The sequence below is a fragment of the Populus euphratica genome, unplaced genomic scaffold (genome assembly GCF_000495115.2).
Source record: "Populus euphratica unplaced genomic scaffold, PopEup_1.0 scaffold2.1, whole genome shotgun sequence".
Taxonomy (NCBI): domain Eukaryota; kingdom Viridiplantae; phylum Streptophyta; class Magnoliopsida; order Malpighiales; family Salicaceae; genus Populus; species Populus euphratica.
In genome coordinates, this window is record NW_011499846.1 from 3,936,586 (window position 1) to 4,007,613 (window position 71,028).

Sequence of the window (71,028 nt, forward strand, 5' to 3'; positions counted from 1 at the left end):
ATTGTTTTTTATTTATAAATATATTAAAATAATATATATTTTTATTTTTTAAAATTTATCTATTAATATTAACATATCAATACAATCTAAATATATACAAATTTTTTTTTTTTTAAAAAACACATAACACCTTAAAAACAATCAAACCTTAAATCACTAATAAGTGGTGCTGACTGTGACTGCTAACTATTGTCACTTCGTGCCCTGTTGGATGCTTGCTTGGCTTCAACTACCTCACATTCTCATCAAGCTTCTCTACAGACACAGCTATTCAATACTGTACTTTATTGGCCGTATAACTACTCTTTTATTTATTTATTTAGATATTCATCTTAAAAATGATTAAATTTATATTTTTCAGGTATTTTTGATATATTAATATTAAAAATAAAAAACATTATTATAATATATTTTTAATAAAAAATACTTTTAAAAAACATCAAACACCGTTAAATCTTTCACTTCTCATATTTTTTAGGTTTCTATTACGTAGAAAAATATAAATTATTTGAGTTTCAAGTGACTACTTGATAGAATTGTTAATTAAAAATTAAAAAAAATGTAGTATATGATTGAGAATTCAGTAAAATACTTGATACTCAACGAGATGAAAAATATACAGGGAACAGGGTACCTAACCAATATATTTTTATAGATTGGGATTTCTTAATATGTTTTTTACTGTACAGGAATTTTTAGGGTTAGACCAGATTAGTATTAATTAATTATTATTTAAGAAGGTAAGCACATTCTTTAAGATCATCATATCACCCCCCTGGGCAGGCGGCCCCCGACAAGCGTGGGCTGTAAGACTTGTGGTGGTAAAATAATAAATAAAATAAAGAACAGGTGGTGGGATGCACATGACCTCACTGTATCACTGTCCTGTCAGATTCCCTTCACTAAGCCGCTCAAGTCAAGAACTACCCTCGAGATTACCCAAGTACCCTTCACCTTATCGTCTTACAGGTTAAAAAATGCTGGTCATAGTAGCAAAATGAAGCTCCCCTTTTGGTGCTTTGGTCTTTGAGCAACAGAAAAGCTGACGAAAAGAGCAGATGTCTTTTGTAAAAGTCAAAACCTCTCGAGGGTGAAAACTCCACAAACCGACACTGTGACCGCTCTTGGGCTTAGCATGCTTTATCTGCAACTACAAAAGCACGAGTAAGCTTTGAAAACCTCCGAAAATCAACCTCAACTTTAGGGTGTGCTTAGGTGTAGCCGTAGCTTTTGAGATTGTGTTTTTTTTTTTTTGTTAATAAAAATATGTATTTAATTTATACTATTGTAAAATAAATCTTGTTTAAATTTTCTTGTATAAAAACAAGTTAATTTAATTTATATAAATAATTATATATTAGACTCGTAATAATAGTTGAAAATTATTTAACCATTCCATTGCTTTTTCTCTATGATTTAAAAAACAAAAACTATTATAATACCAAATAATTTTTTAATTTATCACTTTTGTTGTTTGGAGCAATAATTTCAGGGTTTAATTAAAAAATGTGGTTATAATTATTTTTTTAAGTATTTTTATGTTGGAATATATTAAAATAATATTTTTTTTATTTTTTAAAAATTACTGTAAAAATCAAAGCATCAAAAAATCTAAAACTTAAAAAAAAATTAATTTTTAATAAAAAATTAAAATTTTTAAAAACACTGTTTACACGGTATTTCAAAATATTATGTTAAAAAAACTTTTTTTTATTTTAAATTAATTTTTTTAATATATTAAAATCAAAATTAAAACAAAAACTTTTAAGGCGATTTGGATTTTAGACTTGTGGACCCCTGCCACCATGGTTAATTCCATTTGATAAAAACATCCTGGTTGTAGCTTTGCTAGCTTCACAAGATCATTCACCCACGCTTATTAATTATCGCGTGAATCACACTCCCCCGACTTCAAACATTCATTCATAATAAATGTTCTTCCAAATATGAGCTATAGTCCTATATTTAGAACAAAGACATCTTATTAAATAAAATCTATGAACATTATAAATCCATTTACCTTGAAATTTTATGGCATTTGAATCATAACTATCAATATTAAAATAAAAATAAAAATATCAAGAATTGAATAAAATTATACCCGATCTCACTTAAAAGTAATTAGAATCTCTTTTATTTGTCTTTTTTTTTAATAATATATTTCTCATATAATATCTTGGACAGTAATAATTATTGCTTAGACATGATAAAGTTTCTCATGCTAATAGAGTTATTTGCCTAATTTACTATTACACATCTTTTTTTTAAAAAAACTCAAAAGATTTTTATAGCTAGATAAGTATTTAACTGTATGTTTAAGATTAGGATGAAAATAATTTTTTATATATAAATATTTCAAATTAAATATTTTTTTATTAATACATTAAAATTAAAAACAGTAATTTAATTTTTTTATATCAAATACACTTCTTTTTTGAAAAAAAATTCAAAAAAAATTCCAGATACGAGACCTCCTCAATCTCTTTTTTCTTTAAAAAAGGCACAGTATCCAATTCACTAAATCCACTAACATGCTTCTTAGATTAAACCATGACAACCCACCCAAAAAAGGACACGTGTAATAAAAAAAAAATCTGGCTGTTCAACACTCCTTCCTCACACATCCATGTTACCCAACACTTCTCCTTATCCTAAAAAACAACCCCCTTTGTCTTCTCTAACAAATAACAAACCTGTGAGGAAGAAAGAAATACTGCTAGGAAGTAGTAACAGACAGACTACATAGTCATTCACTACTCTCATGAAAACCTTAACCCAGGACTAAACCTTCATTTCCTCTCTCTATCTACAACAATGCCATCTCGCCACCTCCGATCTCTCTCTCCACCACCCCCACTCCTCCTCCACCACCACCACCACCACCACCACCTCTTAGCTCCGCTCCTTGCTGGAGCACTAACACTGTTATACTTGTGATCTTGCTCTATCGCAAAATCAGGCGCAACCGTACAGCTCCGATAACTAAATCCCCAAATCACCACCATCAACAATGCCGCTGCTACTCTTATTCTCTTCTCCGCCATGCAACCTCCTCATTCTCACCCTCTAATCGCCTCGGCCACGGTGGGTTCGGATCAGTCTACAAAGCTACACTTCCTAACACTAATCAACATTTAGCTGTTAAATTAATGGATCAAAACGGTTCACTTCAAGGCGAGAGAGAGTTCCATAACGAACTCTCTATTGCTTCTTGCTTGGATTCTCCTAACATTGTTTCTCTCCTTGGTTACTCGTGTTCGCGAAAGAAGAAATTAATTTTAGTCTATGAGTTAATGGAGAATAGGAGCTTACAGGAGGCTCTGTTTGATAGGAAATGTGAAGAGTTAATGAACTGGAAGGTTAGGTTTGATTTAGTTACTGGTGTAGCGAAAGGACTTGAGTATTTGCATCATTCTTGTAACCCTCCCGTGATTCATGGGGACATTAAGCCTAGTAATATCTTGCTTGATTCGTTTTTAAATGCGAAAATTGGGGATTTTGGACTAGCAAGATTGAAGATTGAAGAGAATAATGGTGTCGTGGAGAAGAAAGAGGGTCTGGGAGAGGAAAATGGGTCGATTTTGGAGGAGACGGAGAGTGTGGGGAGTGGGTGTGGAGAGAGTGGGATTATTGCTGTTGGTGGGGTTGAGAGGTCGCCAGAGAGTTTTGGTGGTAGGGTCTTGGATTCCGATGCGTCACCGGAGATGGTTTCTCCGGAGGTTGGGGTGGATAAAGGGAGTGTATCGGAGGCGGGGTTTGATAAGATGAGCATTGATAGTGGGAGAGATTTGATTGGTGGAGGGAAGAAAGGAGGGTCGAGGAGGGATTGGTGGTGGAAACAGGATAATGGAGGTGGATCGGAGTCGGGGAGGGTGAAGGATTATGTGATGGAGTGGATTGGAAGTGAGATTAGTAAGGAGAGGAGACCTAAGCAGGAATGGAATGTTGTGTCTCCAGGTTCGAGTGATAATAAGTTGTTAAGCACGGAAAGTTTGAAGATTGAGCCAAAGAAGCATAAGAAGCGACTGGAATGGTGGGCTTCTTTGGATGAGGGAAGAATGAAGAAGGAGAAGAATAGGAAGCCTAGAGAGTGGTGGAAGGAAGAGTTTTGTGAGGAGCTTACCAAGAAAAAGAAGAGAGGACTTAGTTCGAGTAATAGTGGAGATTTATGGTGGCAAAAGGATGATGATTTGGTACAAGAGAGGAAGAAGAAGAGGAAGAGTAAGGGCAGTATTGATTGGTGGTTGGATGGGTTTAGTGGTGAATTCAGAAATGGGAGAAGAAATAGCCAGGATTGGGCCAGTGGAGAGATCCCCAAGAGTGGTGGTATTAGCAGCACGCCTAGCATGAGAGGAACGGTGTGTTATATTGCTCCTGAATATGGTGGAGGTAGCCTGTTATCAGAGAAGTGTGATGTTTATAGTTTTGGTGTTCTGCTCCTTGTGGTGGTTTCTGGGAGAAGACCACTGCAAGTAACTGCCTCGCCAATGTCAGAATTTGAGAGGGCTAATCTAATCTCTTGGGCCAGGCAACTTGCATACAATGGGAAGCTATTGGATCTTGTCGATCCTTCAATACTTTCATTGGATAAGGATCAGGCATTACTTTGCATTACAATTGGTCTACTCTGTTTGCAGAGATCGCCTAGCAAACGGCCTACCATGAAAGAAATTGTGGGGATGCTCTCTGGGGAGGCAGAACCACCCCACTTGCCATTTGAATTCTCTCCGTCACCGCCGTCCAATTTTCCATTTAAGTCTCCGAGGAAGGCCCGGTGAGTTTTACTGGATTTATGACATCGTTTTAATTCAACTGTACAGTGTGTACCGTTGCAGCTCTTGTAGGTTATTTCTAATTTATCATGTTTTGTAGAAACTGTCTGCTGAGGTTGAAATGAATATACATCTTGTTCATAAATCCTGGCTTGCTATCTTGTTAGTGTTTTGTATGGGCCTCCACCTTGTGTTTCCACGTTTTTACTCACCGGAGAGTTCTGATTTTTTGGCACAACCACATTGACCTTTGCTCATACAAGTTGTTGAGTTTTAGGAATCCCAGGATTAACGGTTCTGTAAAGATACAAGCAGTGATGGACAGATATCATCAACTTTACAAATGGTGATCCCACCATAAAGCAAATTCATGTTTGCCAGGTGCCAAGGAGTGCAGTTTTTGCTTTTTGTATGACTTTTGGACCTAAAGGGACCTGGAAGATAATAAGCCGTTTTCGTTATAGCGAACTTTCCAAAGCTCTCTCATCAGTGAGCATGGAATTCAGTTCGTGAAGACAGATGTTGGCCCCGTCTAATTCTCTTGCAAAATCATTTTGCAGCCGCATTATAATCACTGTGGTGCCTGTATTGGCAACGCGCGTAGTGAATATACCGTTATTAAACTTGTGAGGGAACTGAACTCTCAAGTATGGCCGATGGGAATTGGACTCTACGTGGACTCAAAGAATGACACGAACTTATAGAGGCCCTCCAGCTTCGTACTTGCTATTTTATAATGTTACTAGTACATTGGCATGTGTTTTGCCGAAGGTAGGTCTGGGTTTTTTTCAAATATAAAAACAATATTAAAAGAATGGAGATTTTTTTATATAATATTATTAATCTTGATTAGATGAGTTAATTTTAAAATCTTTTGATTTAGTTTTTTATTTAATTTAAGTTTTTAATTAAATTATGTAGGAGTTAGCCTGATTTAAATTAATTAATTTTATAGGTCTAAATGTAACAATTGATGAAAATATAACTAAAAATTTTAAAAAATTCCAAGATAATTTTTTTTAATATTAAAATAATAATAAATTGAAATAACCTTGGTCCTCTCCCAACCTAGGTCTACGTTATGGATTCTATTAGGTTTGATAATTTTTTTATAAATTTTTTTATTTAATTATAAGATAAAAATAAATGTTCACATAATCAAGTATCTTTTTAAAAATAGATACTTATTTAATATAATTACTCATATAAAAAGAAAATAAAAATTAATAATACAATCTATTTTCTAATTAATTAAACACAAACTAATCCAATATTAAATGATAAAATCAAAAAGAAATAAATGAAGAACAATTAAAAAACAAAACAAAAAAAACACCTTATTAAATTTATAAATCAAGTAACCTTAGTACATGAAATTTGGGAATTAGGTTATGAATTCCATTTAGAAAAAAAAAATAGACTACAATAAAGAGAAAGAGGAGGAAAAAACCTTATCAAACTTATAAATCAAAGAAGTAATCTAAGTTACGTTGTTAAATCTATAAATCATGCTAACATCTTAAAAAAATAAAATAAAAAGAACAAAATAAATAATATTTAAAAAATCATAACAATAATAAAAAAAAAAACCATGTGTTTAAGCACCATTAAAATAAATAATAAATTTTAAAATTTTTTGATTTAGTTTTTTATTTAATTCAAGTTTTTAACTAAATTATATAGGAAGAAGCTTGATTTAAATTGATTGATTTTATAGGTCTAAATATAATATTGGTGATTGATGAAAATATAACTAAAGTTTTTTTAAAAAATCAAGATAATTTTTTAAATATTAAAATAATAATAAATTGGAATGACCTTAGTCCTCTCCTAACCTAGGTAATGGATTTTATTAGGTTTGATAATTTGTTTATTTAATTATAAGATTAGATGTTCACATAATCAAGTATCTTTTTAAAAATAGATACTTATTTAATATAATTACTCATATAAAAAGAAAATAAAAATTAATAATACAATCTATTTTCTAATTAATTAAACACAAACTAATCCAATATTAAATGATAAAATCAAAAAGAAATAAATGAAGAACAATTAAAAAACAAAACAAAAAAAACACCTTATTAAATTTATAAATCAAGTAACCTTAGTACATGAAATTTATAATCAAGTATCTTTTTAAAAATAGATATTTATTTAAGACAATTATCCATATAAAAAGAAAATAAAAATTAATAATGCAATCTATTTCCTAATTAATTCAATACAAATTAATTCAATATTAAATGATAAAATTAAAAAAAATAAATGAAAAACAATTAAAAAATAAATAAAAAAACATATTTTATTAGTGAATAAACTCGTTAAATTTATAAATGGAGTAACCTTAGTACATTAAATTTATGAATTAGATTATGGATTTCATTTGGAAAAAAAATAGACTACAACAAAGAGAAAAAAAAAGGAAAAAACCTTACTAAACTCATAAATCAGAAGGGTAACCTAAGTTATCTTGTTAAATCTATAAATTATGCTAATATCTTAAAAGAATAAAATAAAAAGGGAAAAATAAATAATATTTAAAAAAGCATAACAATAAAAAAAGAAAAAGGAAAAAAAACCATGTATTTAAGCACCATTAAAAAAAAATGTAAATAGACACTATAGCAACCTGCTGTGAATTACAAGGAAAGCAAATGTGATCCCACCCAGCTTTTATTATTAAAATAATAAATAAATAAATAAATTGCCATTGATTGAGCGAAAGTTCCCCAAGGCTTCGGCTTGGAGTGCCAACTGACATGCTTTTCCCTGTGAAATACTTTTAAATGTTTCCCAAGTTTTGTCAAAAGCCCTGTCTATGACTAGTTACTAATTTCGGCCTCCTGTCGTTGGGGAGACACCAATACCTCCATTATCTAAACAAGGCTGGACGTTTCCTTGTTGGCTCCTTGACTTGCACTTTATGTTGTTGGATACAGAATCATCTAATTTGCTATTGCATTTTGCTCTGTATTGAATAAATTCACGGCGAGTTCTTCCCTAAAGTCCGGTAGATTGTTGGTGCGTTGAAGCTCCCTCCTCCTCCATGCAAGTAAAGTGCTGGCCAACTATATTAAAATCTTGCCAAAAATCCCCGTCTTTGAAAATACTAAAACCGTGAGGCTAAATTACTGTCTTCACATTTATAAAAAAAGAAAATTAATGTTTTTTAATGCTTTGGGGCGCTCTCTGATGAGCTTGTCATGTGAACATCAAACTCTTGGGACTAGGGTTCCTTTGCTTACCGAGTTTGGACTGCATGCCTCTGATATCCACATGGTTACTGTATTTGGGCAGCAAGTACAGAGGACGCTGTGGCTTCTATCTAGCTAAAATCCATGCATACACAGCCAACCAAAGCACTATTGTAGAGGGCTGGCAGTCGAGCCCTTAGCAGAGCTGAAATACTGTAAATTTTAGAGGCTTCAGGAAAATTTCATTTTATTGCGCACAGGAATTGCTGCTGCAGATATTTCAAGTTCCCCTCGACATGGTCGGATTTCTGGATGAGGTCATGCTTAGACACCACGCATGTCACAGTTTGACGTTGAGCTGTATTTATTCCGAATCTTGGTGGTGATAATTTCTTTCATATTTATATTCAACAAACCTGCAATCAATTTCCAAACAAGCATGCAGATGGCTGGCTGGTATTCTTAGGAGCCTGGAGGACCATTTCGACTCGTGGAGATAAGACCTGGGCCGTCATTTTAGGAGGCAGAGTTACGGGTTCCTACCCAGTCCTAGCTAGCACACGGTGGTGCCACTGGTTGGCCAGTGGCTAATGCCCTGATATTAACGACCTCAGCTGTGGACGTTGGTCCCCATTTCAGTCAAGGTGATTGTTCATTCTCATTAATGGCTGCAGTTGAGTTGACCGAGGATAATGAACAGTGTCCAGAAATGTGGGCCATTTCGATCCATGATGGGCTATTTGTGCCATGACCTAGAGACTTTCCTACCTTGATTATAGTCTACTTCGACGTTTACTCTCGGCCCACGCACGGGAAGGAGTGGCACGAATAATTAATGCTTTTGTTGAACTTAGCTATCTTAATTCTCGTGTCATTGGGTAATAATATCTTCAGGTTTTGGGTTTGACTTGTTTTTTTACAAGAAAATTATGAGCCATTAAACAAACATGTCTGATATCAGTTCATGTTGTTTTTAGATTTTATTAATACCAGAAAAATTCACCTTTTCGTTTAAATGATTTTGTTCCTTATTTTCAATATTTGATAAAATGAAATTGATCATTAATAATTGCACTTAGGCCCCATTAACAAATGTTCGAGATTCATTTCGAGGGACAACAAGTGTATATTACTGTATACTTCCCATGGAGTTACTTCTATTGCAACGCAACCATTGGATTTTATTTGATTTTAAGTTTATTTTTATATTTTAAAAGTATTTTTTTAAAATTATTTTTTTTATTTTTTACTTTAAATTAATATATTTTATATATTTTTAGATCATTTTGATATATTTTAAAAATAAAAAATATTTTTAAAAAACAACTGTTATCGTTTAAATAAAAAATACTTTTAAAAAACAACTGTTATTATACATTTATATATTTTTTATTATAAAAAATAGAGATAAAATATTTTCAAATGATACGGCATTTGTCTCTATCTACAATTTGCACATTACTGTTTTTGAGAATTTGCTATTAAATACACTAGGTTAAAATGTAGTGCTTCTATTTAAAATCATCGAGACAGGAGTCTTGATTTTAATTAAAGCGATGAAGATTAATATATTAATAGCAAAAAAAAAAAAACACAACCAAGCCATGGAATAACATATAGATATATATATATATGATTTTGAAAGTATAAACAATATATTCTCATTTCTTAATTAAAAATATTTATAATACCCAAGAATGAATTCATTTCTTTCTCTGACATTAGAAATTAATTTAAGAAAAAATTACATCAAGTGTATTATAATTTGATTGTTTTTTTTATTTTATATCTATATTTTAAATGTATTTTAAAAAATACACTTTACATTTTTAACCAATTTAAAATCTAAAATAAAATTAAAAGGAAAAATTTAACGTCATACGTAATACAACACATACATGCAAAGTACTTATCAGAAATTCTCTCTTTAGTCTCAGTCACTCTCTTCTAACCGAATATCTGAACCCAAAACAAGCTCTGCACCAAATCCGGGCATCAAAACCAAATCTGCACATCAAAGTTTCTTTACCCAGAAATGAAAAGTGAATAATACGACAGCCCCAAACGAAAAAAGAAAAAAGAAAATGAAAATTTATCTCTGCACCAAAATCAAATCTGGGCATCGAAACCAAATTTAGCTCAACACCAAATCTGGGCCTTGTCCAACAAGGGGAAGAAGGCTTGGTCATGTCCATTCCATGGAATGTAAAATGATTCCACCGACAAGCACATCCGCCATCTTCGTCACAGACAGTCTCGTATGGTTAAATGCAACAGATTCCAGATGCCTTAGCAGTGTCTGAAAGCATGACGACCTTGGGTTCCGGCCTGTTCTCTTCACTCAAAGGTAGCAACTGTCTAACACAATAGCTTTCCTTCTTTTACTTTAGGTGAAAGGACCTAAGACACTCGACTATGATTTTACGAGATGGAATTACAGTGAAAACTAATGTATTTTGAAAATCTTCCTTTTCAAATAGAAAAAAAAAACACTTATTTAATAATTAAATTTCTAGCGGTGAATTCAGTTCATCTAATTGATTTGAATAATGGGATAGGCTGAAGTGATATCACCAACGAAAGAGCCATGCTGATTTCTGCTCCGAGTGATTGGTTTGGTTAATAGAAAAAAAGGGGTTTTGGAATGTTTCACTAGAGAGGAGTGTGATAGTTGATGTGGTGTGATCTTTGCAATAAATTTGACAAACGCAAATGAAGAAAATTAAATTGAGTATAGTATACTGGGAGCGTTGGTTTTGATGAGTTTAATGGAACTTCAATTCATCAACTGCAATAGTTGGTGTTGGAATCATGGCTTTGCACGCCATCATGAAAAGTGTTAGGTCTTGTTCCTGGGATTTCTTTACCATCTTCTTCACGACTTTCTTGAAGATACAAGAAAATTATCAAGACAAATTAATTGTGACTTTGAGTTCATGAGAGAAGACATTTATGCTTTACTGCAAGAGAGTGAAATACAAAAACAATTTCAATTATAAGGTGATTTTGATCTGCAAATGAAGTGTTTGATGAAATGCTATAATGAAAGTTTTAATTTTTGACAAAGTTGTAATGTTAGCTTGATTAGAAAGTGATATTAAATTATACGTTTAATGACAAGGTTAAAATATTTGTATTGCAAAGGTTTTTGAGTCAATAAATAAAATACAATAATAATAATTTTATAAGCAATTTAATATTTATTATTTTTATTTAGAGAATGTAAAATATTATAAAATTATTAAAATTCAAGATATAAAATATAATTTAGATAAAACAAAAGGCCATCAAACTATGAATCTCTCAATTTACTTCTCGATTTAAAATTTGATTGGCAAGCGCTATAAGTTGCCATAATTTTCAATTTTGATTGGCAAGCGCTATAAGTTGCCATACATAATTTTCAATTTAGATTTTTTTTTTACCTTAACTTAATTGTGTACATGCTGTCTTAAAAAAATATTTTTTAAAAAAATCAAAATTTTAATGTTTTATTATAATAATGTTAAAAATAAAAAAAATTAATATATTTTAAAATAAAAAATATTTTAAAAAATAACAGATATTACAATAATTAAATTATTATCATATTTATTTGATATTAAAAAATATTTTAAAAAATAAAAGATATCACAATAATTAAATTATTATTATATTTATTTGATATTACAATAGTAGTTATTTTTTGAAAATATTTTTTATTTTATAAAATTTATTTTTAATATTAAAATATTAAAATAATTCAAGAATATAATAACAAATTATTTTTTAAAAATTTAAAATTTTTAAAATACATTATTTATCATATTATTAATTGTATATTTAGAAATATAGCAATAGTTACAATTAAAAATATTTTTTAAAAAATATATTAAAAAAATATTTTTAAATAAAAAAATATAAATTTTTAAAAGTCTTTTTGTTCTTGAGAATCTCCGAGGACCGGAATGATTATCCCTGCCCGATGGGTCTACCGGATACTGAATAGACCCTTTCTTCCCATCTTTGATCTCCATCTACATGACTAAAACCGGCAGGGCACTAAAGTCCATTCAGGAAACAACCAGAAAAAAGGCACGGACCTACTAGTAGGTGGAGGAATTAATTACCACATTAATTCGTGAGTTCCAACAATAGCAAGATGCCTCTTCTCTCTCCTTCATAAGCTCACCACATTCTCAACTCTGCAACGACTCGGCAATGGATCCTTATGAATTCCTCCGTCTATCTCCAAACCCAGACGGTTCACTCACTAGAAATTACCTTTTTCCTTCAGTACCTCCAGCCGACAAACCCCTCAGTGATCCAAACAAGCCCCAACTCGCTCTTTCCAAAGACATCCCTCTTAACCCTACCAAGAACACCTTTATTCGCATCTTTCTCCCTTCAAACCAACCACCAAGCACCAAACTTCCCGTCATTCTTTACTTTCATGGAGGTGGTTTTGTTCTTTATAGCGTTGCTTCTCTTCCTTTCCATCAATCTTGTTGTGCCATGGCTTCGAACTTCCCTGCTTTAATCCTGTCCGTTGAGTATCGTCTTGCACCTGAACATCGCCTCCCTGCAGCGTACGATGATGCAATGGATTCTCTCGCGTGGGTCCGCGACCAAGCAATCAATGGCGACGATCCTTGGTTGAAAGAGTACGGAGATCTTTCCAAGTTTTTCTTAATGGGTAGTAGCGCCGGTGGTAACATTGTGTACCATGCTGCTTTACGGGCGCTGGATGTTGATCTTTCGTCTATTAGGATCAAAGGGCTGATAATGAACGTGCCTTATTTTGGTGGGGTCAACAGGACTGAGTCCGAGATTAGATTGAAAGATGATAAGATCGTGCCGCTGCCAGCCAATGATCTGCTGTGGTCACTTGCATTGCCTAAAGATGCTGATCGTGACCACGAGTATTGTAACCCCATCGTTGCTGGATCCAATGATGATGGGAAGATCGGACGGCTGCCTAGGTGTTATGTTAAAATTTATGGCGGGGACCCCCTTTCGGACAAGCAGAAGGAGTTCTCGAAGATGCTAGAGTCACTTGGGGTTCACGTGGTGACAAGTTTTGATCCCGATGGCTACCATGCCGTGGAGCTCTTTGATCGTAGAAAAGCTAAAGCTTTCCATGATGAAGTCAAGGAATTTATCAGCAGTGCTTCACCCGCCACCAACTCCTCCATGTGAGGAAGGGGACTGCAAAATTTCAGAGTATCTTCTTCGATTTTATTTACTTTGAGTCACCAAAATCTATTGGCAATGAAATGGTACTCAAAGGATGCCATGTTCTCATCTAGTACCTTTTATATTGTTTTCAATAACGACTCGTGTGATTTATTATTATTATTATTATTAGTATTATTATTTTTATCGGGTTCGAAGTATCCATATAAAATAACTGATGGTTATAAATCTTAATCATGCTCTTGTATTTTGGAATAGTCCAATCGAGAAAGAAGTAGTTACACGTGCAGTAGATTATAAATTGCTCTTTTAATTTTGTAAAATGAATTCAATAGTCTTTATAGTTTTGAAAATTAATTAATTAATCCTTCAATTGTTATTAATCCTTTTTTTTTTTGTATCAATTGTGATTCAATTATTACACTTGATTTTTGTTTTTGTTTTATCACCATCAGAAGTTATGTTGTCAGATCTTTATGTGCTGGAATGTGTTTTGTTGTGCCTGTTCTCTCATGTACAGTACGGCATGAATTGTTTTTACACCACATTAATATTACAAAATAGAATCATAGGTTATAGGGAAAAAAAAGAAAAGAAAGACCAACATTAATAAAAAATAAAAATAAAACAATTTTTTTGTTTTCACTTGCATTGCTCAAGAGGCGTGCCTATCTCCAATATGGTCCCAGCAGTTTTCAAAATTTATATTTTCATCATAAAATTTTATTTCTCTCATATTCATGTCCATAAGTGTCAAGAGAGGGTCATTGGAAAGGGACAAGAGAGAGGAAGCTTTCGTTCAAACTTCAATGGGTTTATCTTGAAGCGAGAAGTTGAATAAAGATCATTTTAAACTTTTAATTATGTTAAAAAAATAGATTGCGATCTGAAAATTTTAAGTTGATCTTGAAGTGGAGTTTATAATTTGTACCGTAAATTTGTTAAGTTGACCAAATATTAATTAAAGATTTGGGTTGTGATTTTTTGATAATTTTTTTTATATCTTTTATTTTTTATTATCTTTAATTCTATCATTTAGTGTAAGGTTTTTATTGAATTTTATCTTTTTATTGGATTAATAATAAATTAATTTTGGAATTTTTAATCATATAAAAAAATTAAAAATTAATTTAATTCAATAAAATTCATAACTTGTATTACAAAATTAAAAAAACTGACTAAATATCAACTAAAGAGTTAAAATATAAATTTTTAAGTTTAAAATTTTATTCCAGATGATAAATTTAAAATTAATAAGCTCAAAAAAACTTTTTAAAAAATCATTTCTTTTTAGTCAATGAAAGGATTCATCTTTTTTGACCGGTAAAAAGAAAAACCCACCTCTTTTGATAAAAAACCCACCCTTTCCTTGACCCAACTAAGGAAAGTATCCACCCTCCATTGAGCTTAATCAAAGGAATTATCGATTATTTTTGAATTTAATAAAAAAATGATTTAGATCATGAATTTTGTTGAATTTAATATTTTTATTTTTAAAAATTATTTTTATTTAATTATATAATAAAAAAATTTAAACTATTACAAAATTAAGTATCAACTCATTACCGAAATGTTTTCTCGAGACCACAATAACCCAAAAAATAAATTAAAATAACTTATGTAATCTAATTATTAATAATTATATATTTTTTAGAATAATTTTTTATTTAATAATACAATAAAAAAATAAATACTAAAAAAAACCAAGTACCAACCCAATGCATGTATTTTTTTTTTAAATCAATGAAGATACTATAAAAAATAAATTGAAATAAATTATAAAGTTTAATAGATAATAATTTTTTTTTTCAGAATTTTTAAATTATAAAGTTTAATAGATAATAATTATATTTTTTTTCAGAATTTATTTTTTATTTAATAATATGATAAAGTATTTTTATTTAATTATATAATAAAAAATAAACTATTACAAGATTAAATACTAACTCTATATCATTATATTTTTCTAATAAAAATATGATAATTCCGTGTAAAGAAAGAGAAATAAATAACAAAATTCAATTATATTCAATTCCCATGCAGATTTCTTTAAAAAGTTAGCCTTGCCGTGATTCCTTTGATATTATTCACTCTGTTTTGTAATGATGCTGTAAAGTTGCTTTAATTGCTTTCTATTATTCTGTTAAATCTAATAATATTTTTGAATTAACATACATCTTTCCTCTCCTCACATTTTCTTTTTAAATATTTTTTCAATGACAATTACTTTGAAATAATATTTTTTAGTTCTTAAGTATTTATTTTTAATATAAAATGATCCAAAAATAAAATAAAATCTTAATAGTTGAAAAAACAAAAAAACAAACAGACAAAATTGCCCTTCACAGTATCATTGCCGAATCGCTACAAAGAAGTTTAAGCTCACAAAAAAGAGAAATCCACTCTAATTTGAAAAATAGATGATTTAAGTACCTAAAAAGGATATATTACTAGTATACACTCTACCCAACCATTTCTTAAAATGGAGAGCCAAGCAATTCGCCACCCGCACCCGCTATCTAAACCATAGTACTAGTAAATAAATAAAAATAAATGTTACTAGTAAATAAATAAATAAATGTTACTGTTCGAATGAACAGCAACACTAAGATGTGAGGAGGGGACCCGTGGTTTCCCTTAATAATAATACCGATTGATCCAATTCTCCTTAACTTCACCTTCCTTCGTATAATTCCTCCTCTTGCGTTCTGTTTTTCACTCTCCTTCAGAATTTACCTCCGTATCTAAACCATGTCAACTTGCTCTGTTAAGCTGACAGATCTCCTCGATTTTGTGGAGAACCCAGATGGCTCCCTCACCAGAAACAGTCCATTTCCTGAAGTACAGCCGACGGAACATACAACTCCAGATTCCAAAGAACTTTCGCTCTCAAAAGACATCCCTCTAAATCCCAAGAACAAAACATCCCTTCGTTTATTTCGCCCTTTGAAACCCCCTCAAAAACTCCCTCTCATTATTTATTATCATGGAGGTGGCTTTGTTCTTTACAGCGCTGCAACTCTTGCTTTCCATCAAACGTGCAGTGACATGGCTTCTCATTTCCCTGCTCTCGTCCTGTCTGTTGACTATCGTCTTGCCCCTGAACATCGCCTTCCTGCTGCATATGAAGATGCTATTGAGGCTATGAAGTGGCTCCAAAACCAAGTTTTGGATATCAACGGCCCTTGTGAACCCTGGCTTAAAGAATACCTTGATTCTTCAAGGTGTTTCTTGATGGGCATGAGTGCTGGAGGCAATATTGCCTACCATGCAAACTTGCGTGCCTTGAATATTGATATCAAGCCCTTGGAAATCATTGGATTGATATTGAATATTCCCTATTTTTCTGCTGTCACCAGGACTGAATCAGAGAAAAGGTTGATCAAGGATCCGGTTTTGCCATTGGCTACTAGTGATCAGATGTGGGCCCTGTCTTTGCCTAAAGATACCGATCGTGATCATGAGTACTGCAATCCGATTGCTGGTGGGTCTCTTGAAAAGAACAAAATCGAACGACTGCCAAGGTGTTTCTTCAGAGGATACGGCGGGGATCCGCTTGTTGATAAACAAAAGGAATTGGTGAAGATGTTAGAGTCGCGTGGAGTGGACGTGGTTACAAAGTTTGATGAGGATGGCTTCCATGCTGTCGAGGTTTTTGATCCTGCAAAGCTCAGGGTCTTGTACGATTATGTTAAAGAGTTTGTTAACACTACTGTTAAATGATCATAATGTGCTGGCTACATGAACTGGGAGTAAGGCGTTCGATTGGTAGCAAGGGAAGATTACTGGTCCTGCCAAATCCACACATGTTGGTTTGGCAAAGTTAAAGCTTTGTAATGGAGTTTTCTATTATTCTAATAAATTGTGTATGGAACATGATTTACTACTTCTTTCTCTGAAGCACCAAATCAATATAATATCATAAATACGCATATATTGGAGGTACATTTTTCCATGTCTTTTAAATACTCTTGTTATTCATTGTTTACTTAGTTGCTGGCACGGTATGGGCTCCATTTGCGGGTTGAATTAATTTTGTTTTTAATACATATAAAGAAATTAGACTACATGACATTAAACTTCGCCTATCGAGTTCATCTTAATTTTTTTTAATTAAATTAAATTATATAAACATTATATTAATATAATTCAATTAACTTGAAAATCTAAAGAAGACTGGACAGTAGCCAAAAAAAATAAAAAAATTTCACTTAATTTTTTTTTGAGCAAGTGGGATGGTGGACTTTAACGACAACGAATGATCGGGAAAGATGTTTCTCAAGTCCTTCTCAGGCGTCACTTCGCACTAAGCAAGGATTGAACAACGACAAATGATCGAGAAAGATGTTTCTCAAGTCTTTCTCAGTCGTCACTTCCCACTAAATTTCTGTAATTAATTAATGATTAGCAGACTAGCACACCAGAACACCCGTCACCTTCACGGCTCTGGTTGCGGACGCTACGTTGAGTTCAACGCTGCCTTACTTTCGCTCTATAGACGTAGATTTGAGCCCTTTAAAGATTGATGGGATTAAATTGAACCAGTCATTATTTTATTTTATTATTAATTTTTTTTTGATTTACGTGGGGTGTCCGGGCCAGCTTACGCGCACCACGACTAATCCCCACGGCCCACTGAACACCCTGCAAACCCAGTAGGCATGTAAGGCACCGCGGGGGTGACAGGCGTGCACACCAGGACTCGAACCCATGTGCGATGGAAGGAGCTTGGCTCCTGCCACCGCTAGGCCAAGCCCCTCGGTGCTGAACCAGTCATTATTTGGTATTGCCAGAAGGTGCGGACGTGACCATCCATTTTGCAATCCAATGGTGGATGGATCACATAAGAGTAAGAATTTGTGCAAATGCTCCAAGTTGAATGATGAGCCGGAATTTAATGGGGATGGAAATTTTATTTATTTACACCCACACACGAGAGAGAGAGAGATTGCATTAAAACGCCATAAAGAATGGCGAAGAAGTACAAAATGAATTTGCTAAAAATGGAACAACTGACAAAACATTTACTAAGAAGTTAAATAATTGAAATAACACCAGAGAATAAGAGAAACCAGAGGGAAACCAAAAGTTCAGAGTCAGCAAATACTCTTATCTAAGAAAAGATTGCAGAACCGAAACACCACATAAACAGAGGACGCGGCTTCATGACCATACTATAAATTAAATTCTTCTATACGAGGGACTCCTCGTTTTTATTACCAAGTAAGCCAACAACCCAACAGGCAGCAACTCAAGATGAGAAAAAGAGGATTTAGAATCTATTCCAGCATCAATTTGAGGTAACAACAAGATAAAAAAAGAGGATTTAGAATCTATTCCAGCATAAATTTGAGGTAACAACAATAAACTATCAACAGTTGCATCAACGTAAATATAAGATATTCAAGTAAATAAGCTGGAAGATTAGAGTCAAGATATAGTTGTTATTTTTATTTATTTTTAAATAAATAATTTTTTTAAAAATAATTTTTAATATAATAAGAAATCACCACAGCATCAGACATGCTTTATATACCTTGCAGAACCATCAACAATTTGGTTTGTATCGTGAAGAACATGAGAGAAAGACACGGATCTAGATGCAAAGATAAAAAGCTAATTAATGTATCTCCATGTTCTAATGAATGGAAGGATGAAATTTCACACAAAGAACATCGTGAAAAGAATCATGTGTACTGATTACTATTGAACATGAATACTGTCTTGTATGATGTCGGGTTCCATGTGGTCGGCCGTGCCGTGGATTCTCATCAACGCGTGATTCTTTTCACGATGTTCTTTGTGTGATATTTCATCCTTCTATTTAAAATAAACAATTAATATTCGCAGGTGATTACATGATTTTTTGTCATATAAATTACAAATTCTTCGAGAAAGTAATCAATTTTTACATAGTTGGATAATAATAAAGAAAGGAGGAGGAGGATGAAGTATAATTATAAAAAACCTACTATAGCTGGATGGCATTTTTACTTTCCCGTTGTACTATGAGAAAATACACTTCAAAAGAATATATTCACAAATAGTTCGTAGATGTTTCATCTAAAAACAAAATAGCTTTATTGAAGCATTTTCACAAGTATATCATTTACATTGTTAGTCTTGTAGAGTAATATAAAATTATATTTTAAAATTTTATTTATCAGTTTAAATTTTAAAATTAAGATGATTTTTTAATATGATATTAAAATTTGAGTGACCAAATATTTATAAATTTAAAATTTATTATTCTTATTTATTTGATAAAAATTAAATATAAGATAATGTGAAGTTTTATTTTAATTTCAAAATTTTTTTGCTTAAAGAAATATATTTAAAAAATATAAAATTATATTTTAAAACCCTTAACTTTTTAATTGAGATAATTATTTCACAGTTACAGTTAGCATTGCCTAACAAACTACACACTACTTGCCTAAACACCACCTTAGCTGCAGCTACAAACCTAAATGTTACTAAGATTCTGCAGAATTTAATCTTACCTCTTGCTGCACAGGGCGGGCAGGCAGGCAGGCAGGCAGTTGCATCAGAAATTAGCTTCAGGAGAGCAATTCAACATGGCCGTGTAAACAAATGATGACCATAACCAGTCCCAGACTGAATCTAGTGAATGAAGGTCTTCAAACAAGAACCTCAAGGGGTTGGTCTAGAATATATATATATTCTAGACCAACCCCTTGAGGTATGTATATATATAAACTGGGGCTTTCAAGATCGAATCCTCCTGCCACAAACTCTTGTAGCCACGGCCGCCACCTCGTGTAAAGGCTAGCTCCAAGTACACGAAAGGTGACCTAGAATAACCTGCATTTCTTTAAAAGAACAAAGGTTTCTAATCAAGAGAACCAATAGATTAATCCTGGGAATCGGAGTGAGAAAATGCACCGATCCCAGACTGAATTTAGTGAATGAAGGTCTCTAAACAAGTGAACTAATAGATTAATCATGGAAATTGGAGTGAGAAAATGCACTCAGAAGTGTGCACGAAAACAATTTCTTTTGTGGAAACTAGCCTATCTATTTTTAGCACTGCGGGGAAGACATGGAAGTGAAAATTGCTTTAAGAGTCTTGTAAGCAAGCGTGTGTGTGGTGAAGTTGCTAAGAGCATCACTCACTTATCTTTTTAACCAAAACATAGCTGCTGTTCTCATTAAACCAAAGTATGATGCCAAAGGATTAACAGTATTCTGGATAACTCCTGCCTACACTACTGAAGAATTTAATGTTTATGTTCATATGATTCTGCAGCTTCTACACTACTGAAGCTAATTTTATGATGCCACTGCCAGCCTACACAACTGAAGATCAACCAAATCTCCTTTGACAAATTTTCCACAACCTCTCCCATCAACCAAATGCAAGCACATAAACTTGGCTCAGGATATGATATTTGTTTTTTTATATATTATATTTGATGATAATTTTATTTTTTATTATTTTTATTTGACTCAAGAAATAAAATCAATTTTTTAAAGTATAATAAAAAATAAAAACAGAATTAAATTAAATTATAGAGTTTTTTAATAATTATTATTATAAATAATCTTATATAATTTAATCTAAATTTTACTTTCTTCCTGTTTTTTAAAATTATATTTTATCAAATAAAATACTTCATTGATGATATGAACTGTTATTGAAATTTGAATATATATAAACTATGAAATAAAATATAAACTGCTATTAAATATATAAACTATATAAATTATATAAATCAAAATATAATTTATAAAACATAGAGAAAATAAAATTTATATTAAATCATAATAGAGTTTTTGTAACTATTTCTTCTTATTATTACTGAAAAGGTTTTAGGTACCGTGAAAATATGGTCTCAATATTATTTTAGATATTTTTTAATATTAATTTTTAATATTTTAAATTATTTTAATATTAATATCAAAAATAAATTTTAAAAATAAAAAAAATATTGTAATATATTTTAAAGAATACTTTACAAACAACAAACAATACACTTTTAAACACTACCGTATACTCATCATTGCAGGCTTTGGATTTACTAACGTAGGGTTCCAAGTAGCAACAACTTCGTGCCTAAGCTAGATCCACGTCAGACTTGATGACGCCTAGGTGTCCTCCCCCTCCTTCCTCCATTCCTATTCAGTCACCAAACTAATACACCACTACAATCAACACCGTTCAATCAACACCGGAAATCGTGATTAGATCAAATCCTACGTACGTACTCCATAGATTTGCTTCTTTACATATAAGCATATGCACCCAATCCTCACCAACAACAACTTTAATCGATTCTAGCGAGGGCAAATCACTTTGCTCTCTTCCTTCCTTCCTTCCAACTCTTTTCAGTATAGAACAGTCTACCAACATAAAACAATGGCCAGCGGTGGCGGTGAGCCTCCACCGATTCCGCCGAATGCTAATGGCGGCGAATTTCTACTCTCTCTACTCCAAAGACCTAACCACCATCATCCACCGCACCAGCAGCAACAATCCCAATTTCCTTCGCAATTCTCCCCTTTTATCACCCCACAATTACAAAATCAACATCCTCAGCCTCTTGGTTTTGATCCTGCAGTTGCAGCTGTGGGCCCCAGTTTGCCACTACTGCCTCATCAATTGCTGCAATCCCTCGGCTGTGATCGTCTCTCTAATACCCCTCCTCTCTGGTCACACAATCTCGGCTTTCCGCAGAAAAACCAAGCTTTTCCTCACCCCCACCCCCATGGAAATCAATTCCAAGGGAATCAGTATTTAGCAGATGATTTGCAAAGATCAGGGCTTTCAAATGCGGAGGTTAGAGCTAACAACAACAACAATAATAATTTGATTCAGCATCTGCCTCAACAGAAGCAACAGTTAGAGCAAAAGCTACAGTTTGGTTCCTTTTCAAGTGCAATTCCAAGCCCTGCTGACGGTTTAGTCAATGCGAATTTGATGCGAGAAGGAGGACCAGGGAGCAGAAATTTCAAAGGACTGGAAAGGAATCGGCATCTCGAGAGGCAAGCAAACTCGCATTCGACGAGTTTTGAAGTGCGACAGCCAGGAGCCAGCAGTGGAGGGCGGGGAAACCTTCACAAGGAGCAGCACCAGAATTATAGGTCTGCGCCTCCGGGGTTTTCGAATAAGCCTAGAGGTGGAGGAGGAGGAGGGAACTGGGATCATGGAGGTAGGAGGAGAGAATTAGAGCACACTATGTATAGGGAAAAGGGGGATTATAGTGAATTGAACAATGAGAAAGCGAGGAGAAATGAGGGGTCAGTTGAGGTGAGGTTTACGAGACAGCTTGATCGTCCGGGTCCACCTCCTGGGAGTAATCTTCATTCGGTTTTGGGTTCAGAGATTAAGGAGTCTGTGATCAATTTGGATGGTGAAGATGAAAGGGATGATGGAGGGGTGTTGGATGATCTTGGTGAAGAGCTGCTAGATTCTTTGTTGCTTGAGGGTGAATCTGATGGCAAGAAAGACAAGAAGCAAAGTAGCAAGGTCAGTTGTTTTTCTCTTCTATTTGGGCTTCGAGTTTTAAAGTCGGTTACTTTATGTGAACCTTTGAATTTTATTTGATGTTTAGGGAATTAAAATTTGAAGTAACTAAGAGTTTGACATGAATATTCCACTGACATTCTCAGTAGATATGCTTAATGAAAACTGCACTAAGTGTAAGAAAATATAATTAATGCTTAATAGCAGTTTTTATCATCTTCTCTAATTGTGAATCTGTTGGATTAACTTGCGGTTTGATAATCAGGAATCTAGATCAGATAGCAGGGGACACAACATACTTAGTCAGAGGATGAGAATGCTTAAAAGGCAAATGCAATGTCGTTTAGATATCGACAGGCTAAATGCTGCTTTTCTTGCAATTTATGAGTCACTGGTACCGCTAGAGGAAGAAACGGCGAAGCAGAAGCAATTTTTTATGTTGTTGGAGAAACTAGTTAGGAAGGAATGGCCTGAAGCTCGATTGTACCTATATGGTTCATGTGCCAATTCATTTGGAGTTTCAAAGAGTGATATAGATGTTTGCCTCACAATTGAGGATGCTGAGATTAACAAGTCTGAGGTCTTGTTAAAGTTGGCAGATATATTGCAGGCGGATAACCTCCAGAATGTGCAGGTAAATAAAGATTGCTTTGTCCTTTTAGAGGATAAATAAATTCAGAGTTAATGCAATAAATGCCATTTAACATATTTTGTTTCTTTGAACTTGTTTACTCGATAAAAGAAAGTGACTTGTGTAAGAACCCCCCCGTGAGTGTACGGGCCTGAAATTTTTCAAAATAATTCATAACACCATGTATAAACTAACCTTCCTGGCATTCTAGTGAAGTTCTATATATCATTCTAAAGTGTATACCCGGTTTTATTTTTTTTCTTTCCAAATTACTTTCTGTTAAATAATTTTCTGAATGCAATGCCCTGATTAACGAGTTACCATTGATAGTTTCTAAGATAGATCATTTGTCCCAAATCCTAGTGGACTATATAAATAAAAACACAAAACTAAGTCTTCTTAGATTTAGTGCCAAATATTGGAGCCTACAGATTAACCTGCTTTTCATGAAAATTTGAATTTATTTTCTTCAAACTATTTTTTTTTAGTGTTTTTGGATCGTTTAGACATGCTGATATAAAAAATAAATAATTAAAAATAAAAAAATAATATTTTAATGCATTTATGAGCAAAAAACACTTTGTAAAGCAATTGACAACACACTCCCAAACACCCCTTTAAATAAGCTAGGTTTTGCAATGCTTGGTGAAAAATCTGTTCTTTTATTTATGGATTAGTTTTTGTACCACAAAATAGATTTACATTATCAATCCTTATTTGAATTATAAACGGAGACAGACATCTTCCAAACAAAGTAGTACACACTAGGACAGCTGGAATACCAGAGCCCTCTCATTTCTTTGAAATTTGATTGCCCAACTAAGAAAAACCTGGAGAGGCCCTTGTTGTTGAACAACATAGGGATGGCAAATCCCTCAAGAATTGTTTTGGAAAGGCTCCATTCTCCGAAATTCTTGAGTTCTAGTCCATCAACAGCCACAAAAAGGCAAAAAGTTGCAAAGAAAGCTCACTTCCATAATGTCTTGCTGTTTTTCCATCTATCCAAACCCATCAAATAGATCAATAATAACTCCTCTGCCTGACTTGCAATGACCCCCCGTCTCATCATGGATATGTAATATGTATAATGCAATGACCCCCTGTCTCGTCATGGATATGTAATATGTATAATTGAAAGATATGCAATACAAATAATGATTTTTATTTCTACCTCCAATTGCACTATTTGGCCACTGGCAACTGTTTTTTGGTGTTTGGCAAGCTGTTTGTGCTGTAATTATGCCTTTAAGAGGACAAAGTTGCATGGTATTACATTTGTAGCATGCATGTGTTAACATAATTAGATTACCATTACAACTCCATGATGAAAAGCTAAACTTTTTGTTGCTGATTACAATGCTTTGCGACTAGCTTTTTTTTGTGATCTGTGAGCTACAAGATTTATTTATTATGGCCTACTAACACCTTAGAAATCTTTTTGATATTTTCCTTGTTAATGTTAGGTTGCCTATTGTTTTAGACATCGTTAGAGGCTTTTTCTCTTCTTGCAGTCAGGTAATAAAATGAAAATCATTTGATAAGATGGTAACAGGCATTTTTTACAAATGCTGATAAGATGGCAACAGGCATCTTTTACAAATGCCCGCTTTGGTAAATTTACTCTAGAACCATATTATAATTACAGTTGTGTGTGCTTTCATACATGTGAGCTGACAGCAGCTCTGTACTTGTTGCATGTGCATTAAGGATATGTCATCATTTTGTGTGTATTTTGCACATCAATTTAGTGAGCCATTGATTTACCTGGGTAATTTATTGTTCAGTGTTCTCCATGCTGATTTTTCTTTGTACTTGTCCTGTTAGGGCCCTTATTTTCATTTATCCACTTGTGTGGATGTATGTGTTTCTCTTCTCATTTCTGGTGACTCTATTATCAAGTTATTAATGATTAATTATTTTGTAAGCTTGGTGATATGAGGCCTTATAAGTCATTGCAATTATGTGCATTTACTGCTTCAGGATGAGATTCATGTTTCTACCTTTTTTGTGTTAAATTTACTTTGCAAGTGTTTGGACAACTCTAAGATGATTAATGCATTTCCTACGGACATACGCAGTTCATTTGCTTAGTCATCTTTTTTTCAGCTATATCCAACCTTGAGGTGCCTCTCAGAAATAATTATCTTGTTTGGATAATTCCTCCATGAGGTTAAAAGTAAGAACATGCTCTGAAAAAGTAAGGTAGTATCCATTGTGAGATTAAATGTGAGAAAAAGCCGTTGGAAAATAATTTAGAGATATGTAAGCCAATATTGGATCCTTACATAGGTGCCTTGTCAATCCAGTTATAACTTAATTACTATCCATTTCTTTCTTAATGCGATGTCTTCTTTTCTGCATCACCAATTGGTTTTGGTTTATTCCCCTTTAAAATTGCTATGCTGTTTGGATGTCTTGTTTGATCTTCTTGGTGAGTCCATAATCCCATCTCTTTTTGCAGGCATTGACTCGGGCTAGGGTTCCCATAGTAAAGCTTATGGATCCAGTGACTGGCATCTCTTGTGACATCTGCCTAAACAATGTTTTGGCTGTTGTGAATACCAAGCTTCTTCGGGATTATGCACAAATAGATGTGAGGTTACGGCAGTTAGCTTTTATAGTGAAACATTGGGCCAAGTCAAGAGGAGTAAATGCAACTTACCAAGGGACCCTATCTAGCTATGCGTGAGTCATCACTAAAGAATTACTATAATTTTCTGAAGCATGTCATAGGCTTATGATCTATAGACATTTATATTTGTTGAGTGTGTTTTTGGTGGCTCATATTTCTTTCTTTTCAGGTATGTTTTAATGTGCATTCATTTCTTACAGCAGCGTAGACCCGCCATCCTTCCATGCTTACAGGTCTGTATTTCTATTCTGCCTGTTTATTTTGGAGTTCTTGATAGGGTCGTTTTTATCATTGCAGTTATTTGGACATTTCAGTATATCCACATACCGTGCTTTAATGTAATTCTTGTCCAAAGATCAAGGGAATTGATGTGCTTTTGATTTCCTTTCACCTCTATTATATTACTTCTGTTGAATAGATGAATGTCCCGTAAAGCAATAGCTGGGGAAATATGAACCTTTTGCTTTTTATCAGCTCAGGATTTTCAGTTTTAGTTAGTGATTATGTGTCATAGCATGGTGATCTCTGCCGTGTTGCCGAAATATTTACTTTTCAATCTTATATGGTACTGGACATTTGTTCTTGATTGAGTAGCGAGGCCAAGAGGATACCTAATATCATTCTCTGATTTGTTTTATCAAGTAATTCCTGCCATATTGTTGCGTCTGATCACATTTCATGGGCTAATGCATGCTTCCTGAAATAAGTTCACTGAATCAGTTTGTTGATTACATCAACCATTGGAGTGACCTCAGTGGTGGGTCCCACAAAGGACCCATCATGAATTGGTTATGATTTCCAGGAAACTCATTTAGGACATATTTTGGACAATAGCATTATCAAGCTTCAAAATCTTATACCTGAATAAAGCATTTCAAAGTGAAAGGCGCTGCTTGTTTTCTTACTTTTGTCTTTTGCTGTAAATTTGGCTTCTTTAATTTTGTGAGCTGCTCTCTTTCAGGAAATGGGAACAACATACTCTACTATTGTAGATGATATTCAGTGTGCTTACTTTGATCAAGTTGAGAAACTCCGTGGTTTTGGATCTCGTAACAAGGAAACAATTGCTCAGTTGGTATGGGCATTTTTCAATTATTGGGCATATCGTCATGATTATGCAAATGGTGTTATATCTGTTCGAACAGGAAGCATACTCAGGTGATATGTACAGTCCAGCATCCTTTTGTAGGACTTTTATTAAGCCAGCTATGTGATGACATATACATGCATTGTAATTATTTCATATCATCGCAAAGGATAGAAAGCTCTGTTTTTTCCTCCTCATAATGCAGGTGAAAGTAAGAGTCAAATGATTTTCGTTCTGCTTATTGTCAGCTGAGATGTTTCGTGCGCTTGACTAACTGTATTCTGTGTTTGTTTTCTTACAGCAAACGGGAAAAGGACTGGACAAGGAGGATTGGGAATGATCGACATTTGATATGCATAGAGGACCCCTTTGAGACATCTCATGACCTTGGTAGAGTTGTGGATAAATTCAGCATAAAAGTTCTGAGAGAGGAGTTTGAGCGCGCAGCAGATATCATGCAGTATGACCCCAATCCCTGTGTAACGCTTTTTGAACCCTATAATACTCCTGGTTGACTAGCCTCTACTTGGAGAACCATAATAGGTGTATTTATGTCCAAGTTATACCCTGCGTGTAAAGTCACTTTTGTCATCTTATCCTCATTTCTATACATGCCCTCTGCTCGTCTTATGCTTTGTCTTTTCTTCTATCCTTGTCCCCAGTAAATTCTTCAAATTCTTAATTTAGGTTTTGCCGGCTGACTGAGTCACCTATTATTACTCTCTGTGATGGACTCCAAGATGTTCCAACTTCCAACCTTCTCGGAAGGTTGGTAATGGGGGAAGTAACAGAACTATAGTAGAGCTTCTTGTCCTAGTTATTTCGGTGGCTTTTTACTCCGAGGTGGGTTTGTGTGATGTTTAACAGAGAGGGAAGTGAATTCTCTTGCATGGTCAAAAGTGGAAATGGCATACAACTATACATGCGAGATTTTCCTTATTTTTCTACAATCAGATATACATGAGTGATTAGTTAGATGTGGTAGAAGGCAGGGGAGTAGGATTTTTAATATTTGTCACGCATGATGGCAACGCTGAGGGACTCAATTCAATGATCTCTTGCATGAGGTGTCAAGAATTTCAATTCCTAGAATTACCTCAGAGAGCCATCACCAGTGAGCTAGAGTGACGATAGTCTTGTGCTATGTTGCGGGAGTTAATTATTTTAAGAGTAAAAAAAGATGTTAAGGTGATATAATATTTTTCAAGAAATAAAAAAAAAATTGTTAAGGTGATATAATATTTTTCAAGAAAAAAAAAAAAAATTTAAGACTTAATGAACTGATTATGTTTAATAAGTTTATTTAATTTAATAATATAATTAAAAAATTGACAATAAATAAAATAATAAAAGAATAACAATAATTAATTATAACAAATAAGTTGCTAATATCATAGCCGGTAAGTAAAGAAAAGAAGAAAAAAATATATAACAAATAAGTTGCTAATATCATAGCTGGTAAGTGAAGAAAAAAAAATAAATTTGTTGAAGACTTATTGTTATTTTGTTGTTGATATCGTTTTATCACAATTTTTTTATATTATTGTGAAAGATTGCATTATGATATTAAAAGAGGTTGTATATGTTATTAAAGCAACGATTTGAAAAACAAATCAAACAAAATATCATGAAATGAAAATTTCATGTATATATTTAATAATTGAATTTAATTTAATTAAAAAATAAAATTTATTTTAAGAAAGCTAATTTTAAAAAGAACAACAAATAAAAAGAACCGATATAACCCTAATCATTTTTAAATTAGTGAAAAATTATATAAAAAACAAAAAAAAATAATAACAAAGTTTGACCTTCAATTAAATAGATACTGAATGGTAAAACTAAAAAATGTGAGCATTATAAAAGAAAAAACACAAGCAAAATTGGATGAATTTTCTAAACTTAGGTTAATTTTTCAAACTCACAACTTATTAAATTCTATAAATAAGTTCAATCAAGAAGCTCAATTACCAATTAATTTTATTTTTTATAGTAAAAAAATATTTAAATTATTCTTAAAGTATCCTAAACACAAATCTAAGTTAAAAAATTATTTATAAACAAAAAATCATCACAAAAATCTAATTTAACATTTTAGATTTAAAAATTCAAATCATATTTTCATATTGAAATAATTTATTTTTTATATTTATGAGTTTATTATTCCTTCAATGAAAATTCTATCTTCTCTCTATTTTTTTTCCTCTCTTTTTTAACTATATTTGTTTTTAACTTAATGCTGAGTCTGAAATGACCTAAGCACTCAAGCCTAACAATCATGACAAACCCAAGCAACTTGAGTATGAACAAGTGATAGTTAAAATGTTGAGACTTATATTTTTTTATAAAAAATTATTTATACTATTATTGAAGTATATTAAATAGAAATTCAAGTTTATAAATTATTTATAAATAACAAATCATCATAAAAATCTAATTTAACATTTTAGATTTGAAAATTCAAATCATATCTTCCTATTGAAATAATTTATTTTTTATGTTTATGAATTTTTTATTTTTTTAATAAAAATTTTATCTTTTTTTTTAAATTATATATTTTTTTAACTCAATGCTTGGGTCTGACATGACCCGAGCACTTACTCATGATAACTGTAATGTTTTGAATAAATGAGTAGAAAAATACAATAAAGCCCTTGGTGGCTTAAAGTGTGGGTATAAATGAATGAGGGGTAGTGTAGTAATTCAACAAAACATGATAAATATAAATAAGGAGTAAAAAAACAACAACAAAATAAGTGATCTGAAAGTTGAGAGAGAATCGGCAGGAGAGAGAAGGGAGAAAGAAGAAGAAGAGAAAAGAGGGAATTTAGAAATATATTAACTCTTGTATTAAGACAATTCAATTATATTATGAAATTGATTTTGTTATTAATGCTGCGTTGAACTCTGATTGAGTTAGGATAAATTTGTATGTAAGTTTGGGTTCGCATAGGTACGGAACCTTGGAGGGGAACCTTGTCTATGTGCCGGTCATGGATCCGGGATTCGGGTCGTGACAATAACCATGTCAAACCCAAGTGACTTGGATCTGAGCAGGTGATAATTAAAATGTTGAGACTTGTAATTTTTTTTATAAAAAAAATTTAATTATTCTTAAAGTATCCTTAACAGAAATCCAAGTTCATAAATTATTTATAAACAACAAATCATTACAAAAATTTAATCAACATTTTAGATCTAAAAATTCAAATCATATCTTCGTATTGAAATAATTAATCTTTTATATTTATGAATTTGTTATTCATTATTAGAAATTTTATCTTCTCTCTTTTTATATTTTTTAATTAAACTCAATGCAAAAAAATGTTTATTTAATGGGTGGTTCTTTATGATTTTTCACCGACAACAACATTATTTTTTTTTTATCAATACTGGACTATATGTATTTAATTTCATTATGCATATTTTCATTCATATTACACGTAAAAAAAAAATATTTTTGAAGACATGAAATAAATCACTCACGACTCAATATTTTTTTTCATTATTTTCTTTTTAAATATAATAAATTTATAAAATAAATTGCAAAAAAAAAAAGACAAACAAGTTTAAATTGTTAGTTTCATTATACATATTTTTTCTCTCCATATTATCTTCTTCTGAACAAACTACACATTTCATGGAAGGTACGAAACCAAAAGAGAAAAACAGACTGTTTATTCTCCATGTGTTGCGTGACTGTCCCCTATCTAAGGAACGTGAATAGGAGGAGTTTCTTTGACTCAGGTCTGATACCATAGTTCATTAATAACCTGGCTGACGGTGAGTGTGATAGGAATGGATATGCATGGACGTAGTTATTTGGGTGTGCAGTAGGGAACATCTGGAAACGACGTAATCAGGGGATTTTTGGGGGGAGGAAGCACAGCAGCCGCAAGCACTGTAAAGGCAATCCACAGCTTGACAGGTGACTCACGGAGGGCAATTGACTTCGCTGATTGCTGTTCACATAAGCTTAAGGAAGTTAAACTGGTGGGATGGGCGTATCCTCCCATGGAGAGGATGAAGTTAAGCTTGGACGGCTGTGGTAAAGGTAATCCAGGTGTGGCAGGAGCAGGAGGTCCAATTAGAGATAGCCTTGGGTCTTGGATTAAGGGTTTCGCGGTTAACAGTACTGGCTTGTGCACTTCTGCCAAGGCAGAACTATGGGCAGTGGTTACTGGTCTAGAGCTGGCATGGCTAATGGTTCTTCGCAGATTGATTCTGGAGATGGATTCTGATAATTTCTTCCCACTCGTAGAGCTTGAAGCTGAGCATAGAAAGAAGTAAAAGGATTGTTCTAATAATTTCTTTAATTATAGAAGCCTTATGTGACATCCTGAATAAATGCGTGTTTGGTACTGTAATTTAATAGGTTTTTTTTAAATAAATATTTTTAAATATTTCTTTTTATGTTCTTAACTTCAACCTATCTAAACTATATATAAAAAAAAATATGATTTTAAAAAAACTTTAAAAACAGAAATTACAACGATGCAGACGGACAGTAATATGTGTGTCTTGTTAAAATATATAACTGGGCAGAATCGCCATGGTTTTACCGAGGAGGGTCTCGTCTCCAAAAGAAAAGGAAAGAAAAACCCCCATCTCTCCCGAGCTTCTGTTCTCAAGATGGCAGTCTCCACTGATTGTCACAAAGCCCAGCAAGATTTCCCCAAAGTCCTGATTCTAAAACCAATTTCATTCCTCGCTCACGTTGGTGAACGACACATTGCATCTAACAAATTCACTTTCTTGAAAGCCTATGACTCCTCACTCCCTCTACACCAATTCTTGTCCACTCACTCTCCCTCTATAAAAGCCATCCTTTCCTCTGTTGGCACACCCATAACCGCTGACATCCTGCAGCTGTTGCCAGAGGTCGGTGTGGTTGTCACTACTAGTGTCGGACTTAACCAGGTTGACCTCCCTGAGTGCCGTCGGCGTGGTATTAAGGTTGCCAATGCAGGCAGTGTTTTTTCAGATGACGTGGCTGATTTTGCTGTTGGGTTGTTAATTGATGTTTTGAGAAAGGTCTCGGCGAGTGATGCATATGTGAGGAAAGGGCTTTGGGCTACTAAAGGGGACTACCCCCTTGGTTCTAAGGTTTACATTAAATTCCTCTCTATGTTATATCCATTTTGTCTTGTTGGTTCTTAATGCTAATTCTTGATTGCCTGTGGATTCTTAATTTTGTTTATCAGAAAGAAAATGTTGCCTCATGATAAAGCAACTGATAATTGTTGAGGGTTGAGGAAGCTTTGAGCAAAGAACACCTATGCATTTAAATAGTTCGTCATTTTAATTTTGTTGCTGAATATGAAGAATCATAATTTGATGACTAAAACCATTCCATTTCTTGACAATGAGACAAATGGAGATAAAAATTTCTATCTTGGCAAAAAACGCGATTGAATTGCACCCTCTAATCAACTGATTATTTAAGTTATTTCCCCCACTTTTTGTGAGTGGTGATTTCAGTTGGGAGGCAAGCGAATTGGGATTGTTGGATTGGGAAATATTGGATTTGCAGTTGCTAAAAGGTTAGAGGCTTTTGGGTGCAGTATCTCATATAATTCCAGGAAGAGAAAACAGCATGTTTCATACCCTTTCTACGAAAGTGTCCGTGAACTTGCAGCTAACTGCGATGTTCTTGTGATATGTTGTGAATTAACTGACCAAACCCGCCACATGATCAACAAGGAAGTACTGTCAGCATTGGGGAAGGAAGGTGTCATTGTAAATATCGGACGCGGGGCTATCATCAATGAGAAGGAAATGGTGCAGTGTTTGGTGCAAGGAGAGATTGCCGGCGCTGGTTTAGATGTGTTTGAAAATGAGCCAGATGTTCCTGTGGAGCTCTTTGCAATGGACAATGTTGTTCTGTCACCACATATTGCCGTCTTTACTCCAGAATCATTTTTGGATTTAAGGGACCTCGTGATGGGGAATCTGGAAGCTTTCTTCTCAAATAAACCACTACTTTCTGAATATAGGGATTGATGGATGTTTTAATTAACTCTTGTATTTGCAGGTTAGTTTTGTAACTTTCTTCTAATTGATCCCTGTTAGTGAGCACATTTCAACTAGGTATGGATTTTGATCATTATATTGATTGGTATTATTTCACTGGCCATGCTATATGTAACGAGTCATGCTTTATTCTGGCGGCATTCGTTCATACACTACTAAGGAATAATAATCTTTACCAGAAAAGAGAAGGAAAAATTCATTGGATGGCCTGCTTAAGACACTAATAAGAAGTAACACATTTTTTTTTTGAGATGTAACACCATTAATTTCTTGTGAATACACTAGTCTCTGAATGTGGCTGACCTGCTTAAGACAGGTCTTGGGAGGGCTTAGTCATGTGCCCAAGAGCTGGCTGGTCACGCCCTTAACGCTAGAATCATAAAATAGAAAGAGACTTAGTTAGGGTCAGTTTGAGTTATTAGCATATGTTTTTAAGGTTTAATGTTAGCAGACAATGTATGCTAAATTAGGAAATTAGTTTTGTTAAGGAAAAAAGATTCCGATCATAAACTGAAAAAAGAAACATATCAGTTTGGAATAAAAGAGAAAGCCAGATTATCCCGGGCACCTTGCCCTGATTAAAAGGATTACTGAAGATTCTACCCACTTTTCCTTTTGTTTTTCCAAAAATCCAACTTTTCCTCTACACTATGCCTTCTTGTACATGTGGACCAATCAAATAAAAATAAAGTAAGAAATAATTTTAATTTATAAATGCCAGTGAGAAAAGATTCAGTGATGGGCATACCAGCACTGAAGTATTTATGTGGTATTGTTTCTTGCAAACGGAATCTCTTTTCCATCAGAAGAAGATTGACGAATGTTTCTTTCATTGTGTGGTTATTTGGTGTCAACTATAAGCATAACAATCTCTTCCTCTTTCTGTGGCTCTCGAGCAAAATTTGTTTGATTCCTTCTAGTAATTGTCCTACAATCTGCATGCGTCCAGGGAATAACTGAGTAATGAACAAGAAAGTTAATGAGATGTCAAAGATGATGCTGTGCTATTAGTACTTGATAGTTGTGTATAGCCTGTATTGGAGGGGAAAGTTCTGCACAAGAACCTTTTTATGGCCATCAGTGTCGAGTATATTAGTTGTTTAAACCTCTAATCCCTGCCATTGTTTATCACTGACGCTTTAAGCAAGACATTGAAGATCGATACATAGTCAATTTCTTATACTTCATACGTGTTAAACTCCACGAGGATGCTGGTCACATTGATTGCCTAAATATTTGCACTCTATTTATGATCATTGCAGGATTAGATTACACAGCTTTGCATATTGATAGCCTTAGATGGATGAAGTATTTCCGTGTATACCTTTCAGTATGTAGATTATTGGTTCCACATTGATAGTAGGATTGTTCTCCAAAAACTTGACACGCCAGAGCAGGATTGTTCTTTAATTCTGTGTTTATTCAAAGTCGAGAAGGACAATTCCTAATCATTTCTAAACCAAACAAAGTTTGAAGTAGAACTCCTTTCCTCCATCGTTCCTAATCAAAACTACCCATCTTGCCTGTCGTGACCTTGAAAACAACGAGAGAGAGAGTGTATAGTAAACCAGCTTTGTTTCTTCGTATTTTCCCCATTCTCTAACAGAGTCTATGGCATGGGGCTTTTGTATTCTGCACACATCCTATCCACAAATTAATGCATGGTTCTGCCTTGCTCCGTCAATCACATTACATCAGGACTTAAGACAACAAATTTTCCATTATGTTCTGTTTTGAATACACGTTAGCATAGTTTCACATGATGGATCCATTTCACCTTCTCAATGAGAATATTGCCTTGTATTTTGGAAAACTTAGTCTGCACATTCGTTTGTGTGAATCATGTCTCCATAGAATTTTCCTTAAATCTCCATCTCCTAACTCAGAATTTGTACAAACAAAAGCCTCCCGTCTCAGGATCCCAAAACCCTCAATGGAACACGAACAATACCATCAGCATCAATCCCAAGACATTCTGCAAATGCTAGCACTTTCAGGCACCGCTGTTCTTCAAATACCATGGGTCCAATTAGCAAATAAGTTACGTCGGATTTGTAGGAAACAAAACAGGAAGTGATATTGCAAATAAAACATGGAATTATTGTTTCAGATTTTTAGGAGTATTTGTTTCCAGTTATCGTTTTATATTTTTTGATTTCTTGATTTTGTGGCATTCCTGGTTTGGTGGCCTCCTTTACTATAGATCTTGTAACCAGAACTATAAAAAGAACAAGAAAGAAAATTCTTCTTCTTCCAAAAACCTACATGGTATCAGAGCCTCGTGCTCCTTTGTTTTCTCTCCTCAGCAATGAATTCCTTCTAGCTCTTCTGCACTTCAGAAACAATTCCATTAAATTGCTGGCATCGTTGAAATGCTATGTTGTACCAGCAAGATTAGATTTCTTCTTTAATTATTATTGCTAGAGAAGTGATTGTTGAGAACATAATTGATGGGAATGTAATTCTCATGTTTACTTTAAAATGAAAAAAAATAATAATCTAATGAAGTGTTTTTGTGTTTAGTTCATCTTAAAGAATTCATGAAAAAAGTTATTATTTTATCCTTAGGATTTAAAGTATATAATTTGACAACAAGATATTTATCTCTTTTAATATAACAACTTGTATTATTTTGTATTTAAATAAAATAAATCTAACAATAAATTTAATTTTGTAAAATTATAATTATTGAGTAAAATAATATATTTACCAACAAATCTCATAGCGTAGATATTAATTATTTGATACTAAATTAAAGTCACTGAACACATATTAATTGTTTAAATTTATATTCTAGTAAATTCTTATATATGAATGTTAGTCATTCAAAACATTTATGCAATCGTTAATAAAAATAAGGTTAACTGGGTTGAGAGGTTAATTTATGTTCTGTTTTTTTTTTTTTTTAATAAAAAATTCTTAAAATAACAGATCTCATCCAAACTAGATTGTAGATTCCAAAGAAAAAGGAAAAGTCATAGCATAGCGTGGCATCACGATTGACAGTGACCATCAATGCATTCTTCACCATGATTCAAGAAGATACCTTTCCTTTGCTTGTCATCTGCAAGCTATCTGTTCTGTTTGTTTTGCCAATTATTTTATAGCTTGAAGTACTTTATAGGGTACCCTCTATTTAATTCAAAAAAAAAAATCAAGAATTTTCCATTTCCTTTGATGGAGGATCAAGAAGAACAGCAAGATAACACGAGTGATCAAAACCACAAACCCCAAGACCTGCCGCAAGTCCTCCTCCTAAAACCACCACCAGTCCTGTCCGTTATTGGAGAACAATCTTTTTTATCAAAAAAATATCAATTATTGAAAGCATGGGAATCCCCTCTCCCTTTACTTCAGTTTCTTATCGCACATGCTGACTCTATCCAAGCCATTCTCTGCTCGGGTTCCGCTCCAGTCACAGATGATTTACTCCAGCTGCTTCCCTCCGTGCGTCTTGTCGTCACTGCCAGCGCTGGTACTAATCACATTGATTTGGAGGCATGCCACCGTCGTGGAATCTCTGTAACCAACGCGGGCAATGTGTTTTCTGACGATGGCGCGGATGCGGCAGTGGGGTTGTTGATTGATGTGCTAAGAAAGATTACAGCTTCTGATCGGTATGTGAGGCAGGGGCTTTGGGTCAATAAAGGAGACTACCCTCTGGGTTCTAAGGTCATAAATCATGATCACCCCTTAGTTATCAATCATGTTATTTGGTTTGAGAATTTTTTGGTGACCATTCTGTTTTCTGATTCTTTGTGGTATTGGCTGTTGATAATTTCAGTTGAGAGGCAAGCGAGTGGGTATTGTCGGATTGGGAGGCATTGGCTTGGAAATTGCTAAAAGGCTAGAGGCTTTTGGCTGCAATGTTTTATATAATTCAAGAAAGAAAAAGGCACATCTTTCGTATCCATTCTATGCCGATGTCCGCCAGCTCGCAGCTAATAGTGATGCCCTCATCATTTGTTGCGCATTGACGGACCAAACCCGCCACATGATCGATAAGGATGTCTTTTCAGCATTGGGGAAGGAAGGTGTCATCGTTAACATTGGACGTGGGGCTATTGTTGACGAGAAGGAAATGGTGCGGTGTTTGGTGCATCGAGAGATTGCAGGTGCTGGGCTAGATGTGTTCGAGAACGAGCCTGATGTTCCAAAAGAGCTCTTTGAATTGGATAATGTTGTTCTATCCCCTCATAGAGCTGTCTTTACCCCAGAATCTTTCATGGCCCTGTGTGAACTTGTGGTAGGCAATCTGGAAGCTTTTTTTTCCAACACACCCTTACTTTCACCTGTCATTGATGTATGATTAATGCACATTATCGGCTTAGCTTTAGCTTCTACAATCTTAATATAATAGGAGTCCAAAGAGGCCTGTAATTCTAGTAACATCATCAAACCAGTCCTAAATTGAGAATGAATCATCATCGTCAAGAAAATAATCATCAAACCTACTCCCAAAAGTCCTAGTCCTTCAACCACGGCTATTCTTCAAATTTCTTGACAGCATGGGACTCACCACTTCCTTTATACTATTTCTTGAGCTCTCAGTCCAAGCTATTCTCTCTCATGAAGCCTGTCCAGTCAACACCAACATTATAAGGCTGTTGCTGTCACTGAGCCTTATTGTCACCACAAGGGCTGGATTCAACCAAATCGACTTGCAAGAGTGTCGTAGGAGAGGGATATCTGTAGCTTATGCTGGAAGCCTGTTTTCTGAAGATAATGCTGATATAGCAGTGGGGCTGTTGATTGATGTGCCGAGAAAGATATTGACTGGTAATCGGTCTGTACCACAAGGGTTGTGGGATAACAAAGGATCTTTTCCTCTATGCTCTAAGGGAAGGATTTGAACTATGTATTAATATCCTGTTTCTATGTATTAATCCATATAACAACCGGATTATTGATATCCTGTTTCTATGTATTAATCTAAATATCAACTGGATTATCGATATCCTGTTTCCATGCATGATTGATGGTTGTAATTTGTTTTTCGTATAGATGTTCAAGGTTGTTGTTTCAGTTAGGAGGCAAGAAAGTTGGGATTGTTGGACTTGGGAGCATAGGCCAAGAAGCTGCAAAAGGGCTAGAGCACTGGTTGCAATATCTTGTACAACTCAAGGACCAAGAAGCCATCTGGGCCCTATCCATGCTATTCAAATGTCTGTGAAGTAGTGGCCAACTGGTCCTCATAATTTGCTGTGAATCAAATGATCAGACTCGCTGCATGATTAGCAAGGAGTTTTTGACATTGGGGAAGAGGGTTGATTATTGATGTCGGACGAGGGGCTGTTATAGACGAGGGAGAGATGGTGAGATGCTTGATTGATGCAAGGAGAGATCGCAGGTGATGGATTGGATGTGTTTGAGAATGAGCATGAATGATGTTCCAAGTGAGCTCATTGCATTAGACAATGTTGTCCTGTCGCCAAATAGAGCAAGCAGTCCACACCGAGGAAACTATGATGTCTTTAGTCGAACTTGTGATGGGGAATTTGGAAGCTTTTTTTTCCCCAAATAAACCTTTACTTTCTGCTGTAATATTGGATGGATGAACAATACTGTAATTCTTTCAGTTTGCAGCTGCTGGTTAGTCTGTCAAGAATTAATTCTAGCATTTCGATATTGATATTTTGTCCTTAAATGTGTATTTCTTTCATTGAAGTCCTTGAATATTTATTATTTTCATGGATACATTGCTTCTTTTTGGAAATTGTAACTGATTTTCGAGGTCTAGAAGTACTGATTAACCTAGCTACTTCCTACACTGAACTTGTAGTCTCATCACCATCTTTACCATAAGCCATTCTTTCTATCCAGCCACAGTTTTTACTTTTTTTTTCTTCTTGTAATTTCACTTTGTATTAGTGTTCTATACTTTTAAATAATTTGTAATTTCCTAGTACATTTTTCTTAATATGATTTAAATTCCTGTAATAAATTAAGGTCGCTAGAGGTAGCTATAGGACTTTCGGATTGGTTAAAAAAAAAGGGACAAGCTGAAGGTGGTCGAAATCAATGAAAATCCAAAGAAACACTGGCCAGGGAGTGCAGGTGGTGGTGGGATTTATGGCCAGACTAAGATCATGGGCTTAGAGGATGGGCTTTTAGGTTTTTAGTTCAAGTCCAGGTACTGAGGACTGGGCTATGGACTATTTTTTCCTTTCCTTTTCCTTTTTATGGACTAAGGCTTGGTTAGAATCTTGGCCCACCCCAAGTCATCATTGAATCTGATGATTTAACTGCCTAGAACCAAACCGTGTACATGGACATTTTTATTTTCGATAGCTCAGATAAAAAAATACAGTAAGCACCTTGTAAGCAATAAAAGCAGTCAAGGAGAAAACAAGGTATAGATTTGAAGTCAACTATCATCAATACATTGATTTAGGTTATGTTTGATAAGATTTTTGAAAATTAATTAATTTTTTTTTAATTTTGATTGAAAAGAAGTTACGAGTGAATCTAGTGAGAAACAATTTTTGAATTAAATAAAAAATCTGTTATAGAATTGAGTCAAGTCTTGATTTAATAAAAAGTTGAATTTTTTTTCCTATTAACTTATAAATTATAACCAATGCTACATTTATTCTTCAATAATTTGTTTTGAATAATTCTTATCAAATATTTTTATAAATTAAATTAATTTTAGTTCATTTTTGTCATAAGTCAATTATTTATAAAAATAACTTTAAAATCATGACTCAAAAGTAAAAAAACGAACTCTCTAATCATTCATGGTTAAATATTTGTTAGTTAAATAGTTAAGAGTTTATGCAATTCCACATTTAGGACATAGCTCCCCAATTATAATAAGATGAGATTTACCTGAATATGTATAAAAAAAGGCGGTCAATATTGACTCCGAATCGGGCTGTAATTGATGTATCATGAACCTGCACGCAATGGAAGGCAGAACTCAAACCATGATGTAACAACTTCTTTTTTTCTCAAGTTATCAAGGAAAAATGACGAGTAGTAGAATGTGCTGATGCTTGTGCATGAACATAGAGCAGCATGCAAGTTGCAATTGCAAGCAAGTATCCAATAATGCTATCATTCTTTGCTTAAAATACTCGCATCTCATATACATGGTGCCCTTTTAACAAGACAAAGTCCCAACCAGATTTTGAATAGATCTCGAACCATAGCTTGCTAGCTGAGTTAGATCTCGAACCATAACGGCCTGCCAACTCGGTCCAACACATTGAAATCAATAAAGAAAATGTCCTATCAAGTGGAATTTAATTTGTACCCTGTCGAACTTTGGAGAATGCTAGATTGACCGGGACGCAAGGCCCAGAAGAGAGAAAATAATAAAGGAAGAGCATGATTAGAGGGAATCAATGCCACTTGAGATTTTGAAGGAATTCCAGAAAACTAGAGCTTTCATTTTTGTCTTTTGCCTCTTAAGATTAAGCACTAGAGATACGTTGGCAGAAGGTATTAAATACTCGAGCACGATTAAACATTATCAAGGGAGTCATCAAGTGGTCTTTAAAGAAGTGTTAATATTGGATGGACAGCGGTCACGGTGTCTGAAGGGGCGTTTAACTAGTTTTTGGGAAAGTGTTTAGACAAAAAAAAACAATTTGGAAACTGATGCTGCTGTTTCTTTCGTTCTTTACAAGGTTATGCATGCATGGTGTCTTTTCTCGGCTGATTGCCCGTATGAGAAATTAAAATATGTTTACTTAGATAAGAATATAAGAATAAATTCATTTTAAAATTAAATCTTTTAATTTTAAAACAAGAAGAATATAAAGGGTTATTTTCGGTTGAAAATGCTATCTTATTAATCTCTTTCGACGTTCATAATTCATATATTAATTAAAGGATCTAGACTGAGGCTATAAAATGAATAAATAATATATTTCTATAAATTAAATAAAAAATAACTTTCGGGAGGGCAAAAGGTGTATCTTTTTCTATGAAACAGGCTAGGCTTGATTCAAGGGTGTATTTAAGAATTCCTTGATTATTTTTTCCTATCACCAGCTCTTCGATTCAACTTTGATTCTGTATATTTATGAACTTCTAGTTTTAAAATTATTTATTGGGATCTCGTCTATGGATGATATCATTTAATTAATCCCTTTTTTAACAGTACTCTAGTTTCTGGCATGATCAGTAATCACTTAATCGTTCATGAATATCATAGAATTGGATCGAAACATAACTCCATAAGCAGCTGAGATGATCTAGAATTTAGAACTGGTTTCGACTGGAGTCTTACTTAATGGTTTATGAATTTCTTAACTCATAAATTGACGGTCGCTTTTTTTATTTTTTTTTTTAAAAAACAAGGGGCCGGGGGTTTTGAAGAAGAAAAATAAAAGGTGAACAGAAACAAATTAAATTAAATTATCTAGGACATGTTTTAGAAGTGTGCGAAATTAATTCAAAATCATCTTTCAATTACATTTTTTTAATATCTAGCTTTTTTTCCGTATAATTTTAAAAATTCATTTGTCACAACTGATTTAACGAACGAAATTTAAAATAAAAAATTAAAGGAGAAAGCATACTTTATTGACCATCAAAACAACTCCTCCTGATTCCCCACCTTTCGATTAATACCCGTAAAAAATAAATGAAATCCATTAATTACCACTCAAATAAAACAGTCTTTGGCATGTTGATTGAAAATAAGAGTTGGAAGTTCTCCTGATGTTTTTGAATATCATTTGTGGTTATCATGCAAATTCATTGCCGCACGTTTATATGAGCCGCCGTGCCGATCATATATATATATATAAGATCTCCCGATATATATATATATATATATATAAGATCTCCTGATACAATTTTCTTGCTAGTCATACAGGCAGTATATTCTCATATGAGCATTCTTTGCTTTGAAAATATATTTTTATAACATTTCATTCCGTGATTTATCAAAAACTAAAATAAAAAACTTGTACACATGCAAGGTTATGAAATTAACAATTTGGAAAGTAGTTTTTTTAAAGTGATTTCTATAAAAAGTAAATTCTTCAAAAGTGAATTATTTTTTATATTTGATAGTATTATAGAAAATTAGTTGAAAAATATTTTCTATTTTTAGCTATATTATGAAAAATAAGTTGAAAAATAATTTATTAATATTTTTTTAAATTTAACAAAAGAATAATACCAAATTTGACATATGAAAAAGTTAAAGAGAGATGAAATTAAAAAAATAATCTAATTTTATAAATTATTTCAAATAAAATAAATAGAAATTAAAAGAATAGATATCAAATTTGATAAATTAAAAAATTAAAAGATGATAAAATTAAAAAATATTATTTTATAAATTATTTCAAATACAATAAATAGTAATAAATAAATAAAAATCAAATATGATATATAAAACATTTTAATAAAAAAATTAAAAAAATAAATAATGATAAAAATAAAAGGAATCAAAGATGGTATAAAAACCAAACTAAATCAAGTTCTAAAAGACAAAGTTGAATTTTTTTTAAATAAAATATAAAATAATTAAAAGATTAAAAATTAAATTTGATATAATTAACAAATAATAAGACATTTTGAATTTTTCATAACTCTTTGAAAAATATTTTCCATTTAGAATAAAAAGAAAATATTTTTCTAAAAATTAAGCTTAACTTTTCTTTGACTTCAAAATAATTTTTATTAATTAATTTTTTTAATAATAAATAAATATAAAAAATTTTAAAAAATAAATTTTATAAGATTTGTTTTTGTCACAAAACATTCGGATAATTAAGAATAGAGAATGATCGTGATACGTGGTTCATCACAATTAAAAACCCTCTTTATGAAATTACTTTTTATATTAACCGGCTTTTCAAAAATTCTAATATTGCACCTTCTGGAAAAAAAAAATATTGCTCTTATATATATATATAAAGGAATGATCAGAAAATGCCCTATGTATTATATATATATATATATATAAAAGGAATGATCAGAAAATGCCCTATGTGTATAGGGTTGTTTTAAATAATATCCTCTATCAGTTAATTGAATCAAACAATTCGAATTCGATGCCACTAGCTAACATATTCAGTTGAAGGGTCCGAAAACAATAGAGACGATGGAATAAAAAAAAAATGTTTCAAATATTAAAGAAATTACTCTTTCATTACTATTAATAAAAGATTAGCTAAATTAGATAGGAAATCATTTCTTTATTAACGTAAATGATTTCTTTTTTTGTGAAAAAATCACTTTTATTATTTAATTTTAGTTAATTTTGCATCAATGAAAGTATGATTTATTTAAAGGATAGCCTCAAATTAGTTCCTAATCAACAACTCTTTTTTTTTTCTTTCCGATTAGAGCCTCAACCAATACATTTTACCGGTTAAGTCCCTGGGGTATCTAGGAATTCTTTGTTTGATCCTTCCATCAACAAGCAGGGCTTACATTGCCTACAAGTCGCGGAATCAATTGAGAAAAGGCTTAGGCACATTTGTTGACAAAAGGATCCAATTGAATATTCTTGGATACATTAGGGATCCAAATGACTAAAAAAGTTGCATGTGAGGACAAACACAAAGGGTATAATTGATCTAATTCAGTGATCTAGAGTATTTTTTTTGTAGATAAAGATACTGACGACTCGTATGAAAGCAGAATTTAGTGAGGTGAAATTGAAAATGTGAAAGCAACACGGGCTCACATGGTGGAAGTAAGCTCAATGGAGCCCACGCCCCATGTACCCAGGAGTTACCAGCCAGTCTTTTGATACGAGCGCCTCTTTTTCTTTTTTTTTTAAATGGACAGAGAGATGGGATCTTGAGGGTGCCATGGTTTTTAATTTTATATTTTGCAAGTGTCCAATTAGGCCCTTGAAGAATAATATTATGCGTGCCACTTAATTATACTTGAGCTAATCAAAGTTGCATGAAGGGGGTTCCATTCAACGAATTCAATTCTCCTAGCTTTTCCTCATATTTGTTTTTGACATGTATCTACTTAAAGGCTACCGCACCTAAATTTTTAGCTTTAGGTACTGTGTGTTTTTTGGTTCTCAAGTGTTTTTGTAAAAGTTTGATTTTTTTTATATTTTTAATTAGTTTTTTTTTGTTGTTTTTAGATTGTTTTAATATACTGATATTAAATGTAAATTTTAAAAAATAATATATATATATATTATTTTAACATATTTATAAATGAAAAGTGTTTTGAAAAGTGTTTTTATAATACTAAATAGACATATCGTCATGGATCATCTAATACCATTGATTTTTACATGCATCTCAACTTGATTATCAAATCTATGGTATTTGGACTCGATCTTATATCAAAGAACCAATTTAATTCAAAAGCTTATGCTGTAAGGTGAGATCTCAAGATATAAGTTATATTATTCTCTAACGCATCCCCTTAAGTGAAAGTTTTTTGGGCTTGAAACTTGTACATGTCTACATTACCTTGTGCTTAATTTTTATCAAATAAATAAGGATAGTGAGATTCAAACTTATGACCGCTTGGTCATCAAGGTTCTGATACCATGTTAGAGAATCATGTTAATCCAATAATTTCAGCTGTTATATAAGGTTTCAATATATAATTTATATTATTATTTAATACTTTATACCTCAATTTAGCATTGGATAACTCCTTGCTTGCTCTAAACTCAACCCTACCTGATTTTTATTAGCCTAGACACAAACCTAGTTCAATCTATGAAAGCATTCAACCGAGTATTGATGCATACCAAGAGTGCCTTCAACCTGGCTTAGGTACTCTGGACCATGGTTGTCAAAAATACATTTTGACTCATAAAATTATACGATTTTACGAGTCAAAACATATAAAACATATAAAAATTTTTACTTGTAAAATCAGGGTTAAAACTTGAAAACTAGTAAAATCGATCAAACCTTGTCAAACTCGCATAAAATCAGGCAAACTCATAAAAAACAGTAAACACATAATTGATATCATGATTTCATGTGAAATTTAAAGGAGTTGTGCAGTTGTTGTGCAGCCTGTGCTGACTCAACATTTCCCTTTTCTACGAGTTTCTCACTTCCCAGTTTCCACTAGCCACTCCCCACCCAACACATAATGTATATTGCTTGTGAGTACTAGCCTTGCATATCATATTACAAAACAGAATTCCTACTAAAAAAAATGGGTCTCCCTTTACCAGGACCACAATTGTAGTCAACATTGGGGAAATCATTTACTAAACCATTATTCTTGGATTATACCTAAAAAATCCTTGATGCATAGGAAGAAAGAGCACAAGTTAGTTGGTTCTAGTTTGTTTCTCTTTAAGGTTGCTTATTATCGACAATGTCTACCATTATATATCTTTCTTGATGCATAGGAAGAAAGAGCACAAGTTAGTTGGTTCTAGTTTGTTTCTCTTTAAAGTTGCTTATTATCGACAATATCTACTTTAATCTCAGATTATATATCTTGCTAATTATTTATTTACTATTATCAGTTGATACATAATATTTATTTTACTTTATATTATTTAATTTAATGTTGATGATAATATATTTATTTTTATTTTGTAGTTATATACCTATATATAATGAAATTCTATGGACATGTATGAATTTTTATTTGAATTATGTATATTAAAGTGTTTGGATATTTGTATTGTTTATTTCACTTTTATTTTGATTATGTTATATTATTATTTATAACTTGACTGAATCTTGCAATTTAATTAAAATATTTTATTTGTAATTTGATGATTTTATAATTTAAGTTTACAATTTGAGTTTATATTGTATATTTCATGTTGTATCAAAAAAATATTTTTGACATCTTGCTCTGGACCTATACTTTCCTAATCATTTTTTTATATATAAGCTAAAGAATAACAATGCCTATTAAGAACAAATACAACAAAACAGGATTACAACATATATCAAAATTATTATAGTTGTGATATCATGACACTAGTCAATCAAATCCAAATCCAAGCTTCAAAGTCACTTATTCTTTTCATACTTTTTATTTGTAAAGTCATTAACCATATGGTTATCCTCACACAAAACATGATAGAAAATAAACTGCGAGGAGAAATAAGATGCCATGATAAAAAAATTCATAAGGTTTCTATGATCTAACATTGACCACGTTAATCTCGATCTTTGTCCAATACTCACTAGCCCATGAGTATCCGGTCAATACCCAATCAAACCTAGACCTTGCTACCTTGAACATAGCCCTGCTATTCTTTAGTTATTGTTCGACGTGACATATAGAGAAATATGGAGAATAAAGAGTTCTCCAACCTAGGTTATAATCCTAAATTGTGAAGAAGTTTGTTTAATTTGTTCTTAAATCAATAATTCATAAATTAAATTCATTTAAGAATAACATACCAAATATTTGTATTAGTAGCAAAACTGAAATGACCGTTATAGAAAAAAATAAACAAATCAAAACTAACAAGCAAAAATAATTAAAATTAAAAAATAACTATAAAAAAAACATAAACTTCATAGTCTAATTTAAGGATCTTCCTGATATCAACTCATTATATAATCAGCCTACTTTCTCTAAACAAGACTTGTAAATCCTACTTATAAAATTTGAACACGATATAATAATCTAATAAATAATGATTATAGAAGTAATCAAGAGTGAGATTTTGTTTAATGAATACTTCAATTTTTTTATTTTAAAAAAATTTAAAAAGGTTTTTTTAATTAATAAGATCAAATATTGTTATAAGATCAAGTTGTTAAAGATGCAAATAATATAAAACAAACGGTAGGAAATAAAGGGACGGAGAAGCTAGAAAAAAAGAAGGCAAAAAGAATATTTAATTTTTTTGAAAATCCAAAACCAAGTAATTACAATGGTTTCTTTTCTATATATAAAAATAATAAGTTTTCAAAAAAAATGAAAAGGAAAATAAAAAAGAGGAACCCTTACATTTAGTGGTTGCCTTGGAAGAACAAAAATTTCAATCACAAAGAAATGGTGCCTTTTGTTCCTCCAATGGTAGAGCGACAACAAAAAAATGCTTCTAATACGTGGGTTCATGGTTTACCATATAATGTTGGTATCGGTTCCGTTACAAAAGGTCAGCTTCAAATTTACTAAATTTACTGTTTAGCATCACGGTGACAGTATTTTTAAAGTGTTTTTATAATGTTTTTTATTTAAAAATATACTAAATTAATATTTTTTAGATATTTTTAATTATTTTTATGTACTAATATTAAAAATATTAAAAAATTATTTAAATATATTTTTAATTACAAAATACTTTTAAAAAACACATATTAAATATTTATTAAAGAGGTGTTTGAAAGTATGGTACTGAATATTTTCTAAAATATTTTTTATTTAAAAATATATTAAAATATTATTATTATTTTTTAAAATCATTTCTAACAGCAGCAAGTTATAATCAATTTTTTAAAAATTAAAGTAAATAAAAAATTAATTTTTTAGGAAATACTTTTAAAAAGAATTCCAAATATCCTCCTTTATCTTCAAATTACTTTGGTCATAGCTAATTTGCGCCCAAAGGGTGTCCATCCATCCAAACTGAGATATATTAATTTATTTGATAATGTAATTATAATTGTTTTTTAAATAATTTTTTATATTAAAATATATGTTAATAATTTTTTATTTTTTAAAAATTATTTTTGATATTAGTACATTAAAATGATTTGAAAATACTAAAATTATATTAATTTAAAATAAATAAAAAATTTTAATTTTTAATTTTTTTTAAATATTTTTAAATTGAAGTCATCTCTTTAATTTTTTTTCAGGATCTTCATCTGCACACATGTTCAAGTACAAGTATGAGAAGTGCTAAAAAAAAAAACAAAGAAATAAAGTACGTAGGAGCACATGATATTGTACGTACGTGTATGCGGGCAACATCTTGGTAAAAATTTATAGCTTGGAAGAGGGGGTCAGGATATTCTATGACGCGGATGTATAAAAACAAAGTGTTAGGATAGTGTATGTCCGACCTCGCACGCAGCATTTATAAGCAGTCAATAATTAATCAACGATGGACATGCCTCGAAGTTTTCTCTACTTGGAGAATTCCAACGAGTAATCTTTCTCTAAAGAAATACTCACCGCATCGTAAAGATCTTTTGCCTGCTGCGCACCTATTTATTGAATCTCTATTATTATTATTATTATTATTATTATAACTATGGAGGTATATGATTGTTTTATGTATATTTTAATTAATTTTTTAAGATTTTAAAGTTAATAATTATTTTTAATGATTTTAAAATTTATAATATTTAAATTAATAAATTTTTAAAAATAAATTCAAGACTGGACTAATTAAACAATACTTCTCAAACTTAATTCTTAAAATAATAGTTATTATATTTGTTAGCATTAGGTAAAAGGACACTACTCCTACTAAACAAAAAATTATTTTTAATTATTTCCTTAACCTCGTTTATTTATCACAATCAAAATATTGCATCGCATCAATGGAATTCTCCACTAGAGTTTAAACATTGATTCTTGGAAAAAAAAATTGAATAACGAAGATTGTAAGTTGGGTTATTTAAGTTAGCTATCTCAAACCTAAGTTAGGTCATCTCAAACTTAAGTTGGGTTATTTCAGCATTAAATCGGGTTATTTAAACTTAAACTTGTTTTGATATAATCACTTAAATAATTGAAAATTGTTGACTCGATCTCATATCTATACAACTATGAATAAATTAAATTTACAACACAGTAATACTATTTATGTTAAGCATAATATTAAAATCACAACAATAAATATTCCAATTATGTTAACAATAGTTCATTGTAAAGCAATATTAACAAGAAAGATTACATTAAAGTCAATTTTATTACACATTGATGTTTTACATTTAAAATCAGTTTAAAATCCTTTTAACCAGAATTGTCTTCTTCTTTTTCTTCTTGTTTAATTTCATCATTATCATCATGTTCATTATAATCTTCTTTATTGAATTGAAACTCATCAATATTATCATCTTTATTGACTTTTGTATGTCTATAGATTTTTAATATATCATTTAACTCATTGGCGTCAACATCAATAAAAATATTATCTATTACATGAAAATTTAAATTTTCTTTTAAGTTGGTAGACAAGACAACTCGATATGCAACAATTAACTTATCAAGTTGAAAGACACCATCTCTTATATTTACTTTATTGTTATCATTATCATTACCATTATAAACAACTTGGACATTATCCCTGAAATTGGTTTTCACTATGAATAATCAAATAATCAATCAACCCTGACACGATTATTTATAAAGGAAGGAATATATGTGTAATAAACTTGTATGCATTGCTTGGCAAAAACAAAAGCATCATCAATGTTATAATGTTTAGTCTCTGTATTAATTTTGACCAAATCATGGTGGGGATTTCTTTTGATTCTTTTATCAATGATATCATATCAATAGCATTTTATTAAAAAGTCTTTATTATACTCACTACGATATTGTAACTAAATCACATCTTTTAACTTTTCATAATAATTAACTTCAAACTCATTATAAGTTAATCATTTAACAAAAACTCCATTATTATAAGTTTTTCTAACCTGACCATACTCTTTAGTATAAAAAACATATTTATTGACAAAATACTTATTATAACACTTGATTTTTTTTTTCAGAACCCAAATATAGTAAATTCAAACTATCATTAGCCCTCTTTTCTATTTGATAAACTTGGTATATGATTACAACCATTAATAGTTAAAGAGAAAAGTGTAATGAAATTAAGCATTTTTATAGTTAAGAATTATTAATTATTGCTTACATATATTCTAAACTACATGGTAAATTATTCATTTTATAATTGAAAATTTTAAGATTTGGTCATATATGGATTTGGAGATTACAGAAATTAACGATATTGTCTATAAGAAATTATTCAATCTATTAGTTTATGAAAGTATAGTAGAAAAATTGATTAAAATAATAACATATTAATATTTACTGAATAAAATATCTAAATTTATCATAGTTAAATAACACATAATTATATGTATGTATGAATTCGATTTATGTCATATATCTTCCCCTCACTATATTTTCTTATAAAATTCATTTAATATGAAAAACTATTGACAAACTCTCACTCAAGAGCACTTCTCCATTGTCCTCATGTTTTGGAAAGTAATTAATTTTTATTCTCAAGTGAGGCTTTGATTAGTACTTAAAAGTGCATTTTTATCATGGTTTTATATCATCATTTTGCACTTGAAGTATCAATAACTCCTTAACTAAAATATGTTTTATAAGAATGTATCTAATAATATAAGATACCGTTAATTTGTGGTAAATGTATATTTTTAATGCAGGCCTATCACATAAATGAAAATATTGATTGATGACTTGAAGAACTTAAATTGCAAGGATAAAGAGATGGCCAAACTTAGAAAAGAGATGTCGGTGCAATCCAAACCGGAACACTATTCGGTAAATGGGTCATATCTGGAGCTATATATCTCAGATTTAGGTCCAATTTATATGGATGGAAAGGTAAGACATAGGCCTACAACTTTCATATGGAGCCCAAGATCTAAAAAGGCCATTATCAAGCCCAAATTGTAGCAACAACAAAGAAGCCCGAATCTGTCTTCCAGCCCGAGCACTGTTCGGTATTTTGGCCATATCTGGAGTTCTAGAAGTCCAAATGAGCTGAATGTTTTACACAAGAAAGCTGAGACAATTGCCCACAAATTTCATGTTTACAACTGGCTCCAATTTGGACGTTATCAATGACGTTTTAGGTAGACAAGAGAAGATAAGGATTGTCACCAAGTCAAAAGTTGGCCACCCACTTATCAATTAGTCATCAAATCAATAGTTCCCAATTTTGGCCTATAAAAGGAGGCATTTCCCATGCATTTAGGCATCTTGGTGTCCAGATCAAGATCATGCTCTTCCTTTCTCTCTTTGTATTTTTTGTAATGTTTATGCTTTGCTTTCATTAATATTAAGTTTATGCCTTTCATTTCCTTTCCTTTACTTAGTTAACTCTTATCTTATTTATGTTCTTATTTTGTTTATTTATTTTCTTTTCTTTCATTATGTCTAGCTAAGTTAATTATGTCAAGGTGAAAAGGTTACACTAATGGTGTAAGAATAAGTATAATGTAAACTTAATATGGACCTTAATGTTTGATACTAACATGTTTTATATTTATTATCTTGTTCACTCTTTAATACTTTGCTTGTTAAATAACTAATCTTGATTTATGTTGTATAACACTTGGTACAACAAATGCTTGGCACTTTCATAGCCCATAATGTATGGTATAACCGACACCTGAGCTATGAAAGGAACTTCATTTGTTGTTAACATAAGTTATAATCATGAATGCTTGACGAGATTTACAAGTACTAGCATTAATCGAATAAGATGACTAATGTAATCATGTTAACAATATATAATCTGATTGGAACCTCCTTTGTGTGTGGTTTCCAATTCAATAATAAAAGTTTATACTATACTTGTTTGATATACCATTAGTAGAACCTCTAACCTTGACATTTGTTATTATTATTGCTTAATCCTTACATTAATATTTGATCTCCAAGTTCTCATCATCATCATCTTCTTCTTCTTCTCTTTCTTTATTATTATTATTATTATTATTATTATTATTATTATTATTATTACTATTGTTGTTGTTGTTATTGTTGTTTTATAATTGTTGTTTATAATTTGTACAATTAACCTCCCTGTGGTTCGACCCCGGTCTTGCCGGGTTATTTATTACTTCGACACTCCTACACTTGGGAGAAGACATCAACCTTTTAGTCGTGTCAGGCTTACAATAGCATGAAATTATTCAATCTATTTTACTAGTACCCTTTAATGATTATCATTTTTATTTAAGAAAATTTCAATGCCTCAGAATTTACCTAAATTTTCAACTGAACAATAAAATTAATAAATATGAAACTTACTCATTAAATAACCCATCATTTATTTTATTATGAAACACCTAATTTAAAAAATCAAACTCAATTTCTTCAGATGACAAACAAATATAATTTTTTAATATATCAAACAAACCTTAACATGTACAAATCATACATTCATATAAAATATTTCTATAGAGAAAAACTATAAAACAAGTAATTACATAAATAAATTATATATACTACATAAAAATATGAAAAAAATTAGCATAAAAATTGGTTTAAAAAATTTGGTAAGTTTGCTTATATGATACGATAAATCTAAAAAAAAAAAAAAAAGAATCAGAACATGGATAATAATAAATTGAGTGTTAAGGTGGTCAAATTTATGCTGATGAGAATTTAATTTGTGATAAAATAGGGGGGAAGGATGTTATTTTCTGCTGAAAAAGAAGAAGAAGAAGAAATGAGGTAGGGGAGAGGAAATTTAGCAAATTATAACTTAAATATTACTGATAGATTCACTTATAAGTGTTAACAACAATTATATTTTATCAGTAATTTTATCTATAATATTAAAACATCATATTTTCTTATGAAAATAACAAAGAAATAATTGCCTAGTTTTTTATTTTTTTTTATTTTCACTAGTAGTTTTCTTGATATTCATCAATAATTTTTTTTGGTAAGTACCGATTCAAACAATGGTATTATATTTCATCAATAATAATCACTGTAACTTTCTAATGATATTTTTTCTACCAGCATTTCTTTTTGTATTTAATAATTTTTTAATAGTGTATCCTATTCAAGAAACATACCCCCCAGGCTCATCGATCTTCGAATCTTCCGGGAGACCAGGCAATAAAATATTTATACATGTTGTCTACTCTATAGCCATACATATATTAATTTGTTCGTGAAATAATCATATACACAGACAGCACATGCATGTAACCAGAAAATAAACATATAGCTAAATTAATGGAGTGTAAGCACGTAGGGCCATTACACAAAGTCACATAAATCTAAACCAGAATCTAGTTTAGTGGGAGTTGGCATCCATGGTAGAGAACCTTTCTTTCTCATAGGTTCTCACCCTTAATTTATATATTTTTTTCCTTTTAAATCCTACTCAATATCTATATATAGACTATATTATATACTATTTTGCTATATCTTTTAGTCAATTTTTTCTCAAACATGAGCTGTTCCAGGGTGTTTTTGAAAAATTAAAAGAAAAGCTAAGGCATGCATTGCTTTTTACAAGGATTAAGTAGGGGTCAGTGGCCGTAATCAGTTGCTGTTTAAACAGAGCTGCTGCGGCTGGATGTTATTGTCAAGAATTAAGGTCTAATTAATATCACAGGATTGAGATGTAATTTGGAGAAATATATAAGTCAGATCTGTTTCGAAAACTATAGAATCCTTTTATATAGTATCAGAGATCAGTAAATAATAATTAATAACCATGCGGACAAAACATTAGACTAGCTTGGAAGGCTAGAGCATACACACTGTCTAAAGAGGAATGACGCAACAGTTAAAAACAATAAGATTCCAGCATTGTTCACTTACTTTCCCAAGGAACGGTCCTGGATTTTCACTCCTCTGCCTCCTAGCTGCCTATTAAATTCTACATACCTCCTCACTCCCCTCTCATAGTTCCATTTTCTCCTCTCAATTTCTCTCATCAACGTCTAAAGTAGATAACAGTCCTTCTAGTTCCTATAATATTTTCTCGATCCAATTCTAGAAATTGAAATACATATAACATTGTATGCCCGTTGATTGTTTCCCTTCAAACATGACAATTATGCCTCCTCCTCCAGAGCCATTAGTATTTGATGCTTCAATCCTTCAGCACCGAGCCAACTTACCCTCCCAGTTCATTTGGCCTGACCACGAAAAACCATGCCTTGAACCCCCAGAACTTTCAATCCCTCCTATTGATTTCGGAAGCTTCCTCGCTGGAGATCCTTTGGCGGTCTCAAAACTTGCCCAGCAAGTAAATGAGGCATGCAAGAAGCATGGTTTCTTTGTAATTGTTAATCATGGTGTTGACTCAAAGCTTATAGCTAAAGCTCATGAGGGTATGAACATGTTCTTTGGTAAGCAGCTCTCGGAGAAGCCAGCTCAAAGGAAGATAGGAGAGCAATATGGGTATGCCAGTAGCTTCACTGGAAGATTCTCCTCCAAGCTTCCATGGAAAGAAACACTTTCTTTCAGATATTGTGCTGACAATCAGTCCTCTAACATCGTCCAAGAATACTTCTTGAATGTAATGGGAGAAGAATTCAAACAGTTCGGGTAAGAAACGATAATTAATTTCATTCAAAACATTAAAATATTACGCAATGCTGTCGTCTATGTAGAATATTAGCTAGTGAAGACACTATGCAATAATTTGTGATTTTGTTTTGAATATATAGGAAGGTGTACCAAGAATATTGTGAAGCCATGAACACTCTTTCCCTTGGAATTATGGAGCTATTAGGAGTAAGTCTAGGAGTTGGAAGAGAATATTTTAGAGATTTCTTCGAAGGAAATGATTCAATAATGAGACTAAATTACTACCCTCCTTGCCAAAAACCGGAATTAACTCTTGGCACTGGGCCTCACTGTGATCCTACATCTTTAACAATTCTTCATCAAGATCATGTCAGTGGCCTTCAAGTGTTCGTCGACGAAAAATGGCACTCCGTTACTCCTGATCCGGAAGCTTTCGTCGTTAACATTGGTGACACATTCATGGTAAGACCATCAACAAACAACTACGCTAATCGGAACTCTTTAATCAATCATTACTTCCTCCATCCCACAAAGAAAGTCCATTTTTACCATTCCGAGGTTGTTCCAAAAATAGCACATGTCTAAACAAGGCATTAATTACTATATTAATAATTTGACCAAGAACCAATAAAACTTGTGTTGTTGTTTCAGGCTCTATCAAATGGCATTTTCAAGAGTTGCTTGCATAGAGCAGTGGTAAATAACGTAACAGTAAGGAAATCCCTTGCTTTCTTTCTATGTCCAAAAATGGACAAGGTGGTGAAGCCACCAAATACTTTGGTCGACTATAAAAATCCAAGGGTATATCCGGACTTCACATGGCCAGCTTTGTCAGAATTCACACAAAAACATTACAGGGCTGACATGAAAACCCTAGATGTCTTCACAACCTGGCTTCAACAAAAAAACAACTGCGGGGGTACCAAAAATGCTTCTTCCTGTTAATTAGGCTGAGGAAAGTGACATTATAACAGTGTACAATGCTAGGTGCAAAGAAGGAGGGACTTGGTTCTTCATGGTGTGTATTTAGAGGAAAAGTCAGCAGAAGAACCAAAAAACAGGCCAGCCCTGTAAGTAGCTGCTAGTGTGTTAGTGTTGGAGAGAATCACATCAATGCAAGTAATAAGCAAATTGTAGGAATAAAGATTTGAATGGGCTCCATGCATGTCTTCTTATTGTTTTTTATTGTTATTTTAATTTTATTAATACAAGACATGTATAGATTCTATGTACTTATGTGTTTGGCCGCCACCAAATTCTGGTTGCCTCGGCTATTTATCTTTCTACTTGGCACGTAACAATACTCATTAATTAGATTCCCAGACGAAAACTTGTCGCAGGTGGTACAAAATCTGAAATAATGTATTAATTGATTACAAGATACATGGTGGAAAGCGTTCTAATTCGATGCCCTGAATCATAATCCCAGTAATGGAATTTGTAACCAATAAAAAAACAATGCTTTAAATTCCTGTTTTTAAAACATTCTGTATGTTCCTATGAAAAATAAATGCAAGCATTGAGGCTCCATCTGCATATTTTATCGGAATTAACTGTCCGGCTGCCGATGTTCTCATCAAAGTAACATCCCAGGGGCTAGAATTCGGTTTTCCGGCTCACAGGCTCAAATTCTTGCTACTCTCTATTAAGTAACTCATGAGACATTGGATCTTCCATGGACCAATAGAAACTAGATACCAGTACTAGCAGGATAATATATATGCGAGTGTGTGGCAAAAATTACTTTCATTCTCTCATGATCATGAATATAAAACATGACCCAGATAAAGTCCGAACGAGCAAGCAAGCAGTCCGTGAATCTTAATTAGCTGACGAGTCTCTGTCAGCTTAACTAAAAGTCTATAAACTTTTCTCTTTTCCTTTTTGCAGGACGTGCTACATGCAATGTCTTTTCTTCATGCTTACGACAAAAGAACCTAGCAAATCGTACGAAAATTCTCGTTACTCAAGTTTACTTTCATCCATTTATAATGGGTTTCAGTAGAAAAGGAAGGAAAGGAAGTCGGGTAAAGCTAGCTAGCACATGCAAGTTTGAGGGCTTCAAATATTAAAAAAATGATAAAAACGTAGTAATAATAAAGTTCCAGTTGTATATGAAAGCTGTTCTTTTGGCCTATCCATCATCCTTGCAATTTTCCTTTATCTCATGATTGTTTAGAATAAGCATGACTTAACAGGGAGATCAGCAAAATTAACATGGTTTTGGTAAAGTAAGCAACTGGTGTGTGCGTGGAACCTAGCCAGCTATTCTTCACTCCATGGAGAACACACACACACACAAAAACACTTGGCCAAATAATTAAGAGTTTCAAAGACAAAGTATGGGCTCTAATTTACTCTTCATTTGCAAGCTTAAAGATGCCAACTGTGAGTTGAAATATTTATTAATTAGACGAGTCGAAACAAAACTAGTACTGCACTGACGCTTGCACTAACACTAAAGTGGAGAAGAGCTGTATACCTAACATGTATATGTTAGGGTGTTTCTATGGATAGTTGATCGAATTGCTCCCCCATGTGATTCAGCATGTTCAAGGGCTACTTTAGTTTTTCCCATTCGGTATGGTGGTACAAGTAGTTTTTATTAAAAAAAAAAGTTTTTTAATTGAAAATATATAATTTAATGTTTTCCATTTGATTTTAATATTTTTATATCCAACGAAAACTTGAAAAATATTATTTTGATGTTTTTACAATATTAGAATTTTTTTTAAAATAAATTCTAATATACTGAAATTGCATGACTAAACAAGGCTTAAATTTTGTCATCTAGGATTCTTAAATTTAGGTATACACATGATCACCTCATGATATAAGCTTATGGGGGTGCCTACCTTGCTTGACCTTAGTATAAAACAAATGCTATGTCGGGTGTCTTCACTACATGTCACTTTTTGAGGTCATAGGTCTTAATTGAACTATATGATAAATTATAAATTAGTCTTTCTAGTTTTGCAAATTCAACTATATAGTTTCTTTAGTTTTAAAAACTAATTAATTAGTTCATTGAACAGTTTTTTATCATACTTAATTTAATATTATTTTGTTTGAAATTTTTTTTCTCATCGACCTTTCCATACTACTTACTTGTTTTTCATCTTTTTATTTAATAAAATCAATTTAAAAAAATTCATGAAATGGACGAAAGGGTCTAATTAATTAGTTTTTAAAATTAAACAAATTATTTAATTTATTTTGCAAAACTAGAGGAAGTAATTTATTCTTAACCATACCATGGAACAGCTTATCTTCATTTTTTTTAAAATTATATCCCATCTTTTTTCGAGATTTGAATTTAGAATATCTCAAATCACCTGTCTTATTTTTATTAAAAACAAATGTGACAGTTTTTACCGGCCTGAATCATATCATATTGTGGGATCCAATAATTTAAAATCAGCAAGAATTTGTCGCATCTGTAGTCTATTAACTATAGTTTAAATGCTATTGAAGCAATCCTATCATGGTTCCCTTTTTTTTCTTTTTTCTTTTTCTTGTAAGCCATATAGATAAAGTCAAAGGAGGCAGAAAATAGGTACCTCATCCTATCATGGTTCCTTTGTAGAGAATATGGTGGGGGAAGCTAGACTCTAGATACGGCACAGCTCGGAACATTTTAATTAATCAGGAGACCAAGCCATTATATTGAATTTTATTTAGTTTTATAGTTGGGATTTAATTTTTATTCTTTGTTGGATTTTTATTAGTTGGTTGATTTTATGTTCAAATTTTATTACGATTGAAGTTTTTTGTGATTTATGTGTAATTCTTTAAATAATGATTATTTCTTATGAATTGAATAAAATTTGGAGTTCAACTCTCTTTCTCTCTTTTTTTCCAGCTTTTTCTTCTTTATAAATATTTTTTGTCCATCATTAATAATTAATACTAGAGCTAAAGTTTTTTTGAATTTTTACAATTAAATCATTGATGAGCTTGTTTAAATTCTTAAAATTCAAAACAAATCGTAAGTCCTGGATTTGTGATAGCTTTAATCAATAGTAATATAAAAAACACAGAAAAAAAGAAGAGAAGCATCGTGCCCTAAAACATGAAGCAATTGATATTAAAAGAATATTTTGGATCGCGGTATAAATTAAGTTTTTTAAAAATTAATTTTTTTATATGTTTTGAATAATTTTGATATATTAATCTTAAAAATAATTTTTAAAAAATAAAAAAATATTATTTTAATATATTTTAACATAAAAAATACTTTAAAAAATAACTACAATAATATTTTAAAAAACTTTTTTATTTTCATGGCAGCCTTGGCAACACATGATGCCCGGGCAAACCAACACAGGAGAGCGCAAACCAACACAGGAGAGCAGCAGCAAATTCGCATCTTTTATTTTTATTTTTAGCTACTAAAAGCTTTATTGCTTTATGCCTAGTAATTAGTTAACAATTTGAAGGGGAAATTTCTATTTTCTGGTTATAAAATATTATTTATTGAAAAAATATATTTTTAATTAAAAAATTAAATCATTAAAAATTAAATTTTATGATTTGGATAACTCAAGTTACAAGCTTTGCAGGTTAACATAATTCACTTAAATTTTATTTATTTATTTTTTTAATTTTATCATTCATTATTTGAGTTGATTAAAGATTAAATTTCATAATTGTTTTTGGATTTTTTCTCTACGAGGTTATCTCAATCTCATGATCTGAGTTAAGGATTTGACGAATTAAAGTAGCTTAACTTGAGTTTTTTTAATTAATTTTATTTTTAATTTCATCATTCAAGGTTTTTTTAATTAATTTTATTTTAAATTTCATCATTCAATGTTAAATTAATTCAGGTTAAGTTTCATAATTTATTTTAATTTTTTTATTAGTTTTTCACTGTCTCGTGATTCAGGTTTAGCAAACTGACTTATATTTTTTTTATTTTTTTTAAATTTTATTTTCCAACAATGAAATAATTAAGATTTCATAAATTTTAATATATATTTTTATTTTTTTATAATATTTACATTATATATTTTATATATTAATCTGAATTAAATGCATATCAATCCAATATATTACTATCATCATCAATGTTTTTTTTTTTGTCAAAAGTAAGAAAGGTAACTTAGGCTAATAGTTTCAATCGAATATCAAATACACCGACCCCGGTACTCGTCTACACCAGCCTCATCAGAGACCATAATATTTGACTCGCTTGTTTTTGCCATGACCTAAAAAATCTCATGATTTACATATCAATATATTCACCAAAAGTCCACAATCATCATGATCCAACGATCACCAAGCGATACGAGCAAGCTCAAAGATATTTTCCTAACATGCACACGTTAGCTACCAAAGGCCACTAGTTAGTTGTCGAACAGTCGTGATAAAACGTCCAGCAAATTGCACAAATGCGCTTTAGGACCAACAAGATTGTGGAGAAGAATAATGGTGCTGTCCTCAAGTAGTAAAGCATCAGTAGCGAAAACAATAATCTATCAAATTATGAATCTACAAAAGATCTTCCAGGTCCAACAAACTTCCAGATCTTTTTATAAAGGATTGACCAGAAAGGATGCCTGCAAAACAAATAAAGATGATGGTTTGCCAGACAGATACTCGCTAATGGAAGGCTGAAGCACATGATTCTGCAAAACAAGGCCATCTTGTATCAACAGGACCCTATGAACATGAACTTTCTACGATATGTTTTAGACAAGAAGCATTCTCAGTACAAACTCATTATATATTCACATAATAAATTATCCAAAAACATCACCCTTTTCCGTACGCACAGGTTGCTTAATTTTCTAATGGAGATTTAGTGGGGGATTTGAGTCGTTATTGAGATAATGGGGAGCAGAAAAGATGCCAGCTTTGATTGAATTTGGAATATAAGGGAGAAAAGGCAGGAGTAATGGAAGTGGACTAAAAAGGGTGTTTGCGAGATAAGGGAATTAGAATATGACAGTTAAACCAGTCTGAATTTGATGCGTTTAACATAAATATATTTATTAACTACTTAGTTTAACGATAATTAAGACATTTATTTATTTTGGGCTTCAACTACAAGTTGATCTCTGATTCTTGACACCTCTCCTTTCTTTCTGAAATCCTCTGGGACAACACCCGTTCGTTCTCATGGGTTCTGTTTTCTGAACCATAAGGTCTGGAGATGACCATGATTTTATTTTTTTTCCTCTTCCACTACTTAAGTTACCATGACTTCTGGTAAAAATTAACTTTCTTTATATGACTAAGTCACATAATAATGCTCTGCTCACTTTTCTGTCACCAAATCGCTCATATCTTTTAGTCGTGCTGCCATACAAAACTCCATGACTTTGACAACTGATTAGATACTCACAACCTGGAAAAAAAAAATTATTTCATTTCGTGGAAGGAACCAAAAACAAGAGTAGAACGAGTACTGGACTTCCTGTTTTACCTTTTTCGTTAGCGTCAGGATTTGTGAGTAGAGATTGGCTATTCAGCCTGACCCGTCCGAGAAAACCCAGCTTTTACAAAAATGGACTGTGCCTGCCCTTAAACCCATGCTAGCCCGACTAATTAAATATCACAAATTTTTTTTTCTGTAAATTTTTCCTTTTAAAAGGTCCGTTATTAAACATGACAATTTCTATTACATAATTATTCTAATAATGATATAAAAACTAGTATTTGTTTGATGCTATAACGAAAATCCCACCACATTGTCCAAACACGCTAAAAACACAAAGTTCCGATACAGGAACCAAGTTGCACAACACACCATCATATTCCAATATTGTCCAGAGAACATTCTTACTGCCAGCAAGTTGACTTGGACCAGTTTAATCCGGATCCTAGACCTATCTCGAAAAAAAAAATCAAATAAAAAAATGATTAGTTTAAAAAATCAAGTCTACCTACAACTCGATCAACCCATCAGTAAAACTTGTTAATATTAATTTAGTTCATTCCATTCAGTCTCCTTGTTATCTTTCCTTCCTTACTTCTCAATCCTGAGTTTTCTTTTTCTTTAACCACCTCACTAATACATTCTTTTACTGCCTATCTCTCTAGCTCGCTGTTCTACAATGGATATCCAAAAACAACAAGAGCAAAGAAATGAAAGATTAAAAACGAAGAAGAATAAGATGATGATAGATCGAGATGGCAGTCGCAACAAAGAAATGGAAGGCATTGATAGGATTCGTTTGAGTGTAACATTAGCGCGCTACCACTTTGATTATAGGAATTCTAGCCTCTTATTTTTTTTATGTACGATGTCCTCGTCCTCGTCCTCCTCCTCTGCTCCCTTACCAGTCTCGGCCTTCTCTTCCGCGAATCTGAACATCTCATACATGTTTTCTTCTCTTCTCTATTCTTTTCCATCTCTAATTTTAGAGTTTTTCTTTTTTCTTCCTTTCTTTTGAATTATATTATGATGATGACATTGTTTCTTCTTTTCGTGAACAATGTAGTGGTTAGTTTAGGAACGGTTATAGTGGAGAAGGAAGCAGGGACAATGAATGTTGTGGCAAGGCATAGGTAATTGCGAGCATTAAAGAGGGGTTTTGGCATGTTTAGGGTTTGATTTCATTCCTCTTCATGATTTTTATTTTTTTCATTTTTTTGTGTTCTTCCTTTTATCTAGGAAATTTTGAGCTTTAAAGAGCAGGGATTGTAGTCATTTTGGGCTAGGCCTTGGCAATTGCTGGCTTTGAGGGTTTTTAAAAATAACTAGGTTTTTGACTCTCGGGTCTTCCCCAAATCAACCATCGGGTTAGATTTTATAACCATACCAAGAGGAATGTGGAAAGGAGAGGACAAAACCAGACCCAGCCCACAACCACCCCCATCTGTGGGAGGTTACGTAGTTTGGATTGTTGGACTGGCTCACTGCATTATTGCATTAGATACAGTTTTCATTTCATTTTCTTCGATCTCCGTCATTTCTGCTTCTCCCTCAAAGAACGGGGAAATATATCATATCCTCACATTTTAGTAGAAAGCAGAAGTAAAATATCACGAGTCATCATGCTAGCCTGAAATGCCCCATCTTGTGGCCTTCGTCACCGTGTAAGAGATAGTTTTCTTGATACTTACCATGCATGTACTGTTGATACTTACCATGCATGTACTGTGAATGTTCCTTAATACGCCTTCACATCATTGTCTTGTATCTCAATACCATGGTCAGGAAAACACCCACACGAGCTCCGAGAACTTGTGCATACAACTTGACATTGAGCTTTAAAAAAAAAAAAAAAAACAAGAGGATTTTACAACACCTGATTTTCAGTCATGCTCTTGTGCCAGAAAGATATGTAGTCATGTCTTTCCAGTCACTGACTCGAAAGAATGTCAAGAAGAAACTGTATCACTTCAAAGCAGTCAGCTTATATACGACCAGTCAGCACTAAATTCAAAAGTTATTGCAAGGGAAAACCACCACATCAATTAGCCACTGTTAACAGAATACAGATGATTCACATTTATATGAAGGGTAACTATTCTTGTCTAAACTAAACTAAGCTGCGACGAAACAGAGACAGAAAGATACAGGGAAGAACTGCCTTGTTGGGGTTTACTTTACAGGTCAATAGCACAGAGCTTTACCTAGTTCCATATGAGGGATGGTGGAAACAATTTAATGAATTACAAGGAAACAATAACCAATCGGGATAGAAGGAAATGCAGCAAAGAAAATTCAACCACATTCCTTCTCTTGATCTAAATCAATGAACTATTCCTTAACTCCAGAGAGAGAGAGAGAGAGAGAGAGAGAGAGATTGGCCGTACCTTAATAGCCTTTTAAAAGTTCACTCGCTTAGGTTGCAATTTCGAAGGTATGGATGATCATACTTGATGTATCTGGTCCAATATTGTCGATATTTAGTCATTGCTAACTCCAGCCATGGCTTCATGTTACCGTTATAGTGGACAACAGCTGCACTTTCAATTTCTGACCTATCAATGCTTGGATTATACCCCAATCCAGGCACATGCCATGATTTCTGAAGAGGATGTGTCAGATTATAAAATGTAATCAGCCCTGGAGGCAATGTCCCAAGCTTCCACAGTACCCTGTCTTCATTCTGAAATTCAACAAAATCAAAAAAGAAAAATCAGAATATTAAATCACACTGCACTCACATCTTGAATATCTAAAACAAAGAAAGTTAACCTTTTAGTCCATTCAAACAATAACAAAACAAACTGTACCTACATGCTACGCCTTCAATGCATAAAAAAGTACGATAAAAACATCTTTTTTGACCACTTCTAGTAGAAAAAATTAATTAGCACCTAATATGAAATGCAGATTTGAAATAGATAAAATTCCTCCACGGCACCTAAATTTAAGAATTTATAAACAAAAAGGGCACGTGTAGGAAGAGCACAACCAAGCATGAAATATACCAGGGGTTTCAACAACATACCATGTTTTGCCACTTGTGATATATTCCTGTAATATCCTTCTTTTTCCACACCTTAAGATCAAAAATATTCATCCCATATGCCCACCCACAAGCATTTGGATCAAAGTGTCTGGCAATATGGGGATTTGAAAAGTTAAGGTACTTATCAAACCGGTGAAAACTTTCACCACAGGTTTCCACTGCACCATTCACTTTTCCATGTAGATCCACTGACCACAATTTAGTTAAATCCTTCTGCACAACAATGTCATCATCAAGAAACAGGATCTTATCCAACTTGGGATAGACTTCTGGGAGATAGAACCTCAAATGGTTAAGCATTGAAAGATACTTAGGGTTCCGATACTTCAGATTTGAAGAGCCAGATGAGAGAGAAGTTGGATGATTTGCTTTGAAGTAATACTCTTTCATTGCAGCAGATTCAAGCTGACGCAGAACTGGGCAGTAGGAGGAATTAAGCCACTTGAATTCATCTACATTTTCAACATGGATAGTAGCTTTTCCAGGAGGATTCAGTAGAAACCACATATTCATCGCTCCGAAGTTGAGCTTATCGGTAACAAGATGGAAGACATGTTTGGAAGAATCCTGCAATTGCAACCAAGAAGCATATTAGAGAAACAAGCAGCTTGCATCCAAGTCCCAGAAAATGAAAGGCAAGTTTGCACTATAAAAATCCCTGGACAAAAATATAGTTTAGGAATAAATTCTTGAGAGGAAAAACAGCTTGAGGAATGATTCTGTTGTTTTTTTTTTTAATTTGGGAAATTAACAATATTGGTATCACAAAATAATAAGTCTGCAGCACCTTGGCATTCATGATGGTTGAGTTGACAACAACTGATGCAGCCAAGACATTGTCAGAGAAGAGCGCGTAATGGTAAAGATTTGGATTTTCCAAATTCTCACTTCTAGGAAACTTTCTCTTCTCAAGAGGAAGGAGGTAGTAGTCAATTGTTAGGCGCATAGACAAGCAATGGATTCCATTAGGAACTGTTTTGGCAGCCAGTTGACTCAGGAATGTGCTCTGTTTTTTTAAGCTCCTAACTTGTTCATCTGCTGTTTGAAGCATTGCTCTGAGCTTTCCAGTAACCAACTTGCAATCATACAATTGCTCTCTTGCTTTTGACAGAACTTGGCCCATTGCTTTTAACTTTCCAGGTGCACTAAAAATAAATCAAGCACGCAACATAATATCCTTTTTAAGAGATTGCCATAATCATCAACATGAAAAGAAGAATAAGATATAGATTATAACACACAGTAAAGGACAGTGACAACCAATACTGCTCTACCTGGGATGTAGATCAGAATCAGCCGATGACTCTCCAAGGGCACGCTGACTCTCTTTGAGCCGAGTCTGAAGTTCCTGTAGCAAGTCACGCTTGTTTTTCACCTTTGCAATGCTCAAATACACCCTTGCCATTATCATCTGATCCCGCATTAAGCGTACTGTTGAATCAGAGTTCTCATTATCCATTTCTTTCCTCCATATACTGTATTTTCCCAAAACAGCGCCGTCAACTAATTTAGAGCGTTCAATGGCTGCATTGTCAAGTCTTGCAGTTGCTTCATCATCTTGCCGCAGTAACTCTGCAACACGTTTTTCACGTCTTTTCTCCCTCAATTGCTGCATAAACTCTCAAGGCAACAAAGTTACAATTCAGAAAGCTATTTATGCTAAACAATAATTTGATAACTCCAATGTTTCTCTAGTTCATAGCTATGGATCTTAAGGCAAGTTAGGAAAGGAGCCGTAGCAACCAGACAAAGCATTCCAGAAAGATACTTACCCTTCGAGCTAGTTTTGCAGGCGTGTCACCGGATTGAGCATTATCATCTGCAGGAGACAAACAGAAGAAGATCAGATAAGCACTTGAGCAAGAACCTTATGAAAGTATCTGGTTCAAGAATTATATTACCAGAAATGTTGTCAACTTTTCCCTTAGATGCTTCCTGCTTGACAACCGTAGCTGTTTGGTTTGTCTTCAGAAAATTAATGAAAATCCAAGCTCAGAAAAAATCAGCAATCAAAAGTTGGCACAAAACTCACAGAAAAATGGTGCACAGGACATAGTATTAAGCACAAGATTCAACCAAAGCATGACAGTCATCCTAACCTCAGAAGCAGCCTTATTGTCGACTGGAGTCTCTCCACCAATAACTTTCCACGAGGCAGGCAACTTGTTTTTCCTAAAAGAATCAAGACTCAAAGGCCCCAAATCAGCTGTGCTGGATGCGATAACATCAATGACCTAAAACAAAGTTTATTCTAATTAGTACATCATGTGATCGAAAAGTAAACCGAAGACCTACCAATCACCACATACAAGAATTACAAACCACGAAATCTCCAAGTAAATCAGCAATTTGTACTTGCCTCTTTTGAGAAAAGAGGCTTCACATGTTGCAAGGCCAGCCGTTCTCTCCAATCCAATTGCTGCACCAACCAATCCAATATTTATTCGCTTTACCCAAACTTGGCTCAGATGCACAGATCATATCTAAAAATAACGAGTAAAAGATGACAAACGTTCGAAAAATATACCTGCTTACCAGAACCAACAGCATTATTATTATTGTTTTGATCTGCATAGCAACATTAATCACTTAAAAGATGTAAATGCGAAAGTTAATTAAACACACTAGCTATTGACTAACTAACTCGATAATGCTACTAAATTAACTAAAAATAACATATTAATTGAAGCTTTTTTTTTTAGCAACAAAACTATATAAAAAAATAATGTTTCGTAATAATTGAAAAATTAATAAAAAGGAAAATAAAGATCTGTTAAGCTAACCAGAAGACGAGCTTGTTATAATGAGTCCTCGACCGACAAAGAAAATCAACGGCGACAAAAAGCAGAAGAAAATCACGAGTATAATCGGCAATCTAGATCCACCACCACTTCGGTTCTTGTTCACGACCGAACTTGATAATCCCCGCTTCAACGCCATTGCCTATCAAAACCTAAAAAGAAAAGAAAACAGGGAGAATGAAAGCGTGTTAATGAAGGGAAATGCAATCATTTGATATTATTATTATTATTATTATTAATGAAAATGTGAAGTCAGATTTTTTCGATAAAGAAAATGAGAAATGTTCAGTACACGAAGAAGATACAGGGGACTTTCGCTTTCGATTTCGATTTCGATTTCTTAACCTGGAGGATGAGAGAGCGCAATTAATTTCTTTCGTTTATTGTTTCTTCTAATTATACGATCGAATTAACTGCGTGTCGGGTTACGATGTCGTTTTCATAGACAGTCTGGACTCTGGACCAAGATTGGTTATAGTGGGACCCAATACCGGCGATAATAGTGGTGTTGTTTTTAATTGAATACTGTATACGTGGGTGTCTAGGCGTGCGTAATCATTGATTTTTTTCTTGATAGACTCTTGGCTGGCTGTATCTATAGCATGTTGTTTAGTAGGGTTGTTTTAAAATAATTTTTATATTAATATAATAATTTATTATTTTTTAAAAAATATTTTTAAAACCAATACATTAATATAATATAAAATAGATAAAAAAATTAATTTTAAAAAATAAAAAATTTAATTTTTTAGAAACATGTTTTGCACTGTTTTTTCAAACATTATTTTATTAGGATTCTGAATTTATTTTTTTAAATAAAATTGAAAAAATATTTAAATTATAAACTTTTATTATTTTTTTAAATTTATTGTTTATATTAATACATAAAAACACGTCACTAGCATATAAAAAAATAAGTTTAAACAAAAAAATTCAAATTCTTTTTAAAAAACACAGTTATATTATAAAAACAAATATTTTCTTAAAAGATATTTGACACATTTTCCTTATGCTCTTTGGTGTTTTTCAAGAATATTTTTGAATTGAAGAATTATTGAATCGAAAAATATTTTAATAATTTTAAATAATTTTAATGTGATTGTATAAATACATATTTAAAAATATTTTTAAACAATAAGCTATTTTAAAAAGTACTCTACACTGTAATTTTAAACACTCCATCATTTATAATAGTCTTTTATCAATGACAACAAGCCCTCCAATCCAATCTAGTATAGATTTCTAATGTTAAGTGTGCATGTTATATGATGTAGAGTATTTTTTAAAATATAGTTTTTAATTAAAAATATATTAAAATAATGTTTTTTATTTTATATTATCATGTCAAAATTATTAAAAAACACATTGTAAAAAAAAAAAGGCACTCACTGCACAAAATACCTTTAAATCGCAAGAAATCAAGGATATCTTGCAAGCTTGCTTTTAGTAAGCAAATAGAGGTGACAAAGACTCGCATCCTCTTTTAAATAACAAATCACCAAACTAATTTTCATTACAGGTCGCTATTTATATCTACTTCTTTCGACCACTTTGAAGCTCCGAAACACTTTTAATCAATTCGGAAGGCTAGGATCTATTAAATAGGGGTGACAATAGCCTTAATCCACGTCAAAAATCGATTTTATGGCCACTTTATCTCCTCCCTTCCATCTCTCCAACCAAGAGCCTTTCTCTCTAACTAGGAACCTCTTTTTGTAAATTGGCTAATTTACATAGAAGGGTCAAGAGTGGCTGTGACAGAAAGAAGAATCGAAGTAAAAATCAAGGTCACGTTTGGTATTCATGTTTTTGTTACAATGTATATGCTTACTATTAAATTCTCGCTGTATTGTGATTTAAGTGAGTTTCCATTTGTTTTTTTTTTTTCAATTATAGGTGTTTTCAGAACAATTTATACGTTAATTAAGATTAAATCCTTTTTTAATTAAAGAATTTTGCCCTTGAAAATTTGGATTTGAAAAATTAAGTCAAAGAATAAGCAGCCTTAACTACCCTTAATGTTCCATTAATTTAAATGACAGATAATAATATATAACATATTGGATCAAAATCAAACATGAATCTTCGATACACCTCTGTAGCTGCAATTTATTTTTTTAGAAAAAACCTTTTGACTTTAAACGATCTCCTTTTGAAAACTCGTAAAATTTATTGAACTTCCAAATTATATAGGATGACAACGACTTCCATTGAATAGCGCGCACGAATAGCGCTCCCTTTGTTGCCCTGTAAGTTTACATCGTCACATGTCTACGAATAAAGTTAGCGAAAAAACTACGTAAAAATTTTCATCATAATTGTATTTTCAATAAATTATTATTTAAAAACTTGTAATGAATATTATCTTCCATATATTATATTATACTGTATTTAAAAAAAAGTAAAAAAATAATATATTTATACTATAAATATAGATTTATTACACTATTAATCACACTATAGATATTGAAGGAGAATGCTTGTATTATATTCAATATAATAATGTCATAAAAGCATTGTTTTTCAGTTAAAAAATGCTTGATTGTTAAATCCAATAACATTTAATCTAACATTGAACAAGATATTTAATATATTTTTTATATTTTAAAAAAATATTATTAACTCACTATGGAACGAAGCAAGCGAGGACCAATATGCTAGCTAATATTTACATCTAATAACATTAACTTTTTAACATTAAAGAAAATTTTACAATTATTTTTCAAAGTATTTTTAATTAAAAAAATTTAAAATAATATTTTTTTATTTTAAAATAATTACTCTTAATATCAACACATCAAATCAATATAAAATTATATAAAAAACAATAATTTTAAATAAAAAAATTATTTTTTTTAAAAAATACTCTGTTTAAAATACAATTACAAAGACCACCTAAAAGTTCATCTATAACTGGACATCAACCGTCCGCTTCCCAATTCTTGGACAAATTTTGAGCCGAGTGTAACGATCATACTAATAATTATCGGCGTGTATTGAACAGTAAGCCCATTAGCAACACCACAACAATTTCAACCTCTAGCTAGAAATCTTGACTTCCTTGACAGGGTTGTCATTCAGAGATGGCAACCTTTGAGCTGATCCAATCGTTCATCCCAAAAAAAACAAATCCAGAAGTACTACAAGGCCTACAACCTTTCGTGGGCCGAAAAAGATGGGCGCGCGCGCGCGCACACAGATATATATATATATATATATATATATATATGAGGAATTAAAACCTCGTTCCAGGTAGATTAACGAATCTCTAAACAAAGCTCAGATTACCTATCGAAATGCAGGAATGGAAGTTTCATGTGCTGGAAAATAACAGTAAGGTGGCGTTTGGAAAACATTGCGGAATATGATGTCGATGTAACGTACAGCGCAAATCCTGTCACGTATTCTTCAAATTGCAATACGTACCAGCCTGTTCTACAACATGTTGAAACTCTACGCACATGATGATTGTTAGTCTGCTGTCCTACCCATCCCTTTATAGTTTCTAATAATACAAAATAAGCAGATCTCAGGTCCAGCTTCTCATACCATACATCTCAAGCCTACTGAATATAACCTAACAATGTGCAGCCTAATTACCTAAATATGACATAGTAAAGCCTCCATAGAATTGCCACATCCAAGTAATCTCCGATCTGTGCAAGTGAAATACAAGTTAGTGACATTCAGATATGATTATTGTACAGTTCATGAAAGAAAGCCATCTTGTTTTACCTGGAAGCCAAGCTGAGCCAATGCTTTGTTGTCATCTAACTTCCCATAGACATTTCTATGAGAGTCGGTCTTGCCCACCTTCATTAAGCAATAGAGCATTCTCAACCAGAAGAAAACAGAACTTCATGATAGGTCCCACTAGGTAGGGGGATGCATGCATTAATAACATGCTATGCGTGAATATTGAGATTACCCATCCAACAGATGCTTAGATGCGAGATTAAAGTGGCTATTTAACAAATATATGTGACGTGAGGCCTCCACATATGATCTTTTTTGGTCGATGGGAGCAGTGAAATGAAACGACGAAAAGAAATCATTTGTTCATTCTCTTAGTGATAACCCATCAAGAAAAGAAGACAAACATGATTATAGCCAACGAGCATTGAAATGAACCATCGGTACAAGCAAATGGGTTGATATGCCACATACGCTTTTAAGATGAAGGGAGGTAGGAGGAGATGGCTTGTGCATGCATCATACATGAATTAGAAAAGATGAAAATCCCTCCTCACATGCATGCACACGTGCGCAAAAGAGATTGAGACAGAGAGAACTAACCTCTTTTACAACAAAACAACCATTTAACTTGTGAAGAGTAGCATCCTTCCATGTATAAATCTGAACCTCGTCTTTCGGCTCCTTGCCTCTCACAGCAAAATCCTCCTTGCTATGATGTTCTCCAACCTGCCAGGAAATTCAGTAATTCACAAATTATAGTTTTATCAGGAAATATGAAAACGAAGGACAGTCTTGCATCTCTTCTTCTAGCGGCTGGGGGCACCTCTCTGACCTGTGAAATGTTAGGTTGGTTGCTATTTCATGTAAAGCACCAACCATTTACCATTGATTATTGGTAGCCACCATTGTTGAATGAGATAGAGC

General features: G+C 32.5%; 8 protein-coding genes, 1 long non-coding RNA gene and 1 pseudogene across 10 annotated transcripts; 8 read left to right on the forward strand and 2 right to left on the reverse strand.

Moving 5' to 3' along the window:
* The first annotated feature begins 2,521 nt into the window (after nt 1–2,521).
* Nucleotides 2,522–4,917, forward strand: LOC105132778 (Protein kinase superfamily protein). Its single transcript, XM_011036459.1, is given in 2 exon segments — nt 2,522–2,920; nt 2,923–4,917. Coding segments are annotated over 2 exon segments (1,962 nt in total). The 5' UTR covers nt 2,522–2,814; the 3' UTR covers nt 4,779–4,917.
* A 7,039-nt stretch (nt 4,918–11,956) lies between these two features.
* Nucleotides 11,957–13,221, forward strand: LOC105132795 (alpha/beta-Hydrolases superfamily protein). The gene has a single exon (XM_011036492.1). The coding sequence runs from the start codon at nt 12,170–12,172 to the stop codon at nt 13,145–13,147; it is 978 nt and encodes a 325-aa protein (XP_011034794.1). The 5' UTR covers nt 11,957–12,169; the 3' UTR covers nt 13,148–13,221.
* A 2,538-nt stretch (nt 13,222–15,759) lies between these two features.
* On the forward strand, nt 15,760–17,089 carry LOC105132805 (probable carboxylesterase 8). The gene has a single exon (XM_011036502.1). It carries the CDS (start codon nt 15,896–15,898, stop codon nt 16,865–16,867), a length of 972 nt encoding a protein of 323 aa, XP_011034804.1. The 5' UTR covers nt 15,760–15,895; the 3' UTR covers nt 16,868–17,089.
* Nucleotides 17,090–21,305: 4,216 nt separating this feature from the next.
* Nucleotides 21,306–27,624, forward strand: LOC105132810 (Nucleotidyltransferase family protein). The gene is made up of 6 exons (XM_011036515.1): nt 21,306–22,634; nt 22,897–23,265; nt 25,724–25,947; nt 26,064–26,127; nt 26,856–27,052; nt 27,283–27,624. The coding sequence occupies exons 1-6, from the start codon at nt 21,525–21,527 to the stop codon at nt 27,494–27,496; spliced, it is 2,178 nt and encodes a 725-aa protein (XP_011034817.1). The 5' UTR covers nt 21,306–21,524; the 3' UTR covers nt 27,497–27,624.
* A 3,829-nt stretch (nt 27,625–31,453) lies between these two features.
* Nucleotides 31,454–34,286, forward strand: LOC105132820 (glyoxylate/hydroxypyruvate reductase HPR3-like). Of its 2 annotated transcripts, XM_011036537.1 has the most exons (3): nt 31,454–32,087; nt 32,463–33,015; nt 33,964–34,286. In XM_011036537.1, the coding sequence occupies exons 1-2, from the start codon at nt 31,476–31,478 to the stop codon at nt 32,982–32,984; spliced, it is 1,134 nt and encodes a 377-aa protein (XP_011034839.1). In that variant the 5' UTR covers nt 31,454–31,475; the 3' UTR covers nt 32,985–33,015; nt 33,964–34,286. The 2 variants fall into 2 exon arrangements, with proteins under 2 accessions (XP_011034839.1, XP_011034831.1); XM_011036529.1 differs by lacking the exon at nt 33,964–34,286 and having other exon boundaries at nt 32,463–33,147.
* Nucleotides 34,287–35,973: 1,687 nt separating this feature from the next.
* LOC105132839 (glyoxylate/hydroxypyruvate reductase HPR3-like) lies at nt 35,974–37,984 on the forward strand. Its single transcript, XM_011036561.1, has 2 exons — nt 35,974–36,686; nt 36,799–37,984. The coding sequence occupies exons 1-2, from the start codon at nt 36,192–36,194 to the stop codon at nt 37,321–37,323; spliced, it is 1,020 nt and encodes a 339-aa protein (XP_011034863.1). The 5' UTR covers nt 35,974–36,191; the 3' UTR covers nt 37,324–37,984.
* LOC105132830 (glyoxylate/hydroxypyruvate reductase HPR3-like) lies at nt 37,507–38,661 on the forward strand (annotated as a pseudogene).
* Nucleotides 38,662–53,525: 14,864 nt separating this feature from the next.
* On the forward strand, nt 53,526–55,408 carry LOC105132847 (gibberellin 20 oxidase 1-like). The gene is made up of 3 exons (XM_011036573.1): nt 53,526–54,194; nt 54,317–54,638; nt 54,828–55,408. Exons 1-3 carry the CDS (start codon nt 53,665–53,667, stop codon nt 55,119–55,121), a joined length of 1,146 nt encoding a protein of 381 aa, XP_011034875.1. The 5' UTR covers nt 53,526–53,664; the 3' UTR covers nt 55,122–55,408.
* Nucleotides 55,409–62,558: 7,150 nt separating this feature from the next.
* On the reverse strand, nt 62,559–66,816 carry LOC105132853 (polygalacturonate 4-alpha-galacturonosyltransferase-like). The gene is made up of 11 exons (XM_011036584.1): nt 66,701–66,816; nt 66,391–66,560; nt 66,135–66,175; nt 65,967–66,026; nt 65,707–65,841; nt 65,509–65,572; nt 65,380–65,426; nt 64,882–65,216; nt 64,395–64,752; nt 63,587–64,174; nt 62,559–63,241 (listed from the first exon to the last, which is right to left on the reverse strand). Exons 2-11 carry the CDS (start codon nt 66,545–66,547, stop codon nt 62,966–62,968), a joined length of 2,061 nt encoding a protein of 686 aa, XP_011034886.1. The 5' UTR covers nt 66,548–66,560; nt 66,701–66,816; the 3' UTR covers nt 62,559–62,965.
* A 2,936-nt stretch (nt 66,817–69,752) lies between these two features.
* On the reverse strand, nt 69,753–70,826 carry LOC105132862 (uncharacterized). Its single transcript, XR_843654.1, has 2 exons — nt 70,144–70,826; nt 69,753–70,064 (listed from the first exon to the last, which is right to left on the reverse strand). It is a non-coding gene; the product is annotated as an uncharacterized LOC105132862 (long non-coding RNA).
* Between the last annotated feature and the right edge of the window lie 202 nt (nt 70,827–71,028).

Excerpts from the sequence above, each read along its gene's own strand:
- LOC105132805 (XM_011036502.1), top strand. The coding sequence starts at position 15,896 with ATGTCAACTTGCTCTGTTAAGCTGACAGATCTCCTCGATTTTGTGGAG.
- LOC105132847 (XM_011036573.1), top strand. The coding sequence starts at position 53,665 with ATGCCCGTTGATTGTTTCCCTTCAAACATGACAATTATGCCTCCTCCT. Across the intron at positions 54,195-54,316 it reads GAAGAATTCAAACAGTTCGG|GAAGGTGTACCAAGAATATT; the intron begins GTAAGAAACGAT and ends TTGAATATATAG. Across the intron at positions 54,639-54,827 it reads ACATTGGTGACACATTCATG|GCTCTATCAAATGGCATTTT; the intron begins GTAAGACCATCA and ends TTGTTGTTTCAG.
- LOC105132810 (XM_011036515.1), top strand. The coding sequence starts at position 21,525 with ATGGCCAGCGGTGGCGGTGAGCCTCCACCGATTCCGCCGAATGCTAAT. Across the intron at positions 23,266-25,723 it reads ATAACCTCCAGAATGTGCAG|GCATTGACTCGGGCTAGGGT; the intron begins GTAAATAAAGAT and ends CTCTTTTTGCAG. Across the intron at positions 25,948-26,063 it reads GGGACCCTATCTAGCTATGC|GTATGTTTTAATGTGCATTC; the intron begins GTGAGTCATCAC and ends CTTTCTTTTCAG.
- LOC105132839 (XM_011036561.1), top strand. The coding sequence starts at position 36,192 with ATGGAGGATCAAGAAGAACAGCAAGATAACACGAGTGATCAAAACCAC. Across the intron at positions 36,687-36,798 it reads ACTACCCTCTGGGTTCTAAG|TTGAGAGGCAAGCGAGTGGG; the intron begins GTCATAAATCAT and ends TGATAATTTCAG.
- LOC105132795 (XM_011036492.1), top strand. The coding sequence starts at position 12,170 with ATGGATCCTTATGAATTCCTCCGTCTATCTCCAAACCCAGACGGTTCA.
- LOC105132853 (XM_011036584.1), bottom strand. The coding sequence starts at position 66,547 with ATGGCGTTGAAGCGGGGATTATCAAGTTCGGTCGTGAACAAGAACCGA. Across the intron at positions 65,573-65,706 it reads ACAATAAGGCTGCTTCTGAG|ACAAACCAAACAGCTACGGT; the intron begins GTTAGGATGACT and ends AATTTTCTGAAG. Across the intron at positions 65,427-65,508 it reads AAAAGTTGACAACATTTCTG|ATGATAATGCTCAATCCGGT; the intron begins GTAATATAATTC and ends TGTCTCCTGCAG.
- LOC105132820 (XM_011036537.1), top strand. The coding sequence starts at position 31,476 with ATGCAGACGGACAGTAATATGTGTGTCTTGTTAAAATATATAACTGGG. Across the intron at positions 32,088-32,462 it reads ACTACCCCCTTGGTTCTAAG|TTGGGAGGCAAGCGAATTGG; the intron begins GTTTACATTAAA and ends TGGTGATTTCAG.